The sequence below is a fragment of the Python bivittatus genome, unplaced genomic scaffold (genome assembly GCF_059951505.1).
Source record: "Python bivittatus isolate LINGU-HERP-01145 unplaced genomic scaffold, Pbiv_v1 ctg000060_np1212, whole genome shotgun sequence".
NCBI lineage: Eukaryota > Metazoa > Chordata > Lepidosauria > Squamata > Pythonidae > Python > Python bivittatus.
This window is the reverse complement of record NW_028277044.1, coordinates 6,238,731-6,310,819: the sequence shown is the minus strand read 5'-3', so window position 1 is coordinate 6,310,819 and position 72,089 is coordinate 6,238,731.

The window sequence follows — 72,089 nt, the reverse complement described above, 5'->3', positions numbered from 1 at the left end:
AACCACTAATACTGAAAGAAAATCTTGACAGAATTGCATTAAACTTGAAGGCCTAATTGTTTTGTTTTGTTTTCCCAGAGGTAATCAGATCTGTCAAATTTCATATAAATAGCCTCAAAGGTCTCTTTTTTGTTTGTTTGTTTGTTTGTTTGAAGTTTCCATAAAAGTCTGATCAAGATGCCCTCAGGTTAAGCTGAGATTGGCTCGGTTTGGAATTCCCTAGTTAAAATGTATCCACGCTCATTAAAATCTAGTGCTACTTCCAGTCAGGCACTACAACATTCAGATAATCAGTCCAGTCTCTTATTGTCATTGCTTCTGTAAGATTGGTTTTCTGCTAGCATCACATCTTGAGCACGACCCTTCCCAGCAAGAAAGCCTAGAAAAGGTACAGAGGTATTGTCATAGGCCTCTAGATGAGGCATCACCAGACACCTACCTCATATGTAGAAACAGCTAGTCCCTGCAAGTGGTCCTGCTTTAAGTAGTCTTGCTGAATGAGCCAACATCATTTGAGTGACAGTGGCAGAGGATGAAATTTAACTGGAGCTGTCAAGTATTGAGGGTTCCAGGTTACATTACCACCTGAAAGAGCCTTCTCTCACTACAAAATACAGAAAGGGGGAAGAATAAACTCTCCTTTCCCATCCATTCTGTGGCTTTATCATCTGTCTCCTTCCTGGAGTTCAAATTCCCAAACAGCAGCACTGTTCACTGTTAAAGAAAGTGTTGTTGTGCCCAAAAATGTCATTGATGAGAATTTACAGAAATTGACATAGTTTGCTCCCAAAGCCCTTGCAGCCTCTGAAACTCCAGAGTCACATAAGTATATTGGGAAGGTGTTTGTTGAATCTAAACTGAGAATTTATGTATATGTTATTTATATATTGGATGGATGGATGGATGGATGGATGGATGGATGGATGGATAGGTATCTCAGGGGAATTTATAATCTGATTTGCATGAAAGACAAATATTTGCATAAATTTGCCTTTATCTTCTATATACTCAAACTTTTACCTTATGACTATCAAAGGCAAGAACAAGTTTGAATATATAGAAGATTAATGTCCCATCACTCAGTTTTCATGTGATTTATGAATACTTTTGGACTATTTGCTTATTTATTCTAAGGGTTCTGCTGTTTGCACTGAACAAAATTGGGAAACCATTCAATGCTTTTGTGACTACAGTGTCTATGGTAAGTTAGTGAAATTGTACTTTTGAGCTGCTTGTATTGTGCTACTGCATTTCCTTGAAAAGATTTCAGATAGGCTCAGATAAAGTTCAGACTATTCTGTTTGGGGAAAACCCTCCCCCTACATTTTTGGGCTTTGCCTATTTGTGCCATTTATTTATTTAGAAGCTTATATGGCTACAAGCTCTAGTTATACTAGCTCTAGAGTTTAAGGGCAGTCTTCTTGGGAACTCCTTTCAGCCAAAAGAAACAAGAATAGTGTTTGGTGATCAAAGAAACCTTTCAAAATTGGCACCATCTTCTTGAAGGAATGGAACACCCCATTGAGGTCTAAACTGCCCATAAAAAATGTACGTAATAGACTCTTCACAGGCACATATAGCATTAGGTCAAGTGAACACTTTTTTTTTTTCTTCTCATTTTAACTTAGCATCTTCTAACTCACAGAACAAGCAGATGGATGCTTTATCACGTAAGCCAGAACATGTGTTATCTGACAACCCTTCTCCCATTTCCATTCTATGCCAAGAAAATGTTACTACTCCTCCCCAGAACAGCTGGGCCACTCTGTGAATATGCTTCCCTAACTGACTGAATTTGTACTCAGCAAGAGCAGGGCCCTTTCGTTTGAGCTCAGAAAAATGATTTTCAGATGGAGTCCTTTTGGTCTTCTTCCCTCTTTTTCTGATGTGACCACAGCTTTTTCTGATGTGGCCCTGCAGCCAGTCCTGGATTCAACAGCTGAATCCCTCAGAGAACTGCCAAGCAAAATCTTTTCCAGTTCCTATATAACGTATTCTTATTGAGCTCGCTACCCACCCTTCCACCCAGAGGGGTGCTCTGGGGGGTGACTTTCCTAACTCCTGGGCCATCCAATAAGGAAAAAAAAAAAAAAAAAAGCCTCACCTCTAACTTGAAACATTTTATGGTTTTTAGTATATAATTGGGAAACAACAAAGAGGTCCTTGAACAATTGTACATATTGGTACAATAGCTTACACCAAGCTACTGAATGAACAGTTCAGTATCCAAGCAACTCTCCTCTTCCACCCTTCCAAAGTGTGCTCGCTTAATAATCTCTGCCAATGTTTCCTGTGGGTGGTTGCTGGCTGCAGGTCTTCAATGCTCTTGTCTCCACTCCCTCTGACCCTATCATCTTTTTCTTCATGGAACAAATATCCAAACTGCTTCCCACCTTCTCCTCACAGGTGACCTTTGAGCTCTTCACACCACATTGATTCAGGCCACAAAATATTGCTCTGATATTCCTTGCACAAAGCCTTCTGTATTTCCTCCATCACTTGCTCACAAGTAGTCTTTTACTATGAAGGGGGGGAGGGTTCCTGTTAATTTTAAACACTCTTCCTTTCCTCTTTCTCTCTCATTTCAACTCTCCAATCCCTTCTTTTTATACTACACCAAAGTTGTGTTTGTGTGTTTTTCTGAGTTAGCTCTCTCTGACCCATCCCAAACTACAGTTTGTTTCCTCCATTCTATACCCTCTTCCCACTGCCTGACCCTTAAGGATGGGGCTACTTAAATTGTGACCTGGTATCAGTGCCTTGCAATAAAATCTTCTTATCTGTTCTTAAAATATGTAGCCATTTACTTACCGTATTATTTATCTTAGAAAAATCAGTGTCCTTCAGTCTAGCTGTTTAGATTATAGTTTTAACCTTTCCTGACCTGCGAATCCCTGGATTGAATTGTGAATGGGAAGAACTACTTCCTAACAACTTGTTATATGCTTGTCCTTGCTTAAGGAAAGACATGTTGGAGTTCTGCTGTGATAGCCATTCAGATGGCCATTTTAGGGGATTGAAAATGATCCTACAGCAGAAGGATTTGCTGGTGATCTGTGGTCCAAGTAATAAAAAGGCCCAGTCTAACTTATCAAGATCAACCAAGGCCAACAAATTGCTCTCACCTGGCCATGTTTCTATCTGCAAACAGGATTGATTGATTGATTAAAATATCCAGAAAACATTAAAACTGTTGGGAAATCAATTTTGAACTTGCCTTAGACAAAACCAATTCATTTAACTTTGGAAGAGATCATTTAAATCAGAAATCAAAAAGATTAAATTTCTCAAGTAATTTTAATTTCAAGAGAAAAAAAATGTACTTGCATTTATCAAATATTCCTTGTAAAATAAGTCAGAGTAACAAATAAAATGTAGCATTAAAACCTGCTTTAAAATAGCAATCTCAAAAAGTTCTTAACTTATCAATAATAAAGAAAATGACAATCATATAACTGCAATATGTTTTCTCCATCCTCAGATACTATATCTCTTTCGTTTTCCCCATACCTCACTTGTTTAACCTGCACACGTATGTATGCCTTGCTAGCAAGAAGTCATCAACCAGCAGACTGCATAAAATAGAAACTTGGCAAACTTCATTTCTATGAAGTTTGGCAAACCACACACACAACAATCTTCAGCATCTTCAGCAAAGCCGATACAGATTGGGACTGAGAGTAACAGCATAGTATAGAACAGAATGGAAAGAAGCCCAATGAATTTCTTCAGCTCTACTGTATTGCTAAGCAACTTGGATGTAGCACTTAATTAGGATGGAACCCCACATGACCCTTGCTCTGGCATTTGAAGGCTCTAATCAAGACTGAAGAAAATCGTTAAACTTGGAAAATGTGTTCCTCTTCCTTTTTATTTTAAAATTAGAAACACTGTAGAAAAATGAAAATGTTTCAGTTGACCATAATTTATATTAACTTTGTTTTGCTATCCAGATACTAATGGCTCATAACCATGGCAGAAAGATGGAACAGTAATTCACGGTTGCTTTTTCTGCCAGGAGAAGATGCCAGGGCAATCCACAAATTGCTTTATTTAAGTGGTCCTGCATTAAATGTATGAGGACAGTGCCAGTTGCTGGCCTCATGACTAAAGCAGAAGGGTTATGAGGTCAGTGCAAAATAAGCTGGTTAACTTTCTTGCCACCTCTTGGTCTTGAGGAACGTACATTAATGTGGCCATGAGGAAGAGCCCATAGCTGCTGTCTTATTCATTGTTTGACAGTTTAAATCCTGATACAGTGAAAGTGATTTAAATAACTAGCTGCTGGCAGGATTGCTGTTTCTGTAATGAGAAAAGTTCAACTATTAAAAATGTGAATCAGCCACAGGTACCTGTATTACTATATCTGCATTGCTAATTCAAAAGACATATTTCAAGTGCTTTCAGGTCATGCCTGGGTGAATACACAAGAACACTGAAGAATAGGATTTGATTAACACAAGAAAGAGAAAAGATAAGAGTGCCATCAGCCTGCAAATCCTTGGCAATACATGCACACTTTTTTTCAGAGAAAGTTTTACTTCTGACCCAGTGAAAGTCAAATACTGCAATTTAGGATCACTGAATATAATGAGAATTTGCCAGTACCTTCATGCTCTGGATAATCTGTTTTGTTTCTTCTCTTAGTAGAGATACACCAGCAGTTCTTAATGGAACACTAAATATTTGCCCCAATTGCAGGAAATTCTAACAATATCACCCATTCCCTGGTATTTTCTTTGGGATATGGTGCACATTTTCCTACTTACTTCACACCAAAAAGATTTTGCTTTTCTTAGAAGGATCCAAAAGATACAATGTCAGAGTGATGAATGGTGCAATATGTTTAACATTCTGGCCCTGTGTTCTTCAGCTGCAAAAGGCATAAAATATAGCAAGGGTATGAAATAAGACCACTGTGAGGAAAGACCAAGAATGTGTCTAGTTCCAGTGCATGCAACTGTTCTGTATAGGCATCAACATAACCATGGATGTCCTTCTTGGTAGCCATAAGGTTCTGTACCCCTCCTGACATTGTTTTATTTCAGATTCTTTTAACTAAAATGAATTAAATGCAAAGCTGCCATGCTGCAAAGGGTGCATAAGGTCCATAGTCGAAAGAAGAAAGAAAGAAAGAAAGAAAGAAAGAAAGAAAGAAAGAAAGAAAGAAAGAAAGAAAGAAGGGAGGGAGGGAGGGAGGGAGGGAGGGAGGGAGGAAGGAAGGAAGGAAGGAAGGAAGGAAGGAAGGAAGGAAGGAAGGAAGGAAGGAAGGAAGGAAGGAAGGAAGGAAGGAAGGAAGGAAGGAAGTTGCTTTGCTTAGAGGTTGCTCATAAGCCCTGAAAAAAGGTAATGGTATCATTAAATGCGTAAGAAACATCTTGGAGGAAGGGGTGGGGTTGAAAGGAGACACATGGTAACCATTTGTTTTTCCTGCTAAAAAAGTATTTTGAGAATGGTCTCACCCAATATTGTACCATTTTGTGAATGTCCAAATTTCTTCCCTAGAATGGCTGTTTTAGGGGAACATCACAACATCTTGACATTTCAGATGTGCCTACTGATCTAAAACTGTTGCCTATTTGATCTAATACCACATACTGCATTCAGTAACCTCCACAAATGATAGAGGGAGGACTTTTTTGTATGTTTAGTTACCCTCTCCAATAATCATAGCAAAATTGTATCTGAATATGGAACTGTATTACTATAAAATGAAACAAGATAGTGATGAAAAGGGCAGGTTTAGTTGACTGCATGGAAAACAACAATACTCAGGGTAAACAGATTGCCCTAATCATACTCCCCTAAGTCTGTTTCCTACAAGAAGAAAAAAAAGTCTCCCCCTTCCTTTCTCCCTTCTTTCTAGGCATATGTTTATTATGTCCTAAAGAAAGTTAGGGTAGAAACTAGGAGAGTGTGATTGCTAGTCCCACCTTAGGCACAGAGGCAGCTGGTTGACCTTGGACCAGTCATACTCTCTCAGCCCTGGGAAGAAGGCAATGGCAAACCACTTCTGAAACCTCACCAGGAAAACTGCAGGGACTTGTCCAGGCAGTCACCAGGAGTCAATGTGAACTCAAAGGCAAAAAAGAAAAGAAAAGAAAAGAAAAGAAAAGAAAAGAAAAGAAAAGAAAAGAAAAGAAAAGAAAAGAAAAGAAAAGAAAAGAAAAGAAAAGTTATCTTCTCAGGCCCAACTTTCTTGATTTCTTGAGAAGTAGGTATCTGCAGAGTTATCTCCCAGTTAAACCATGTAAGGCAGGCAGATTCTATATAGAGAAGATAGTCCTGAACATAACAAGGGCCCAAGATGGAATGGCCTTGACAGAGGATTTTAATTCCCACTAATAAAATTCCTCCTTTTTAAAATACTTATTTGGCCGTTTAACTTGTTTGGCACTTCATCTTTTTGGAAGATGTGCCTGTGTGTGTCCCTTTCTTCAGAAAACCTGTACTAAGATTTTCCTATTGTGATACACAGTTCTCCCTTAAAGATTTCCAGATCAATGCAGAGCTTACTGCCAAGTTTACCAGTGAGAGGTTAAGACATATGTTACACTTTATTTATTCAACTTTTTTTTTTTTTTTACTATTCACAACTCCTGGCTTGTGTATCTTTTCTTTGTGACATTGAACTGAGTTCCTACTGTGGTCTTCTCACAGCAGTGAAAGGGTAGGAATATATGTACCAGGCAGAATGTTTAGAAAGAGTATTATTTCAAGTGGATTTGTTACACCAAATCTATCCGTGTTAGAGGTTTCACAACAAAGAGATTAGTGTAATCAATATTGGCTAAAAAGGTAAACAAAACAACCTGAAGCTTTTATATTGATATATCTGGCTCCCTGACATAGTTTGGTCATCCTGCAAAAAATCTAGCTTAACCTGATGGTATCAGCATCCAACACAAGTCTAGTTTAATTGTGCATGGTAGTTCAAGCATAATAGAAATATAAACATACACCATGAAACTGAGTAAGAAGCAATGCAGAAAATTATAAACAGAATTTACATTCTGGTAGCTAGTAAACAGTAAATAGCCTAGAGATATGAACCCCTTAGAATTCCAGCCATATGAAATACACAGTGTGTGTGTGTGTGTGTATGTATATATGTATGTGTGTGTGTGTGTATATATATATATATATATATATATATATATATATACACACATACTGTATGTATGTATGTATACATGTATATGTATGTATGTATGTATGTATATATATATATATATACATGTGTATATCTATATATCTATATATCTATATATCTATATATCTATCACCATCAATAGTATATTCATTCTCCTAAGACGTCTGCTAATCACTGTCTATTTACCATTTTAACCAAATGTGCTTTGGAATAGTGTAGCACAACCATATTTCTATAACAAGGATATTAGACAAAGGAGCACCATGCTATTTCTAGGTTGTTCTGAGGGCAAGTGAACTATTCATGCCCATAATTACTTTTTTATGAGAATTCAATTGAGATGTCATGGGCTGTCTGGATGAATCTATGTAGCTGCCATATGAACATTGTGTTAGTAGAGATTTTAGCTTGGGCCTGATTAGGCCCATTGTGCTCTAAATTGTTTGCTCTCAAGGATGCTGACTATCCTTGCGATAGAGATTTTTCAGCAAGGTTTCCAGATGATTCTGTAGTGTGACCTAATTCCCCTCCTGAATTTGTACTTGTGAAAAGACTGCTTTGGGTTATTAAGTCAGTTACAGAAGTTTTCTGTAAAGCATAGTGGAAGGAAAAAAAAATTGCATTGAGTCACCAATCTGTTGACCTAGCCTTGAGATCTGCCTTTTAAAACACATAATACCTAGGAATGGTAACCTTTTAGTTAAGTAGTGATGTTGATGACATTTGCAACAGGCTTATTATTCAAAGTTTAACCAAACACGATTCTTATTTGAATTATGAATCAGCCAGCTTCCTTTTTACTTGATCCATAATTAATGAGAGGGCGTTCAAGATTCACCTCTACCCTTAGCCACAAAAGCTCACTGGTTGCCATTCATTCTCTTGCAGACCAACCTACTCATTAGGTTGCTGTGGGGATAAAATTAAGTGAGACCCAATGCAAGCTGACTTGAGCTCCTGAAGGTAAAGTGGGATATAAATCCAACAGTCAATTCAGGTGATGGTCTGTTTGTGCATCTGTGCACTATTCATTGCAACAGCCACCTTTACCACTTGTAAAGCATGCTGAAAACATGGTACATTTATTTGCTTTCTTGAGAGAAACAGTTTATCCTTCCTGATAGCATTTTAGCCCAATATTATCCATAACTCTTGCTGTTCCTTCCCCCCCCCCAATCCTGCAGCATATGGCACATCTTTTTCTTACTTGCAGTCAAAATAGAGGGTATTGGAATTTATTATTCATGACAAACAGATGCTTAGCCAGTATGCAGATGTCTGCCTACTTCTCATGGTATTGAAGGAACAAGAATAGGCCAAAATATTATAGGATAATTTAGACTCCTTGGGGTGATCACATGTTTATGTGTATGTGGAAGAGGGGGATATTTTTAGTTTTATATACATGTGTATGTGTATGGATATATTTGTAGTGTATGCTTGTGTGTGTGTGTGTGTGTGTGTGTGTCAGAGAGAATATACATGGTATATGCATAATTTATAGAAGATTAGAATTATTATCCAAAATATATTGTTAGCAGAGATGGATTTATACCTCCCTATCTGTATCAGGAAAAACAGCATATCACAGTCTTTTTTCTTTTCTTTTAAAAAGATCTTTTTTTTTTTTAAAGACCCAGTTAAAAACAAGCTTTCAAATTCTCAGTAAAATGTTTTGAATGCTGAATGTTAAGCAAATGACAGGAAGGAAGGAAGGAAGGAAGGAAGGAAGGAAGGAAGGAAGGAAGGAAGGAAGGAAGGAAGGAAGGAAGGAAGGAAGGAAGGAAGGAAGGAGGTAGAGGTAGAGATATTGCTGAGTACAATGATGAAATTATGCATATAGTCTCAGGATAGAGCAGATCTACAGATCATTCAAAAGGCACTAAAATCAGGACTGGGTATTTTTGCTACTTGCTTTACTGAACTTCTAGTTGGACTATCTCCAAAATGGTAATGACTCTGCATCACTGATCCTGACACGATTAAAAATGCACTGGTCCCATGCAATTACTTGAAGTGCGCACAGCCTAACTGGTTAGTGTTTGGATGGGAGCTCTTTAGGACATACCTGTGCTGCACTCTCAGAAGGCATAGCAAAACACCTCTATATTTTTATCACAAATATTACATGGATGCATGAAATCACCAGGAGCTGAGCTCAGGCTGAAGGGAAATTTATTTTACCTTTTGTCCTAGATATTCCTGGATACATAGATAAAAGTACATATCGTGAGAATGTAGAGCTACACTGAAAAACAAATTGTTGCAGGCTCGTTGCTCTTTTGAAATGAGGGGGGAGGGCGACAGAGAGTGCATGTTCCCCTCATTGAGGGAAAGCACCAAGTGAAGCTTTGTACAGCCCTAGTGATATCCAAGCCAAGAAAGAAAGCCAGTATTATGGCTTTCTCCACTTGAGAGATGGCTCTGTACATCATCAACTCCTAGCAAAGCGATATCAAAATACGGGATACTTCGGTATTCATGCACAAATAAAGATTGCTCGTCTTTATGATTTGCTGTAAATTTCACACCAGAACACAACTTTTAACACTGTATTTGGAAAGGGTTATAGTTCTGCTGGTTTTCTTCCCAGTACACTGGATAGGAACATAAGGAGCTGGCATGCATTTGTTTGGTGGTAATGGCCAAATACTCACAAGGGAACAAGGGAACAGTCATTTTCTAGTCACAAATATGCTTTATGTTTAAAGCTGCACCTGCTTAACTCTCAGCCAAATTGTTACACATGGGTCATTTCCATTCTTCATTTTCTTTATGAATTGTAAGTAAAATGAATGTGCATTTAAACCCAGACAACAGATGGTATGCAATAGGTACAAACATATTGCTCCATATGTTGATGGACCTTTCAAAAAATTTCAGACAATATTCTTAGGTTATTGTTTCTGTTTTAGAGAACGCAACAATTGTTGAAAGCAAAAACAAGTAGTTTGCTACAAGTCATGGTCATGACTTTAAGTAGAGGAGTTGTTGAGACCTTATGGCCTGATTGCAGCAACACCAGCAATCAAGATTATATACTGTACCATGGTAATCTCTGCACCCATTCACCCCTGCCCATGCTTCAGAACTCGTATGAATATTCCTTAGGAGTAATGAATCTGGTTCTTGATTGCTTGTGGTCCTTCTACTACTACCCATTCATCCTCTTGGATACCCAAATCAGAAATCCTCTGCTTTAAGTAAAGTACATTGGAACGTTCAGTTATAGTGATTTGGGGGGTTGGGGGGGGGGAGTGGGGATGTTTTTTGTTTGTCTGTTAAATTCAGCTTGACTCCTGGTAACTATATGGATAGGCCTATACTATTTCATTGGCAACAATATCAAAGTCAATTCTCATCTCCTCCTCCTCCTCCTCTCCTTTTTCTTTTGCCTTCCAAGTGTAACCTACAGCCCTGATATTCCCTGGAAGATTCCCACACAAGCACTACCCTTCTTAACTTTTCAGCCTGAACACTTGCTGATATACACTGCAATGGTGAAGACTGCTACATGGCTTTTGGTTACTACAAGGACATTCCATAGTGTTTCCCTGGAAACCACACAGAACTGGTTTTCCACAACCACCCCTTCCTCTTTCTTCCCCCTCTTCCTTTTTAGTCTATCCTATACCATCCTAGGATTTCCCAGTGGTCTCCCATACAAATATTAATTAGGTCCGACTCTGCTTAAATCTTTTGAAATAGCCAAAGCTTGCCTAGGTGTACCCAGCTGCTGTGATAGTTACTATATATTGTAAACATTGCTATAATCAAGAGGGAACGTTGAATGAAACACCCTTCCTTAATGAATTCTACTTATACCTATGTATCTGAAATACAGAAGTCTCTGTCATAGATAAGCCTATCTTTAAAGCTTACATTTTAGTATTGCTGTGAATTAATCAGTGTGGTTAGAATGCCACATCTGAATAGACAGAGGGAGTATAAATGAACACATTGACTGATAGATGGATTAAATATCAGTCTAAATTTTAAGATAAAAAATTGAATAGATGTCTTAGCTATGAGATATGACCAGTCAAATCATACCAATTTTATTCATGCTTGCCAAAAAAGAACACGAATCGGAAAGAATATACATATATATATATATATATATATATATATGTATTTGTATATGTATATGTATATGTATATGTATATGTATATGTATATGTATATGTGTGTATATATATATATATATGTATATGTATATGTATATGTATATGTATATGTATATGTGTATATGTATATGTATATGTGTGTGTATATATATATATATATATATATATACACACACACACACACACACACACACACACACACTCCTCTCTCTTTTACTCTGAACTGTGCAAACAGAATTATTGATTTAATAACTTTATAACTGAAGTGGGATCTAAACTCAGTTCTTTTTCCAAGTTAAATAGAATTATTTAATATAGTAAGAGACAATTATATACACAAATATTACATATTATGTATATAACCCAGAGTAAAGTGATTGTCAAAATGTAATCACAGAGTAAAGTAATCACAAAATGTAAAAAACAGAAAAACGGTATGGTTCCAAGGTGAAAATTCCATTTACCAATCCCTATTATACTGAGAACTGTAGAACTATAGAATGTGTGGGAACAGAAAAGTATTAAAGAAGTCAAGTTTTAGTCATACATACATCTTCTACAAATTGCCTTTTTGTACTGTTTCTCTTGATAAAAGCTATAATCACCTCACTCTGTTCACTGTGACTGACCTTATCCAAAAATTCTCTTGAGAACCATTTCAAATTCATTCGTTTTAGATAGTGCTTTTCATATGCATATACAAGATCAGAAACATAGACAATCAGAAACAATCATTATAGCTAACATAGTTGATAGTTCACTTATGTACAGTTTCCAATCACCATTTTGTTTTTGCAAAATATCCTTGATATAAATGCCTTTACATTTTATAGATTTAGTATAACTTCCTTGTTTGAATTCCTCAGTGTCAGATAAAATCTAATACACTCAGATAAAATCACTTCCTAAGCAGAAGCTGAAGAAAGACAGCAATTTTCTGCAAACAATTATTATTGACTACCCTGATGGTAGCATGCTGTTGAAAAAGAAATTTACAGCTCTGCTTTATGTTCTTGAATTTCCAGTTTACAACTCAACAACATCACTATATCTGATTTCTATTAAGCTGTGAGATGAAGGAGACTGCAGGTTTTCCAAGTTCATTAAATAGGTGGTTTAGTTTTGTTGTTAATTCAGGCATGACATATTGCAATATTTATTGGAATGGATTCCAGATTGGTCCAAATATTGCTCTTTTCAGTAACAGATCATTCCTTGCAACTGTAAAGGTTATAAAGGTTTACATTTACATTTTTGTTATGACAAGCATACATAAAAATGCTGCTAGCTTGGCTTCCAAGCACAATTGTGATGCAGTCCTTAGGTAATTTTTAAAGTCACCTGCATCTATCATCATTAACAACTGGAAATATGTTTTTCACATCTCTGAATAGGCACATATGGATGCAGTTAATTTTGTGGATAGGTTTCCGGGACAGATAGCTGCAACTCCCTGATTTCAGTTGTGGCAAAAGGTGGAACGGGATCCTGCACCAATTTATTTTATTTGTAGCCAGGTTTAGCACTGGACATTTCCAGAAAATATCCTGTAATGGTCTGGGCCAAAACAGAAGTCCCATCATTCTTGTAAGATTGCTACAATGAGAACATTGAAATCCACTGGCAGTGTGACATTATGACATTGAATCTTGCATTTTAATTCCACAGTTTCATTGTTCTCCTGTCAGCTTCCTTAAGATAATGGTTATGAGGCTCCACCCAGATGGTTACTCAAAATTGGATGGATTGATTAAGATGGCCCACTCCAGATTCCTCATGGACATAAGGACTTTCAAATGTGCTTGGAGAATTTCCCATTGAATTTGGAAAATTGGGCCAGTAGCAGGTCAGTTTCTAGAGTACAGAGTACATATATGAGTCATTTGATTGATAGGATTGCTCCTGAGCAGCTTCTACTTACTGCGATCAGTGGATCACAGGGGGCTACTAAGTACGCTGAATAGCTTCAGGAAATGAAATAGAGCAATGCTGGTAGAAGTTGAGGAACAAGCATGACTGGACATGATGATAAGCTCAGGTTCAAGCTTATACTGTGGTAAGGGTGGTAAAGTATAACTACTTCTTCATGCTTGTTGCATCTGCAGAATTCGGGCCAGCAGCACTATTTAGACTGACCCAGAACCTGAGAGGGAAGGAATGGGTGGGAGATCTGTTTATGCATGTGGCAATCATCTGGCTGATTATTTTGTGAATAAAATACATTGATTCCAATCTGAAGGCAGTTAGAGTCTAATGAGTTGAAAGTAGTAGTGTCTTGCAATTATATCTGGAAGGCTTTTGAGCCTTGGATCCTTGAGGAAGTGGACATAATCATTTGGGATGCCAATTCTGCCAGTCGTGGGGATGCCCCTTTGCCCCACCTGGTTGTTCAAGACTCCTGGGGAGGGAGCAGTGAGGTGGGTCATACTTGTGGTCAATGGCTCATTTTCATATAGCAAAGTACAAGTTGCCTTCAAAGGCACTGGTGCACCTTCTCTTCAACAGACCTGCCTTGGATTCAGCATGTTTATATAACCATTGTTCTACATCCAATCTTCTCCTTTGTGGCAGGCTGTAAGCTGATGGGGTGGTGATTACAAAGATTCTTGAAAAAGGTTCAGGCATAGACATGGATATGGGAGGGAAACCACACTGGTCTCTCTCATGGATGACTTGTGGCAGGATTGGATGGGAGCATTGTGGAAGCATGGGCTGCCTGGCAGATTGCAAGGATCCTGTGCTCCTTCCTTCCTCTTCCTTTTCAGCCCTCAACCAGCATCAGAACGACACAGCTGCCAATAAAACAGCCCTGCTTTTAAATGATGATGTGGAGGGGAGACAACAGGATTTGTACCTTGGAGCTATGTAGCCACAGGCATCACGACCAAAAGAAGCCCAAAGCCCAGCAGTAAAAGCCAAAGCCCTGATGAGAAAGAGGCAGCAGGAAAGGATGCAGCAACTGGAAAATTACAGTGTAAGAGATATACTGTATTCCCCTCCCACCCACTCAGTATACAAATATAGTGATACAGGACTGTAAAGGTATCCAATAGATATAGAGGCTATGGACAATTGATAATTGCAATGGAATGTAGTTTCAGAATTAGAACCATTGGTTTAGGAATTGAATATTAGGACAACTAGATACAACATAGCATACAACGTAGTTCCAGAAATAAGATATATGCAAAAAAAAAAAAAAAAAAAAAGATAGTAGTAAATAGTAAACTGGAGGAGTCAGAGGAGCCAGAGGAGCTGGAGTATGGGCCTTGTTTGCTGCTGGCCATGTCCGGCACATTCAACCATGGTTGGGGCATTTATCACACCCATAGACCTGGCACCAGCTGTGCTTGGGGTTTGGAGGCTGAAGGAGTGGACTGAAGGATGGGCTGGAGGATAGATTGGAGGACAGACAGGTCACAGGAAGGACTGCCTTTACAATCCAGGCCATGCCAGCTCTGTTTGCTGCATTGGCTTCTTCTGTGGGTCTGGCAGAGGCTGCACTAGTTGCGCTTTGTTGTGTTTGTCGTGCTTGTGGGCCTGGCACTAGCTGGAGAAGCAGGCCATAAAGGACAGGCCAGATTTACAGCCCTGGCTGCAACAGGGTCCTCTTGCTGCATCTACAACCTTTTTTGCTGCCAGTGTCTCTGCCCCTTTGGATTGTGTGGATTTGCCAGCTGCTGCCAGGAGTTGTTGAGAGCTACTTCCTGGCAGCTTTTCATCTGAGACACCTGCTGGGACTCTGGAATTTTGGAGGTGTCAGTGATGGCTGAGCGAGGGTGGGGGGTAGCAGTACAGTGGCAAACAACTGTGGACTCTCCCCCTATGGAGTTCATTTGCCTTTCCCTCTGTTACTTCCAGGGAAGGAGAAGACTACTACTTTGGCTGATTCCATCTGCTGGTTGGGTGTTTGATTGTGGACTATGGGTTTTCCCACTGAATACTGATTCCCTCTGCTGGGTGGGAGGCAGAGAAGGGGATTGGTTGGGTTGAGTGCATGGAAAGGAACCCCTGAACAGTGGGTGAGAGTGTCAGGGAGGAGTTCCTGTGAGTGTATTTGCGTGTGTCTGTGGGTGTGTTTGTGGGTAAGTGGGGAGGTGGGTCCTGGGTACCCTGATGACACTGAGAGCCAATGAACCTGAAGTGCCTCAGGGTGTTTGGCTCACCCTCCCTGGGATGGATGGGATTGAGTGTTATGGGAGGTCCCTGCCTTGGGAATTGAGGGGCCTGGATTGGGGGATGGTGTTGCCTTTGGGTGGTCCAAAATATTATGGTGTTGATGGGCATGGGGAGATATGATGGGAGACGGGAAACAGGCCGTTCTCGGGGAACGCAGGTCTTATACCGGTTTTGCATTCCAGCTCCTTGATCTCAGCCACTGTACCTGGTCAGCAGGCCTTCAGGGGCCCTGGCTTCTGGCTGTTGCTCTTAAATGCCAGGACAGTCTGTAATAAGGACTCCCTTATTTGCGATTTAATGGTTGATGAGAAGGCTGAACTGGCATGTATTACTGAGACCTGGCTGGGCCTGGAAAGGGAGGGGTGGTTCTTTTGGAGATAGGCCCAGGTGGGTTTGGGTGTAGTGTCAGCCGGGACCCCAGGCAGGGGTGGAGGTGTGGCAATTGTCATCCAGAAATTGCTTACGGCCTTCAGGGGCACTACACCTCAGGTTAGCAGTTGTGAGGCCTTGTTCATCAAGTTGGGCTCTAGGGATCAGTTGGCATTATTGCTGTTGTACCACCCTCCCTGATGCCTAGCAACCTCCCTGCCTGAGCTCCTTGACTTCATCTCTGGGTTGGCAGTGGAGTTCCCCAGACTTATAGTCTTGGGGTATTTCAATCTGTCTTCTCTGGGAATAGGGTCTGAGGTGGCTCAGGAGTTCATGGCCACCATGATGGCCACAGGCCTATCCCAGGTTATCCAGAGCCAGATATGGGACAGTGGTCACACACTAGATCAGATGTTCCTGTTGGAGCAGTGGCTATGTGATCTGAAATTTGGGGAGCCTTTGGTGTCCCCTTGTTATATCATATCAAGGGATTCTCTGGCACTGCCATCCACTGCAGGGAGATCATATCCATTAGATCAATCCATCCCCAGTGACTGATGGACCCTCATGGGTTTCAGACGGAGCTGGAGGTTGTTCCTGCTGGTCTGCTGCATGGTCCATCTGAAGCCTTGGTGGCCGCTTGCAATAAGAGACTTTGGATCACCTATGTGACTTCTCCTCTCTTGTGGATCCTGTCACTCCCCATGGTTCACAGAGGAGTTAAGGGAGATGAAACAAGAGAAGAGAAGTCTAGAATATCGCTGGTATTATACAAGGGACGAATTTGACTGGACATGGGTTAGAGCTGCTATTAAGGCCTATCTTGCGACAGTAAAGGCAGCAAAGGATCAGTAGTTCTCCACCCTTATTGTGTGTGCAGATAGCCATCCTGCAGCCCTGTTTTGAGTGACATGTGCCCTCTTGGATAGAGGGGGCTTGGAGAACCCCTGCAGAGGTTTGCAGAAGAATTTGTTCAGCATCTGTTAGACAAAATCAGTCAAATTCACTCACAGTTGGATGGTAGCCTTGTTGCAGGTCTGGGAGAGATGCCTGGGGAGATGCCTGCGGAGATCTGAGAATGGTTTGAACCTGTTGGGCCTGAAGAAGTGGCCATGATCCTTAGGACTGTGAGCTCAGCCACCTATTCTTTAGATCCATGCCCTGCCTGGCTTGTGAAAGCAGCCTGGGGGGTATTGTGTGAGTGGGTTCTAATGATGGTAAATTCTTCTTTGAGTGAGGAGGTTGTTCCATTACCTTTAAGGATGCCTTGGTTTGCCCTGTCCTCAAGAAGCCATCTCTGGACCCCACTATACTGGATAATTTTCATCCAGTATCTAACCTCCCCTTTCTGGAGAAGGTGGTTGAGAAGGTGGTTGTGCAACAGCTTCAGAGGACCCTGGATGAATCGGATTATCTGGAACCTTTTCAGACTCTAGTATGGGACAGGAATGGCATTGGTTGTACTTTTGGATGTTCTCTGGCATGGGCGGGATGGAGGTTGTACATCCATCTTTGTCCTACTTGACCTCTCGGTGGCTTTCAATATCACTGACCATGGTATCCTTCTGGATTGACTCAAAGGACTGGGGGTGGGTGGCACGGTGCTATGCTGGTTCACCTCTTTTCTCTGGGTTTGATTCCAGTCAATGGTGATTGGAGGGGAGAGATTCCGACCCTTGGCCCGTACTGTGTGGAGTGTCACAGGAATTGCTGCTTTCACTCTCCTATTCAGTATCTACATGAGGCTACTGGATGAGCTCATCCATTGCATTGGGGTGAGGTATCATCATTATGCTGATGTTATCCAATTTTACATCTCTGTCCCTGGTGAATTAAGCAATGCTATGGATGTCTTATTCTGATGCCTGGAGGCAATGAAGATCTGAAAGGGGAACAACAAACTTCAGCTGAACCTTGGAAAGACTAAGTGGCTTTAGGTTTTGGGTCCCACCAGTTCTAGGACTATACCATATTTGGTGCTGGAAGGGGTTGCACTCTCCCAAACAGACCCCATGAACACTGTGATGGTTCTTCTAGACTCATAACTCCTGCTTCAGGAGCAGATGGCAGTCGTGGCTAGGAAGGCCTTTGCTCAACTTCGTGTTGTGCATCAGTTTCACCTATTCTTATATTGAGGCGCTCTACTCATGGTCACTCATGCCCTAGTCACTTCCCCTTTGGACTACTGTAATGCACTTTACATGGAACTGTCCTTGAAGCTTCAGCTGGTGCAGAATGCAGTGGTAAAGGCAGAGAATGGAATGGAATGGAATGGAATGGAATGGAATGGAATGGAATGGAATAGAATAGAATAGAATAGAATAGAATAGAATAGAATAGAATAGAATAGAATAGAATAGAATAGAATAGAATACTTTATTGTCATTTCACTATACACTACATACCAAGTGCATAATAAAATGAAATTCCATCACAATTGACTCACAATTAGACCTGACTAAATACAATTGAAAATACCATGGTAACTATACAATGTATATTTTTATGTATGTATATTGTTATATGTGTTTCTTGAAGAACACACGTTACACCTCTGCTCTATAAGCTGCACTGGTTACCAGTCTGTTTCTGGGTCCAATTCAAGGTGCTGGTTTTGATCTTTAAAGCCCTACATGGCATGGGACCAGGTGATTTGAGGGGCTGCCCCTCCTCATTTATATCTGCCTGTCCCACCAGGTCCAGCAGAGAAGGCGTGCTGCAGGTCCTGTCAGCTACACTTGGCAAGTCCTAGGCAAAGGGACTTTTTTGTTGTGGCCCCCGCTTTATGGAATATTCTTCCCCCTGAATTGAGGCTGGCTTCATCTCTTTTCACTTTCCAGAAGTCCCTCAAGACCTGGTTGTGCCATCAGGCTTGGGGACTTCAGGGGACTGGTGAAATATTGAGATGGCTCCATCGTACTTAACACCTGCTCTTTGCTGAATTGAATGATTAGTTGTGGTTCAAAAGAATCCAGGACAGGCAACATGACCATCTTCATCCTTCTAGATCTCTTAGCAACCTTCAAAACTGTTGACCACTGTATCCTAGGAATAGGGACCACCATGCTGCAATGATTATTCTCCTTCCTAAGCAAGTGATCCCGCTCACTGGTTAAAGGGGGAAAGAGACCAAGTCCTCAGGCACTTCAGTACAGAGTAACCCAGAGTTTTGCTTTCTTCCCCATTTTGTTTAACATCCACATGAAACCACTGGGTGATGCCATATATCAACTCAAGGTGATATATGTCTACTCTAGGCCAAAAGGAAAATGGAACAAAAGTCCACATCTAATGTCTGGAAGCTGTCACACCCTGAATGGGAGGAAACATTATACAAAATCAACCCAAACAAGACAGAGTGACTCTTAATTCAGAAGGCTACCAGTTCTAGATGTATACCAACTTTGTCTCTGGATGGAGATGTGCTCCCATACAACAACAGTCATGCAATCTGGAGGTCTTCCTAGACCCTAGTTCCTGCTCAAAGAACTAGTAGAGGCTGTAGCAGGAAGAACTTTGCCCAGTTTCAGCTGTGTTGGTTGTGGTCATTCCAGGAATGGGATGCACTGAAATCAGTCACTCATACCCTTCCCGTCTCCTGTGTGGATTACTGTAATGTACTCTCCATGGGGCTGTCCTTGCAGACCACTCAGAAACTTCACTTGGTACAAAATGTGGCTGCCTATGGGCTCATTGGTCTGTTTCTGGTGCAATTCAAGATCTGGCTATCACCTATAAAATCCTACATGGCTTGGGATCTAAATATCTTCAAGATTCTGCCACTATTTTGTGTGTATTAGGATATCCAGTGGAAAGTGGCATGGAAGCTGGCATGCTCTGTACAGACTTCCTTCCTATGGAACCATCTACCCTCTGGACTTCCAGAGGCCTGGAAAGCCTTGGTTATTCCAGAGGGTTTTTGGAGATTGCTTCTACAATTCCAAAGGAGTAACAGAACCATCTATTTTATTTTAGAAGGTAGTACTGTTTAAAATGTATTATTCTTACAGCATTCTACTATGTTGTTGAATGTATGCTGCTTAGAGCCTGATAGATTTATGTAGGATACAACTCTTATAAATAAATAAGGCTAGCAGTCAGAGATAAAAGGACACAGCTCTTTGAAAAGCTAGCTTATTATTACAAACATTAGAAAAGCTGTAAATGCCAACTATGAACCTCAAGCTGTATGTATAAACAGTGTTAGATTCTTTTCTCCCACCTGTCACTCTAACTGAGCAAGAGCAGTTTGTTTCTCCGTGGGTGGGATGGTTGGCTTCTGTGCATTGTTACTATAATGGGCCTATCTGGTCTTAGGCTTGTAACATGTAATGTTCATACTTCCGGCCCAGCTCCAAGCACAAGGGTTGCCAGCCCCCAAATGATAAGCAAGACCAAGATATCTTATCCAAAACAAATGTTTAAAATTCAGCTTCCAAACAGTGTGGTCAGGACCCCAGCTTTGACATGTATTTGCCCTCTGATCATTCCAACTCCAATATATACTGTCAGAAGTATTCAATACATTGTATTACTGTTTATATTGCTGTTCAGGACTGAGCCAACATGTTTCCTCCAACTTCATCACTTTTTTAGAGGTGAAAACCATGTTTTCAAACGTGGAGAGGTTTGCTGGCAATAGCTGGGCTGGTTGGCAATTCTGTGAGTTGTAGCCTGTAGCATCAGGAAAGCATCATATTGCGTAAGGTTGTTCTGCATGGACTACCAACATGCCACCAAGGTTTGGTACCATGCCATTTCTCGTTTTTGTCTAAAGTTGCTTGTGATTCAGACTCCTGCCATATGCACCAGGGGCTTCACCACTGACGATAATTTTTTCTTTAAAAGTCAAAATGACATTTAAGTTCTTGTCAACCACAAATTTTATAAACTAGTTCAATGAAAATTTCTGCAAGTAGATAAAGCAAAAGAAAAACTTTAACCCCTATTTTGACAGACCTATGGTTTTACTGCAGTAAGTAACACAATAGGCTATGATACAAAAGCAGAACAGGAATGGCATTTATGTACAAGAGTCACCATATATGGGAAGTTCTAAATTTAATCAAAAAGCTGAGTCACTTAGGTGGCCTACCAAAGATAAAGCTTTTTTACCTTAAAAAAACAGGGTGTAGGAGTTAGGTAGGACCTACTGTAACACAAAGTTCTTCTTTGTATGCATACGGGTGACAGACCAAGGCTATGTAATGAACAAAGAAGGTGGATATGATTCCCACACAATCTTGAAAAGTGACTGTTTGTTCTTTCAAAACACCTACAACTACAGAGCTGCCTGAATCATAAAAGTACAACTTAATTGTGATGACGACAAATATAGCCACACAATTGCCCCTTAAACATGGGGTTGGGAGACAAAAAGTCACTAATTAGACACGGGAGTGACTATAAATAATGCAACTCTGCAACAATTTGTATTATTAACCAGCACAATAATAATAGTTAGAATAATACTTAGCATCAGTAAATTACAAGGCTTAGTTTTCACAAAAGCCCAGGCATAGATATCATTATCGCTTTATTGTGTTCACCCATAGCCTATGACATTATTCAATAAATGAAAAATGCAGACGTATTTACGAGGATTCTAATACAGGAGATACATCCACACCTTTTCCTTTTCTAACAATTAGTTGCTTCCAAACCTTTTAGAGATAAGTGACATATTTTCAATGAATTCAGTGGATAAAGGAGAATATATATATAGCATTGCATTAAATCACCCAGGATATTAGTCTATCCTATTAAAAAGTTTCTCAACTTCCATGGGGTCTATGTGCCTGGGTGGCTTCATATTAGGTGGTGTGTGGAAAGGGAAATGTTAGTTAGTAAGTTAATTGAATTTAGAGGATGCCCTACTCCAACTCTGGGCAGTTTAAACTTCAAAAAGCAATAATTAGGATAAAAAAGAAAGAAAGAATATGCATGTCCAAAAAGCACAACATATAATACAATACCTGACATGAGCTCAACAACCATTCTAACAACAGCCAAGTCTTCCAACGCTGCTGGAGCATCACTAGGGTGTGGCTTCCCCTGAGACCGCAGTAAGGCTTGTTATGCAAACAGTTATATCACAGAAAATTGTTATTCCAAAATGGACTATTCTAACTTTACAAGGTCTGGAAATAATCTGAATATGAAAGAAGCCAAACCCTTGGAACATCTCATACCTCAACTGTTACAGATGGTGGGTTTGACTATGTGATTTTAAAGGAAGTGGGGGTTTTTTGTTTGTTTGTTTTTAATAACCCTACAGTTATGATGACACTATATTAGAGATAAGAGTCTGGTAGTACCAGCTTGGCATCAATCTCAACTACAAAGTTCTGCATTTTTCTACATGGTTAAATCAAAAATTTCCAAAACATTTTTGGCCTTTGGACAGGCAGCTATACTGTTCTCTGGGAAGACTAGATATAAGGAATTCACTTTCTCAACAGCTGTACCAATTAGCATCTGACACACTTCCTTACACTCACTCACTTACTCTCATAGAACTGGCAGTTGACCTGGTTGTTCTTTTGGAGTGCATTTCAAGGGACCAGCTGAGAGACTACTGTGTAATACCAAACGTATTTTAACGTCTCCTGGTTCTTTTCCTCCCACCTTTTTGAATCAATGAAATTTGGCCATTTCCCCTTGTTTTGAGTGTCAGAGAGATCCTTCCCTGTTTATATAATCATTCTGTTTGGCCTGACAAACATTGGTTCTCACCTCACCAGCTTCAGCAGAAAGAAGCCTATATCAGATAAAACAGCTTGTAGCTTTTCTTTAAGATTTGAAATGCTTAAGGAGAACCATAGAGTGCCAACAAAACTTAACAATTTTTGGTTTATTTTTTCATCACATAGGCAGTTGCTATTGAAGAATAAGGAGAGATGCAGTCATAGAAAGGAAACATAAAACTCCACCTTTGCTTCCACAGTACAGAGCTAACCACCAGTGATTTCCCTGAAGGACTAAAGAGGAGAGAGATGGTAGCATTCAGCTGTTCCTCCCCCACTTAGATAGTTCCCCCCGCCCCTGCTATCTGTTCTTTTTTCTTTAAATGTATGGCTTTTAAAATTTTATTTCACTTTATATATATCAATGCATTTTACAGACTTTCATATGAAAAGCAGATCTCTTAAATACATACATACATACATACATACATACATACATACATACATAAATAAAGGCTCTCTTCTTAAACATTTGTTGCCATGGCAAATCTCATTTTCATTTACATGCCAAATCTGATTCTGCCTATGCAAACAATTTATAAGATGTCAGTAGAAACAAATACTTCCCCACACAAGGTTCTCAGACAACTTTCAGTGATTCACTGATTAATTAAGCCTTTGTTTGTGGAGGAATTTACAGCTGGAGTTTTAACAATTTAGCAAGGAAATACATATGTTGCTCCCACTTTGGAACCTGATGTTCCAAATGGCAAAGAACAGGAATGATTCTACTCTAAAGATAAATGGTGGGATGACAGCTCAAGACCACATGTGTTGAACCAGAAACAATTTGGCAATTATAAAGTAGCCACTTTATGCTAGACTAGTAAATCAATATTGTCTTGGTTTCAGATGCATGGTTTCATTTCAAAATAACAATAGAAGTAAAAGTTGTGTTTGTAAATAAATTAGTGACCCAGAAATTAGTGATCAAAGGAAATTCTGTATTACTTATTTTTTTCCTAATGAAAAAACAAGTTCACAGTGTTTTGAAGGGTAGCAGAAGATAGAATTCCAATAAAATAGATTTAAAAAAAAAAAAAAACTGTTACACCAACAGAGCTTTTGAAGAATTTCATAATATATCAAAAGGGGCAAAATAATAACTTGCACATGAGAATTTTAATAGTTACATGTACGTATTATTCATATTAAAATTTAACTGGATTAGTTTGATGATACTTGCTGTCCTTCAATTGACTGAACTTATTTAGTAGAGTGAGCATATCTCTTTTTCTATATACTTAAACACATGCTTACTCCATTCTTCTACCTCTTGCTAGTACATTAAAATGACAGTTACAGGGGAAGAGGGAGGAAGTAGAAGTTGTTAATTAATCTTCTAGTAAGAATAAATTAATCAAGTCCCTGTTCATATCAGTTTCAAATCTATTCTTACATCGGTCTGTTGTATTCAGTTTCCTCATCAATTTGTGAAAAAAAAAGTCCATATGAAAGTATTTGGGTATTCAGAAATATGTATGTGTACACATACAGTATCCAATAGAAATACATATTTAAATATTTTAAACTAAAATTAATGCTTGCATATACCAAAATATTGTTGTTTAGTCGTTAAGTCGTGTCCGACTCTTTGTGACCCCATGAACCATATTGCGCCAGGCCTTCCTGTCCTTCACTGCCTCCCTGAGTTTGCTCAGTTTCCTGCTCATTGCTTCAGTGATGCTATCTAACCATCTCATCCTCTGCCGTCCTCTTCTCCTTTTGCCTTCAATCTTTCCCAGCATCAGGGTCTTCTCCAAAGAGATCTCTCTTCGCATTAGGTGACCAAAATATCTGAGCTTGAGCTTCATTACCAATCCTTCCAATGAGCAATCAGGGTTGATTTCCTTTAAGATTGACTGGTTTGACCTCCTAGCAGTCCATACCAAAATATACATATATACATAAGAAAAGTATTAAAAAAAAGTATTAATACAATCATAGAGTTGGAGGGGGGCATAAAGTCTAACCCTGCTCACCTGCTTAAGTGCAAGAACCCAGTTTAAAGTATGTTGACAGATGGCTGTCCATCCTTTGCTTGATGACATCCAGGGAAAGGAAATTAACCCCTTCTTTTGGTAACTAGTTCACTCCAAACTGCTTTTTATCATGTTCTTCCTAATATTCAACTGTAATCTGGCTTGCTATAATTTAAGACCATTGTTCTTTCTCCTGTATGCTGGGATGATAGAAGACAGGTCTTAATGTATGTCTCAAGGCTAAATATAACCAGTTCCTTCGAGTCTTTTCTTGTAAGAATAGGTTTCCAAACCTCTGAATATTCTCATGACCTTCTTTCCATTGGTTCCAGTTTATATGAATCCTTCTTAAAGTATAATGCCTAGAATTGGCCACAATGAGTTGGAGTGTTAGCAATACAGAATCTAGTGAAACTCTTAGTTTCCATGATTTTAAAGCTGTATTTCTATTGATGCAACCTAAGATTACATTTGCCTTTTTAGCAGTCATGTCACACAGTTGACTCCTATTCAGCTTATAAACAATTCCAGTTCAAGATCTTTTCCATATACTATTATCAAGTTGCATACCCTTCATCCTATTACTGTGCATTTGATTACTTTTTCCTAATATGAAGAACTTTGCATTTGTCTATTAAATTTCATTCTGTCATTTTTAGCCTCCTTCAATACACTTCCAGAGTATTTGATATCTCATTCAGTTTGATGCTATTTGCAAATTTGATAAGCATTCCCTCCAGTCATTAATTAAAAATTTGAAGAGGACCTTCTTGATATCTCACTCTAATCTGATGAAGAATCACTGATGAGTACTCTTTGTAGAGTTTTGAAACCAGCTGCAGATTTACCTAATAAACATGCCATTCAGCCAATAATTTTTTATCCCATGTTTTAATCGTTTACCCTTTTAATCCTTTCCTAAGAATATATATATTTTTTTAAAGCATGTACCTGTTGTAAGGTTTGCCCCGTTCGACAGAGAAACTCTCGTGACACGTGTGGTTCACAAAAGAGGTTTACTCATGCGTAACGTAGTAGTCACAAGCAAAGCCAGGACTGGTTTGGTACAACTGCATCACTTGTTATATTCCCCCCTTCCCGCGCTTTTTCCGCCCCGCGATCGCGTTACCGCTGCGGATTATCGGCTCCCCAATAATCCCTCTTAATTGTCCATGATGGCAGGTTCGGTCAGGGTCCATTGTCCTTGATTGGCAGTCCCCTCCGGCTTGGGTTGCCCCCCCCCCCCCGTTAAGTGCAAGCCCGACGGTTCTGTGCTGCGCGGCGATCTTGTTTCACTGCCTGCGGCCCCGTTCATTGTTGACTCGCGCCGTTATCAGTGTATAGTTAAAGCATCCGCTGTGGTTTTCCTGTTTGGCTGGGCGCAGGTGGCCCATTAATTAGCGGCGCTTTCAGTTCCTCTTTTCCTCGCTAGCTGCCGCCGGTGGAGTTCGCGTGGTCTGGCTGCGAGCTTCCCTGAAGCCCCGTGCTGACCGAACCTTATGTGAGGTTTGCCCCGTTCGACAGAGAAACTCTCGTGACACGTGTGGTTCACAAAGAAGGTTTACTCATGCGTAACGTAGTAGTCACAAGCAAAGCCAGGACTGGCTTGGTACAATTGCATTACTTATTATATTCCCCCCTTCCCGCGCTTTTTTCCTGCCCCGCGATCACGTTGCTGCTGCGGATTATCGGCCCCCCAATAATCCCCCTTGATTGTCCATGATGGCAGGTTCGGTCAGGATCCATTGTCCTTGATTGCCAGTTCCCCTCCGGCTGGGTTGGTCCCTCCCCGTTACGTGCAAGCCCGAGGGTTCTGTGCTGCGTTGCGATCTTGTTTCGCTGCCTGCGGCCCCGTTCATTGTTGGCTCACGCCGTTATCAGTTTATAGTTAAAAGCTTCCGCTGCGGTTTTCCTGTTTGGCTGGGCGCAGGTGGCCCGTTAACTAGCGGCGCTTTCAGTTCCTCTTTTCCCCGCTAGCTACCGCCGGTGGATTCCGCGTGGTCTGGCTGCGAGCTTCCCTGAAGCCCCGTGCTGGCCGAACCTGACATACCGCCCCCCTGAAGACAACCCCCCGCGGCTCTATTTCGGTTTCCCGGGGTATTTATTGTAAAAGTCCCGCACTAGGTCCGGCGCCCTTATGTGGGTTTTACTCACCCATTCGCTGTGGGACTTGGGAAAATGTTTCCATTGCACTAGGAGCTGGACCTGCCCCTTGTGCCTCCTGGCGTCCAGTATCTGGTTGATCTCGAAATGCTGCTCCCCCCCGACCATGATGGGTGGTGGCACTCCCTCTGTCTTGTGCCAGGCGTTCCCCGGCTGGTGCAGCTTTAGCAGGCTGCAATGGAACACCGGGTGGATCTTCCTGAGGCTTTTCGGGAGCGTCAGCCTGACGGTTACTGGATTGATGACCTCTGCAATGGGGAACGGCCCCACAAACCTCGGGCTGAGTTTTTTCGATGCCTGGTGAGTCTTTAGGTTCTTGGTTGACAGATACACCTGGTCCCCCACTTTCCACTGCTCCTCGGGGAGCCTCTTGCGGTCCGCGTGTTTCTTGTAGTCGGCTTTGGCTCTTTGCAATGCCGCATGCGCCGCTTGCCGGGTTGCGTCGATTTGGGCGAACCAGGCGTCCAGGGAGTTGATCTGGGATTCCGGCTGAGGCAACTCCGGCATAGGGACGAAGTCTCTCCCGGTGGCTACTTTGAACGGAGAGAACCCGGTACTCTTGTGGACGGCGTTGTTGTATGCCACTCCCGCGAATGGTACTAGCTCCGCCCAATCGTCCTGTTGGTGCCCCACGTAGCAGCGCAGGTACTGTTCGAGCCCCCCGTTCAGGCGTTCCGTGGCTCCGTCCGTCTGCGGGTGCGCCGCGGAAGAAAGGGCTTGCTTCGTCCCCACCCGCTTCAGGAACTCCCTCCAGAACCACGCGATGAAGTTGCCGCCCCGATCGCTGACGACCCGTCGGGGCACGCCGTGGAGCCGGTAAACATGTTGCACAAATAGTCTCGCCAACCCCTCTGCCGTGGGGACTCGCCGGCACGCTACAAAGTGCGCTTGTTTAGAGAATAAGTCCATAACCACCCAAATGGCGGTCTTCCCCTTACTCTCCAGGAGCTCTACTATGAAGTCCATGGCGATCTCTTGCCATGGGCCGTCGGGTTCCGCTACCGACTGGAGTACCCCTCTAGGCTTGCCTTTGGCCCCTTTCGCCGTCGCGCACACCGGGCAACCCCCCGAGTACCCCTCCACGTCCTTACGGAGCGTGGGCCACCAGAACTGCCGCCGAATTAAGTGGAGCATCTTCACGAAGCCGTAATGCCCCGCGCTCCGGCTGTCGTGGGCTCTTTCCATGACCTCCCGTCGGCAACCCTCGGGCACGTACAGCTTTCCTTCGTGCCACCACAACCCCTCTTGGCTGGTTAGTGCCTCTCGGTTCTGCTTGAGCCAAGCGTCCCGCTCCGCCGCCTCCGCGAACCCTTGCCTTACTTCAGGCGCCGCGTCCCGTCGCTCCCCCTTGGTCTGGCTCCAGGTCACCGCCTTTGCAGCCAGTCTGCTTGCAGGGATGATGGAGTCCACGATCTCCTCCCGTAGGCTGGTGTGCTGGGGCATGCGAGACAGTCCATCGGCTAGGAAGTTGTGCTTCCCGGGGATGTGTTTTAGGGTGAACCTGAACCTCCCGAAGTATTGGGACCACCGCGCCTGTTTGGGGGATAGCTTATGCGGGGTCTTCAGGGCTTCGAGGTTCTTATGGTCCGTCCACACCTCGAATGGTTCAGCTGCCCCCTCCAGTAGATGCCTCCACGTGGCCAGTGCCCACTTGACTGCGTACGCCTCTTTCTCCCACACCATCCACCTCCTCTCCGTCTCGGTGAATTTGCGGGAGGCGTAGGCGCATGGGTGGATGGCCCCCTCCGGGCTGGGCTGGAGCAGGACTGCCCCCGTTGCCACGTCTGACGCATCTACTTGGATTATAAACCGCCGATCTGGGTCGGGATGGCGCAGGATCGGCTCCGCTGTGAACCGCCGTTTTAGCTCCTCAAACGCCCCCTGGCATTCTGCAGTCCACGCAAGTGTCATGCTGGGCTTGGGGGGTTTCCCAGTGCCCCTGGTCTTCAGCAGGTCTGTTAGGGGAAGGGCGATTTGGGCGAAGTTCGGGATAAACTGTCTATAGAAGTTCGCAAACCCTAGGAAGCTTTGAAGTTGCCTCCGGGTTCGCGGCGCTTCCCAGCCCAGGACATCCTTTACCTTCGCCGGGTCCATCTCAATTCCCCGGCTGGATATTCGGTAGCCGAGGTAGTCTAGTTGCTCTCGATGGAACTCGCATTTCGATAGCTTCGCGTACAGCTGTGCCTTCAGCAGTCTCTGGAGCACCGTGCGCACCAGGCTCACGTGCTCCGCCAGGGTTTCGGTGTAGATGAGGATGTCGTCCAGGTAGACCAGGATGCCCCGGTAGAGTAGGTCGTGCAGCACCTCATTTATTAGCTGCATAAATACCCCCGGGGCCCCTTTTAATCCGAACGGCATCATGGAAAATTGGTAGCTTCCGAGCGGCGTGTTGAACGCCGTTTTCCACTCATCTTTAGCGCGGATCCTGACCCTGAAGTAAGCTTCGCGCAAGTCCAGTTTTGTGAACACCCTCCCCTTAGAGAGGTGCAACATCAAGTCCTTCATCAAGGGGAGGGGGTATTTGTACTCGGTGCTGATTGCGTTCAGCCCCCGGTAGTCCACGCACATTCGGAGCGAGCCATCCTTCTTCTCCCGGAATAGTACCGGGGCCGCTAATGGTGACTTCGCGGGTTGGATGAATCCCCGCGCTAGGTTCTTGTCTATGAACTCCCGCAGAGCCCCCATCTCTCTCCTTGACAGGGAGTACATTTTCGGCTTAGGCAGAGTCGCCCCTGGCTCTAACTTGATGGCGCAATCACTGGGCCGGTGTGGAGGGAGCTGGTCGGACTCCTTCTCCCCGAACGCTGCCGCCAGGTCTCGATACTGCCTCGGGATTCCGCCGCCCGTCATGGGTTCCCCGGACCCTGCCTCTCACTTTGCAGTTGTCTCGCCAGTCGCCGCTGCCTCCCCATGCCTCGGGATCGTTGCGAGTCTCCAGGGTCCCAGCGCTGCTGCTGCTGCTGTTGCCACCCGGGTCTCAGGCTCCGTCTGCTCTCGCCCCGTCTCCCGGGGTCTCAGATCCTCCACTTGCCTGTCTGTGGTTGCGGCCGCACCCGTCTCCACGGCTCGGTCCCCTCTGCTCTCGCACTTCGCTGGTCTGTCGACCCCGAACCACACTGCCTCCGCCGTCCAGTCGACCCGTGGGTTCCGTCGCCGCAGCCACGCCAAGCCGAGTACCACCGCGTAGTCGGCCACCGGGACCACCACAAATCTTAGTTCTTCCCGGTGACTCCTAATCGTCATCTGGACCGGCTCGGTGTAATAATGAGCTGGCCCCCCCCTGCCAGCGTGCCGTCTAGCTGGCTGAATGCAATGGGCTCCCGGAGGCGCCTCAGCTGTAGTCCGAGCCCCGAGACCACAGCTGGGTGCATCAAGCAGTGGGTGCAGCCTGAATCCAGTAGCGCCCGCAGCTGTGCCTCCCCTCCGGATCTCACCCCCCGGATGTGTATTCTCACCCGGAACGGAGGGCAGTCCTCATCTCCGATTGGGTCCACGTGCCTCGACTTCCCTGCTCGCACTGGGACGCCGTTCAGTGCGAGCGCGCCTCGTTTCCCGCCGGCTCCGAGTCCTCTCCGGAGGACGCCGTCTCCGGGGTCGACCACCCCCCGCGTCCTTTTTCGGTCACCGCCGCCACTGCCCCCTTCCGCAGTCGGTCGCCGGCCCTTTTCCCGGTCGCACGCGGGGGCTTGACTTCGGGCCGTGGTGGGGCTCCTTCCCGCTCCGTCGGGCACTGCGCCGCTTGGTGGCCTCTGCCTCCGCACCGGAAGCACAGGTTCGGGGCTCTGGTCGCCTCTCGCCCGACAGAGAAACTCTCGTGACACGTGTGGTTCACAAAGAAGGTTTACTCATGCGTAACGTAGTAGTCACAAGCAAAGCCAGGACTGGCTTGGTACAATTGCATTACTTGTTATATTCCCCCCTTCCCGCGCTTTTTTCCCGCCCCGCGATCACGTTGCTGCTGCGGATTATCGGCCCCCCAATAATCCCCCTTGATTGTCCATGATGGCAGGTTCGGTCAGGGTCCATTGTCCTTGATTGCCAGTTCCCCTCCGGCTGGGTTGGTCCCTCCCCATTACGTGCAAGCCCGAGGGTTCTGTGCTGCGTTGCGATCTTGTTTCGCTGCCTGCGGCCCCATTCATTGTTGGCTCGCGCCATTATCAGTTTATAGTTAAAAGCTTCCACTGCAGTTTTCCTGTTTGGCTGGGCGCAGGTGGCCCGTTAACTAGCGGCGCTTTCAGTTCCTCTTTTCCCCGCTAGCTACCGCCGGTGGATTCCGCGTGGTCTGGCTGCGAGCTTCCCTGCAGCCCCGTGCTGGCCGAACCTGACACCTGACACCTGTAGCTTATATAGCATCATTAAACCTTCATATATTAAGGAAAGTTAGTTATGACAGGAAATGAAATTATAAAGCAGGTTTTGTGTGTGTTTGTGTGTGTATTTTAAGTAACTAATTTATTGTCATGGAATTGATTTAGACTGATTCACAAGTCCTTGACCATCTATTTCTTGGTACTCATGTATATGATCTTCCTTGGTGCCCTTTACAATTCCAGACCACTTGACCTCTTTGTTCTGAGAATTATTCTACTCTACACTATACTTTATGAATGGGTAAATCCTCTTCACCCTTACAACTAAAATTTCCATTAACTGCTCTTAAAATTACACATATGTTCACCAACACAAGTGTCTGAAGTGCTCTGGATTGACTTTTTTCCCCCCCTATAGGTGGTCTGTTTCCTATAGGAGGAAAAGACTGCCTACACAACAACTTCCAACAAAATGGATTCCCACGCAACTTTATCAAAAAGTGCCTGACCACTCAACCCACTACAACACAAGTTATGAAAAGGATAATCCTACCATACTTCACAAACATCTCAGAAACAACCAATAGACTATTATAATCATATGGCATCACCTACTAACACCCTCTAAAACATCTTAAATAAACCAAAAGACCCAATAGCCCAAGAAGGGAGAGGGGCATAAAACAGGAGTCATCTACACATACAATGTAAGGAGTATAACAGCTACTATGTAGGACATACAAGCAGAAGACTAGCAGAGCTCATCTATGAACACCAACTAGCAGTCGGAAGACACAATGAAAACTCCTTAATCTGACAACACATGGGCAGACTCAACCATAGTTTCAACTGGGAAACTGTGAGCATCCTAGACCAAGTTCATCCAAAAATGCTACTGAATTCCTGGAAGCTTGGCATTCAGACAAATCAGCCATCAATAGACACATAGAGATAAACCATATTTATACACCATTCAAAAAAGACAGTAAAAAAGCTAAGAAGGAAACAAAAAGACCAGAACACATCCTCTCCAGCAGCCAACACCCAGATAAGCAGGGATTAACACCAGACAAAAAATACCCTATTCAAGAAACTACCAAGGAGAAATCCATACCCCCACCAACACTGGCAGGTCAAGCTACTATATACAGTATATAAACAGGGAGCAAACCCCATGCTCACTAGCACTGATGATATTACCTAGTTCTGTAACGAAATATCTGCAAGCAAACAACCAAGCTCAGAGAGCACCAAGGACTCCTCAGTTCAGCCCTGAGCTATATATATATTCTCTTCTAATATATGTTTAACCAGAAAGATCATGTTCACTGCAAAGGTAAAGATAGTATGCCTAAACTGAATAATTATTCAGATACAAACAAATTTTTCATTATAGGCTTCTCAGCCTGACCATCCAGACAAGACTGCATTTATAATTCTAGTCAGACATTTGTACTTAATTGAACCCATGATTCTTAATGGTTAAGAACAGCTTGATGAACAACTGATTAGTTCTATTCTTCTGTACTCTGGCTGGATAGATGAGAACTATGAGGTAGTGATTGCAAAGGTAGACAGACCCATTATATATCTGCACAGCAGTTCCAACACCTGGAATCTGAATATGTATCTTACTCTATTAAGTAGGGAAGGAGAATCATGTCTATCTTAGGACAGAAAACTTATTTCATATATAACTTTTTCTTCTGGTAATCTTTGGTATATCACACTACCAAAGAAAAGCATGCATGAATGTATTACTGTAGAATAATATGCCATGCAAGACTTGTATTTCCCTTGATAACTAGGCAAAGTTCATTTAGAGGAACCTAAGTACAAGGATCAGGCACAGTGAGAAATAGGTAGCTAATTAGGCAAGACAACAAGCAGAAATGGGAGAATTATTATTTGTTTGTTTAGCCAAAGCATAGAACTGAAAACTCAGCTGCAACTCTTCCAAAATTGTTTGAAGCAATCCTACATATTACTCATCAGAAAGATGCTATTCTTGAATGGAAGATTTTAATTTGTCAGATGAGCACTCCTTTGGCTGACAATGAATTGACTTTGTCCTTTTGTTTTCTGCATTCCCTAGGGTTCAGGTAGGGCTGCAGTATTTAGTTTGCAAAAATTCAGAGTTTGCCTGTCAGGAGGTGTTCTTAATTTTTATTCAGAGTACCCCATCAGCACAAAACTGAATCACAACTATTCATCAGTTTCAAGTATAGTTATAGAGCAGAAGTTAGGGCAACCATATCTGAGCTGCAGGAACTCAAACAACCACTAGGTGAGAGTAAAGAAATATAAATAATTCTACAGCCTTGATGCCATCTTGTCAGCTTAATCTTTGCAGCCCTAGTTCAGCAGTGTTTCAACTGAAGGGTAATTCTCAGATCTGGTCATTCACTGTGACAAGAATCCATGTTTGTAGAGAGGGTAGCATCATTTCCAAAGTGTTTATAATTCCTTCGAAAGGTTTCTTATATTTCTAATAAGTTCAGCATTGTACTGACAGATGTCACAAGACAGGAACAGTAGCATATTTCTGAAGGTAACCCTCTACAAACATGCTTTCTCATCACATTGAATAGTGAGCATTTTTCTGCTAGAGAAAGATGGGACCATTTTAACTGGGGAGAATGGATCATGTAGTTCAGTATAGGAAGACGGGGAATTCTGAGAGTTTTTCTCTCAACATATATTGGGAAACTTTAATCTGAAGAAAATAACTTTTTTTTTTTTAAGAACACCATGCATGGACACAAACTGGAATAAGAGAACCATTCAATTCTATCTTTATTCTGTAATTATTATTATAGGACAATAAATAAATTCAAGTCCATCCTGAACTGTGAAATTGTACAATTTATGAGGGACCTTGGACTAGTCTATATTTAATTGTGAAAGTGAAAAGAGAAAGGTCAGGAGTTCACGTGTGCCACCTTTCAACCTGGGAGAAAAAAAGAAATACATAAAACAATAATAATCTATAATCTCAACTATTTATTCTGTCTCAGAGAAATTCATGAGCTGTAAAGCCATTCTGGCTTTTATTTATTACAAACAACTCTGTATTTTGAAGGGGCATTTAAATAATAATATCTTAGATTGGATGACAGACAGCATCCTTGTAGGATCTTGCTGAGTCTTTAGAACACACAAAATAATGCTTGCATTTATTAGCTTATTTTTTTCCAGTGATTTTATCCTTATTAAGAAAGATGATAAATTAGAGAAATTATATAATTCAGACTGCCATTCTCTTCCTAGAAGCAGGTACCACTGAGCTGAACAGGTCTTCCTTCTGAATATGCATGTATAAAATTGACCAGTCTATTTAAATAATGTTAACCCACTGCTTTCTATCTCTTTGCATTGTATTTGAAGAGGGAGTTAGGGCAGGGGAGTGAGAGAATGAGTAGAGGTGGAACACCCTCTAAAGCAGAATTAGCCCAAGGATTTTATATGAGCTCCAAAGCTTCCAGAGCCAAAAAACCAAAACAAAACAAAAAACAAAGTCATTTTTGATAGAAACAAATAAACTAAGCAAAACATAGAGACTAACTGTATGAATTGCTATTTATTGTATTAAATTGAATTAAGGATAAACTTAAATGAAATGACATAATATTGAATTTCTATATTGAACATGCCCCTCCTTTTTTAGTCTATACTCCTCAGTAATGTACAAAGGCATAATGTAACTTTTGCACTCGAAAAGCTGTGCAACCCAGTTCCAAAAAGTTGTATCTCAAATTGCTGTTGGGCCATAAATGTCCCTGGCTGGCTTTATATTACTCACTGCCTAGCCTACTTCACAGAATGATTGTAATATAAGTAAAACTCTCCTTCTTTCAGGTCACTATGTCAATAATTGAAAGGAAACTTTGATAGCCCTTCAAAGAAAATCCCAACCAAAAGTACATTCATATGTTTCTGGACATAAAGGAACATTTTTGGAGATTGTGCTGAAAGTCAGACTGTGCTATGTCTACCATTTCACATGCATTTCCTCTCTACCAGCATTTCCCTCTCTTCAACAAATGTCAATGCAAACAGCTGGGTTATGGGAATCATAATGTCCTTCCTTCCATTTAATGCTGTTGGCTATTGGCAGGCTGTGTTACCGATGAGATCCGACTTTTACTTATTTGTTTGTTTGTGAATCTATAGCAGGGACAAGGGCTGCAATTAATGCTTGAGGGGGGCTGAGGGTTGGTAGGATAATTTTGGTGGTGGTGTTTAACTGTGACATGCTTATTTTGCCTAATGAAGTGACAGCATCTCGCTAACATTGGCAGATCTCAGAAGATCTCAGAAGTCTAAAAAATATTCCAGAAGGTGTCAGTAGCAAACAGCTTCCATATTGCTAAGAAAACTAGATGAATGAATCCAGAGGTCAAGTTCAAATCAGTACATTTTACACTTACATCTATTTTAGGACTTATACTACAGTTTTTGTTTGTTTTCTGTCCCAGAATATTGTCAGTTTTTAACAACTAAGGTCAGTCTTAGGAGCACTAATTATAGCCAGTTTGGTTAAGGCACTAGGCTAGAAACCAAAAGACCTTGAGTTGTAGTCCCACCTTAGGCACAAAGCCAGGTGGATGACTTTGAGCCAGTCATTCTCTCTCAGCCCTAGGAAGGAGGCAATGGCAAGCCACTTCTGGAAATGCAGCCAAGAAAACTGCAGGGACTTGTCTAGGCAGTTGCCAGGAGTCAAGACTGACTCAAAGGCACAAACAAACAAAAAAGGATCACTAATATGGGTTTTTGAGGACCATAAAAAAGAGGACTAAGGGGTTGCATGTATCCCATGAAATGCAAGTTTCTCACTCCTGGGCAGTGATATAATACGTTGTAAAATGGTGTCATTTCCATGAAGCTGATGCTAATGTGGAACAGAAGCACAGCCCACATCACAGAGTGTAAAAATGGAACATGGGTCTTGCTGTGGGAATTCCTTTAGCTTCTGATTGCAGATTTTGAGGATCTATTCAGTTTGGAGAAGGGAATTTAACCATCAGTGAGCCCTCCTTTTGAGGGAGCTCAACTTCTCCTTTTCTCTGTGGTACTTCTATATATTCATTGGTTTTTCCCCTCAGGTTTAATGGCTTCTACCTCTAGGGGCCAGAGTGAAAGAGAACTAAAGAGCTAAGTGTCTAGTGTTGGGGCTCCCCTTTGCTTCTCTTACTGCTTTGTCACATTCAGAAGTCATGGAATCTGGAAAGAAATACATGTGGATCAAAACTAAAAGCCCCCAGGGATTTAACTGTGCCCCCACCAGCTGATGCTGAGCAATATTAATATGTACCTAGAGAGGTGAGGATAATTCCAATCTTCTGCTGCTGCAGTTACTAATACCATTTGATGAGCCCTACTACTTTATTTGTAATAAATTAATAGCATGTTAACTTTAGTAGGTCCAAGATTTAAAGGCACAATCTGCACCTTCCGTTTACATTCTGAAAAAGTCAAGCTGTTGAAACCTCAAAGACGATGCACCTAAAGGCAAACATTTGCAAAAATCAATGGATCTGTCATACACTTTTAGAAAAATAAGCAAGGATTGTTATGAATGTTGTTATTAGTAACAATATTTCTTTTCCTTAGAGCCATTCTCAATTGTCTTTCCGTTTCTTTAAACTCATTTTCTGACTCTTTTCCTTCTATCCCTATCCCACCTCATACATGCCTGATTGTACTTCCTGACCCACTGTGTAATCATAGAAAACGCAACATTACAAAAGAAGATGATCATTTGCTTAAAAAGGGAACAATTGTTCCATTATAGTTCACCACAGAGCTTTCCAATACATTAATTTAAAGCTATATAGGACAGGTTGCCTTCTGCTGAATTAACAAAAGCCACATAGAAAATAGAATTTGTACTTAGGGGAGATTAAAAAAAAAATGCAATCAGGGTTGAATCAATATGGTGAAGTACATGTTTTACAAATGAAACCTATGTTTCTAGCATAAGTAACTTTTCCTACATCTTTTCCTCTCATCATCAAATATATACCATTGCATTATTTTGAACTGAATGGAAGAGAAGTGGTAGATATAAGAATCTGAAGCCAGTTTTTACTGACCAGACAAAAACACTGTTGGCTTTTTATTTTTTCCATTCCAACAGAATGTTGGAAAGAAATTGTATAAAGGGAGCTCAGAGTGTATGTTTGGCCATAAGTACGGTAACTCTCTAAAACTGAATCGAACGGGACCTGATTTGGTTTATGGGGAGGAGCTGGCAAAAGAAAGACTGGGTCTGAAAATGGGTACGATCCAGCCAAAGGCTGCAGAGAGAGAATGAAAGAAAAAATCTTTTAAAAAGTCCTCCAATGCATCCCTATGAGAGATATAGTTGGGGAATAACCCAGAATGTGGGCAACTGATCCATACTAAGCTTTTTCTCCCCTTCCCAGTCACGTGACCCAGGGCAGAGTGTATTCGCATACCCCATGCTTCGCAGTGCACACATACACACAAGTGTATGCCCTCTGCTGCTAATAGGAGTGGAAAGAATTCTAGAAGCCATGGTAGGGCATACTTTTGCTATTTTATTTTCCTCCTATTATGTTCTTTTTGTTTGTTGTTGTTTTTTTACAAAAATATTTCCATATCCAAATGATTCCCTGACCCTTTTATTTTTTCACTCTCTGTCCCACATTCCCCCCCCCCCCCATCAACTAAACATCTAGGAATATGATTAGATTGGAAAGCTAAGAACTATTAGATATGAAGTGTCGTAGTCATGTCCATTCTAAGACTGCTTATCATAGATTGCTTTGGGTTCTTGGGGTCTTGACATAAGCAAATAAGTAGAAGGCTGAGCAAATTTGTTTCTCCACCCATTCCGTAAGTTTTTATGCTGAAGATGAGGGAGAGATTTTGGCTAAAATGCATGTTTAGTTCTTTCAGCTCAGAATAATGCAGTGTATATAATTTTAGGTGAGATGAAAACATGTGAGAAAAGTTACTTATGCTAGAAAGTTACCTTTCATTTGTAAAATATGTATATAATTATTTCAGCATATTAATTTAATCCAAATTACCCATTTAAGGGAAACAAAACCCTCCCCTAAGTACAAATCTAATTTTCTATGCAGCTTTTGTTAATTCAGCAGAAGAGAGACTGTCCTATATAGCTTTAAATTAATGCATTGGAAATCTTTGAGGCTAGATATTGGGGATTTTGAATGAAAGGAAAAACCATTTCATTTTTTTAAATTTTCAGCAAAAAGTCCATAAAAGGTTTCCAGTTTTTTATAAAAGTACTTATTGTTTAGTCCCTGGGCAAACAGGTCAGTTTTGTCATTTCTGCTAATTCTGCCACCTTCACAATCCATTCTTCATTGTGGGTATTTCAGTATTTCTCCATTGTTCAGCTGAGCTGTTTTATTCAGATAAAAGGCCATATTATACAGTATGCCATATTTGGGCTCTGACCACAGATAAAATATGGTGTTTTAATGTATGGATCCCAATGGGCCATTCATCTAATGTGTGGCTCAGGATATTGATTTCTCATTTTACTATACAGTTGGCATTCAAATAATATACATCCTATGTCCTTAATCTCTGGAGCATCACAAATACATATACATTAATGATATGGAAATTGGTTAAACCTTCCCTATCTGATCACTGTATCTAACTGCTCAAAATCTTGTTTGTGTTGGACATGTTTGTATTTCCCTTTTTTTTTTCTTTTCAGTTGGAAAGGTGCATTTATAGCAGCTCATTCATTTCAGTATGCTGGCCTTACTGAAGGTAGCTATATCTCTTTGAGCTTCTGTATCCAAGATTCTTTGTGCAGCAGCCTTTCTAACTTGTCCAGAGTCAGCTGGACAAAAAACCTAGAGAGTCCACAATGCCTAATATAATTTGTAAACTGTACAATCCAAGAGATCTGAAACTGAGATTTGGTCTGTTCTATCAAAGACAATTTGGGAGTTTTCTATAAAATTAATTATCCACCAATAACTGTATGCCTTGATTTTTTTTTTTTTTTTTAACATGGAACAGCATGTACATATATTCCCAACTCAGCTTAACTGCAGCAGCTTAGGTCCTTTTATCCACATCCAAAATACTCCTTAGATACAATTATTGTGTTTGTTCTAATAATAGTATGTTTTTTAATCTCCATAATCCAGTTTCTTATAAAGGCAGAGGTATAACTTTAGCTTTAATAATTGGAGCTAAGGAACCCAGATAACAGTGATGTACTAATGTTACCAATGAATTCATGTATGCCTTTGCTCTGAGCGAGCACCTTTGATGATGGGAAAACCAGGACCTAGTCTCAGAGAAGACTACCCCTAAATAAGAAAAGGTATCAGCTTGTTCTATTAACTCATCATCTAATAGCCATCTGTGGCTGTGATGTCTTTTTCCAAAGACCATGAACTTTGTCTTTGATTTACTAATAATCAAGGAATTATCATGACAGTAGTCAAGTGTAAGGACCAGCAATGCCCAGTTCCTAATGAAAGCAACTCCATTGACACCATTGTAGATTCAAAAGGAATTCATTTATTTAGGACTGGTATACAGGTTGAAAGCATTGGTGAAACTGAAACCCCCCCACGCCAGTAGTTACATTTATTTCCCATTTCCCCTTTCATCTCCCCCCCCCCTTATGTCTTTCAAATTGTCTTGTCTGGTTTCTGTTGATTTCTTCCCTGCTCCTCCTGTTGTCTCACACCTGATACCTTGGTCTCCCATCAAGAAGCAGTGATAGCCCTTGGGTGTCTGCTAGCTCTCCCCTCACCCTCTTAGCATTTCAATGGCAGAACCAGAGTAAACAAGCCAGCCGGGCGGTTGCTTGTTTGCAGAGGTTCTGACATCAAGTCTAATGATCAAGTCTTAACAATATTTGCAGCCTAACTTGTGAATATGATAATAAAATCATATCATCAGCATATTGCAAAGTATTGCAATGCATGTTGAGTACTTTAGGCATATATACTTCAGGAGCCTTCATCAATCCTTCATGAATGACATCCATCAAGTCATGCATGCATCGTTTAAATAGCAATGGTGCAAGTATACACCCCTGTAAATATTGATCCTAATTGTCATGGTTCCATTGATCTCAAATTGCGCTCTCAACCAGGTACTTCTGTATAGGGCTTTGATCAGTGCAAGCAGTCTGGGTTCCATATTGAGGATAGTCAATTTCCTCCATAGTATTGGGAGTGTCAAAGACTGCACTAAGTTCTATAAAGGCAGCAAACAATTGCCTCCCTCTGCTAATGTAGTTTGTGATTAGATGGTTCAAGACAAACAATTATCAATAGAAGATCATTATAATTTCACTTATAATGTGCCAACAGCAGCCTCTTTCTCTCTGCTCTTCCTATCTCTGTAACATTGTATCTCACTAGGCCAGCCTGATTATACCACCTCTGTTAATTAACTAACATGGAGGATTACCAGCAAGCAACCACCCTGACATGAATCCTGCCAGGAGGGGCAAGGCTTGTCAACTGGTTTGGCCAACCTTCCTGCCATCCCAGAAAACCCAGGGATAAATCCATTCCACTAGGATATTATTGTGGCATCCCAGAAAAATCAAATAGAAAAGAACTTACTTTAAAACTGTACTTAAACACTTTTATAAGTTAGGGTAGCACACTCGTTGCGCTTGTTGGGTACAACCTAGGTTAATTTTGGGCATTTGGAGGCTGCTGTGCTGTTCTTCATCTCTGCTTTCTATTATTAAAGAGAGGCATAGAAGGAGACTAGATTTTATTAATGTTCATCAATGGTCAGGGAAAAAAAGAAAGAGAGAGATCATGTATACAAAAAGGTGTGAATAAACAGAATAAAATAAGCAGTACAGACTATTAGAACTAAAAGTTTGGATAACAGGAGTATTTTAAAATGTACTAACAAAATCCATCAAGATATCCGGTTAAAATTAGACAGAGTTAATGTTTCCTGTCTTTGTCTCTCTCGTTCTTGTTGGTTTTCCTTCCCTTCTGCAAAAAAGAAAGCAATCATTTTGATGCTTCCATAGTATAGTCTACAGTAATTTTTAACTGAATCTCAGACTAGTTCAACTGAAGTAGTGTGTTCTCAAATGTTAAACTGAAAGCTGAAATTGAAATAGTTTTATTTTTCCCCCTAGTCTCACATCTTAAATTTGAACTGAATCATTGCTATTTGGCACATATCTATTCAAGATTGGATGTTGAGTGAAGAATCTTAACTTCTTTCCTCGAAGTACATATATTATTCCATGTCCTATTGAAATAGCTGAGAACATACTGGGACACTATTGCCTGAAAGAGTGGCTAGAAGTTCTCAAGGTGACCCTTGGAGAAAACTACTCACCACTCATTTATCTGAATGCAAATTACCAGTCTGTTCAGTCTCCTGTAGAGATCCCTTGGAAGGTTCTTGGGGTCACAGTTATGTAAAGCTTCAAAGGAATCTTTTGATTTGACACAGTTTCAGTTAAATCACTTGATCAAAGCAGATTCATTTATCAAAGTAACATTTTAAGCAATAAATCAAATCAGGTGGCTTTGAAGTACTTAGTAGCTTTCCAAAACACTTTGCAGATTTCATGGCTATTCTATTGCTTTTTGGGGAAGTTCCAGAAAATAAAGGGTGTAATAGCTTTTATAAATGGGAAACAAGGGGTAGGATGAGTTATATGAGGGACCCTTTGCTAAAGGCATGAGTTTTATCACCTCACTAAACACTTCCTATTGGTTCTCTTATGAGATGGGATATATTTTCTTTTTCTGATTATATAAGTCTTGCTTTTTTAAAAAAAACTTACAAATGAGCTACAGTTTGTTTGCTTGTCCACTTATTGTGTTTGGGGGAAGAGAGAAAGATAACTCTATTCTTTTGCTCTTGGTCCTTGTTGGTTATTTCTTATGCATGATCCTACCCTTCCCCAATCCATATATTATTAAAATACTATCTGTTCCCCTGTCAGTGGAGTGCATATAGTTGCATTTCATTCAATTTCTCCTGTTCCTTCTGCTCCTCTTTAATTCTCTCCACTTTCACGGCAAATAAATAAATAAATAAATAAATAAATAAATAAATACTACATAAATGAGTGTTTCTTTTGTCTGTTGCTTATTTATTTCTGTCTTTAATACTTGAATGACTGGGTCTGAGAGTGACTTTAAAGTTGCACTAAATAGCCTATAGAATATAGGGTTTTTTAAAAAAAAATAGAATACATTTTCTATACACGATAATAATATGTGTGTGTTTAATTGTACTCTTTGGTATGCTGTTTTGTTAAATTAATATAATTTTTAAATTAAGTTTCACCCCCCCCCCCACTAGTTCAACATTTCCTCTACATATGCAGGAAGACTTGAAAATCTAATGGTAGATGAAGAGTGAAAGATATACAAGGCAGGTAAAATTAAATGAAGGGTAGGGGAAATGGTGACATTACACAACCAGATTTTTCAGCCCATTCTTATCTAATTAAGCTAGTTCAGAGTCTATGTGACTACCTTCAATGGTCTTCTCCTTGTATACTGTAAGTAGGGGAGACAGCACATTGTGTATAAGGAGTATAAGCAGACATCAGGACCACCCCTGCACTTCATAGCTGACATCTGGAGCAGCAGAAGTGGAGGTCATGAATACTCTTCTCTCACTGGATATTGCTGGGACCCAGAAGACAGGTAATCAGTGAGCACTTCTGTATGCAGAAGTAGTGGATAGGTATTACCCCATATGTGATCTGGGGCCTGCCATGAACTGCATGATTGTCAGCCCTACAAGATAGACCAGGTCATGAAATAGACACCACAAGAAACAGAATTCCTCTTTATTGATATAGAATATAATAACAAAATCTTGAAAGCCTGACAGAGTTTCTCTTTACCTCCCTCAAGAGAATCAAGTGCAGACCATTTTTATCACCATATGTAATACAAAATACCATTAAGGGAAAAGCAGATGGCAGCATTGATTCATTAAAGGTATGGTGCCTTGATAGAAGCACTCTTATCTGATGTTTCAACATCTAGTCAAGCAAGTCATCTAAGCCCTTTGGCTGGGAAGATTAGCTCTATCAAGAGTGTTAGCATTAACGTTGGTTCTCAAGCCATTTCTTGAGGTCCCAAGCCCCAAAATTGCTAGCCTGGTATTATCCTCCTCAATCAAGTACTTCCTTTTATGAAATCTATCTACTGTTGTTCTAAGGCTGGGGATGCCAGCATCCTTACAGAGCAAGCTGGTATAAGGAGGTAGTAGGATGGAATTAGGAGGCAATTACATCTATTGTTCAGGTAGTGGTTACACTATTGATAGACATGAGCATCAGTCACCCAATGTCAGCCCTATAAGGTAGACAAGACTAAGAAGCAGACACCAAGGGGCCTAAAGCTATATTTATTAGAACAAATATAGTAACATAATCTTGCAAATCTGAATGTGCTTCCCCTCCTGCCTCTTTTATGTTCATATGAATGGGGGGAGGGGGGTGTCTTTGGTGCTTTCATAAATCTTTTTCTTGTCATGGGCTCATTGCCTTGGTCGTTATCTGCCCTATCTTCCCTCTGCCCATCAAGGCCACCCGCTATACTTTCTACATCCAAAGGGGAATGTCGAAGGATCAATGCTTTTCTGTATCACTGGATGGATGAACTGGTCAAAACTGTCAAGAAGATACAGAATTGATGGAAGGCAATAATGGAATGGCAGAGACCACTTTCACCAGCTGCAGTCTTGATAGCAAATATTCAGCCAGCATTCCTAGCAGCAGCCAAGGACAGGCAATGTCCTTCAGCAGCTAACAAACTCCCTAACTAATGTCTACCTTTTGCCAGAGTAAGTATATCTTTAGCTGAGATCTCGGACTTCCAAATCAAGGAAGACACACAAAGCTGTGCCATCCACTATCACCTATTTATCTGAGGAAGCAGAGAAGTTATTCATAATCCCCTCAAGTTGTGGATAGTGCAAAGCCACTAAATGGTATGGCTAGTTCCAAAGATATTTCCAGTAGTGGACCAACGTTTAACTTCCATGATGTCCTTAATCCTTAGTTATAAAATGGAATATAAATCCACGAAATAGTCCCTTTTTTAGCAATGGAAAATGCAATCTCACGTGAAACATATGATAATAGATCGGTTATATAGCTAACTTAAAAAAAGAAAAGAAAAAAGACTAGCGTCTGTTACTAGATATGTAGCATATTTTTACTTTTCTGCTGACCAACTACATTTTTCAGGTCTGTAGAGACCTGGCAAAACTGGCAGCAGACTGTATTTTTCTGATCTTCAGAAGCTGTAACACACACAGACACACATTTTTTCTGAAGCTGAGGAGCAAATGGGATATAACCTAAATTTGCTGTTGATGAGAAGCTAATGCCATTTTCAGATTACAACCTGCTCTTCATCCAATCCCCCTGCTCCCCGGCAACTTCACATAATAATTCTGAACTCAGGATTGCCATGCAAATACAAGTTTAGGACATTTTGATCTGTAGATGGTGTTTAATAAGATGTTCAAGAAGATAGATATAAGTGTTCTCTGGGCAGAACTAATGTGTGATAGACCAGATTAACATTTTGTGTCCCCTCGGCTTCCAGATTATACCAGGTGATTTCTAGGCACTGAATGGATGAGGAAGCAAATAAAAACATGAAGTAGAAATAGAAATTAAGAAAACTAAAAAGAAAAACATACCTTTTCAAAAATAAAATTTTATTTTCTCTTCATAGCAACCAAACTGCTTCCAGAATTCCAACAGCTATTGGAACCAAGGTCAACACATTATCAATAAGCAGATAACCAGATTTTAAATGTTAACAGGTGGGATCTAGAGTAAAACAATGCAAGGTGCAATTCTTGTTACATTATTAAAACTTCCTGTTTTCTCCAATATTTCATTTAAGAGTCAGTAAATATTCTGTAGCCATTGACAATATTTCCATACTGACTTTAACTTCTGGAAATTTTGAGTCATCTTAAGACTACTTTCATTACTACTGTATATTCATATATGTCTGAGTAGTATTATGTTGGCTATTGAAGAATCTGTATTCAGAAAATGAACTTGCTTTAGTGTGCAAGATTTAACTGATTTCTAGACAACATTTTCCATTAGTTTTTTTTTTCCTTATTAAATTTTTATTAAGAATTATTTTTACCTACCAATCAAAGTCAAATGGAGTTGATTGTTAGTGGAACAAAAACATTAACAGCATTGAGAAATTCTGTACTGCAGCCTAAGCTGCTTGTTCCCTTTTAGTCCTGGCTGTTTCTTCAGCAAACTTTAGAAAATCCATACTGTACGTCAGTGAGTTGGCAATGGGGCTGGCCTGGTGCTCAGTCCAGATTATGGCCCTTCCAATCCATGCAATGAAGGATGGTCTCACTGGCTGTAGCAGTCTACTAAGGCCCCCCTTTTCCTTTTAGGTAGTGTTCCCTTCTCACAAGTTTCTGTTCCTTCCCTTTGCTTTCCCGGATGTTTGGAAACATGGATGCTTTCACTTACTTACACACACAAGCACACATCACTTCCCACATTATCTCTTTTGACACTAACAGAGACTTTTTTCTACTTATTTTTCCCTTTCCCCCACTCTCTTAGGGTACCACTATTGCTCTGATTCAACAATAATCAAAGCTATAGGGAACAGGTTATTATTTCAGTACAACATTCCTGTGTAGTATTCTGTTTCCTCCACAGAAACTCTGAGAGTTCTGCTTCACAGAAACAACATTATAATGTTCCTGCATTGGCACCCAGATAGGTTTTAAAAAAAAAGGGAAGGGAAGGGAAGGGAAGGGAAGGGAAGGGAAGGGAAGGGAAGGGAAGGGAAGGGAAGGGAAGGGAAGGGAAGGGAAGGGAAGGGAAGCTTTACAATATTGGTTGGAACAGCAAGCAGGACATGCATCTCCCAACCTGGGCAGAAACAGAAAGGGTGCCCACTAGGAAATACAAGGGTTGAATCAAACATGAGCTTCTCGGATTGAGGATGGTTCATTAATTTAAAGGAGCATCATTGGATCAACCACAGGTTTATTAAAAATCAAGCAACTGCCAACCACCAGAGAACATAGCAATCCAGCAGTGCAGGATAAAATGGCTACATGCAATGATCAGCTGCAGGAGGAATGGTGTGACCAGGATCTCCCTCAGCAGAGCTGGGCCTGATACAAGAATGGAAAGAAGCACTGAAGTTTATCTACTCTGAAGGATTTAAGACAACTTGGGTTGGAAAACAGCGGTTGTGAACCAAAATTGGAAAACATGAGTGTGAGGTGCATTTGTGCATTTGAGGGCTTGGAGTGGGCTAAAGATGACATCATCTGATCTGGCACTCAGGAAGTGGCGAGTAGCCCATACAGATGATGGACAAAGAAGAAACTGTAGATCTGCCTACAGTAAAGATAATATTTATCAGAATCATTGTATTAGTAAAACTATTGTGTTAAATACTTTCCTACCATCTGTTCCAGGTTCATCCCCACAATATATTATGTACACATTTGCCAGCTGTAGAACTTCAGTCAGAAGCATGATATAAATAACTGAACATATATATCTACTGTTCTCAAGAGGTCACAGTCTCTCACACTATGCTTTGTGCAGAGGGCAACATCATGGCTGTTAATGTCAGGAAATATTGCTTCTTTGGAGAAAGTGTCAAAACGATTAAAACATTGAATAATAATGTTTCTCCTTTACTGCAGATGTTAAATCTTAGCAAGTGCTGAATCTCTCACTTTCCAGACCAAAATGACTCAGAATCAAATATGTTCAATTCTTACTCTGCTCCTACTTGTAAAACACAATAAATAATAATGCTTTTCGAGTGTTCAAAGCATTTCAGAGATTCTACTTTCATAATTACTGAACAGCTCTGTAATAGCTGTAGACCAATATTCCGTTCCCCAGATTTCAAATCAAGGACTTGAGAAAAGCTGAGAGGTAGAGAAAGGGCACAAGGCACAGAAACACATTGTATTTACAGGGATCCATTCAGTCAAATGAATACAAAAATAAGAGTTACAAAAGAGTTTTTAAGAGAAATAAATGTTGATAGCTTTTGCACAAAGACTTTTACATGTATAGAGCACCCTCTTCAGTGTAACAGGTATACAACCATATAGTGACTACCTGGTGAATTCATAACTAAGACAAAATTCCAAGCAGAAACTTTCAGGTTCATAGTCCAATGACTTAATCACTATATTACATCAGCACTCAATAATGTTTTAACTAAGGATGTGCAAAACACACACACACACAACAAAACAAAACCAACCAAAGCAACAACAGTAACAACCAACCTAGAAACATTCCAATCTAGAAGTGTATCTTTCAAGCATTCTAAGCGCAAAATCAAATAAGTACCTCAAGAATCTCATTTTGAGGTCAGAACAAAATGGTATGAAACAAAACGTGGCTGGTTTCAACTTCATTGTTTCTATCATTCCATATATTATGACTGAGTGGTTGTTTCATAGCCTGCAACTGAGCTGCTTTTCCTCAGACCTTTTCCATCCTATCCAGTACAGAGTTCCTGCTGTTACTGGATTGGACTGGATAGGGTGGTATGGGAGTGAAGTGTTGAGAAGTCATTAAGCACATGACCATAGAGAAGAAGGAGTAATATATAAGTAGCAGTAGTAGTAAACTTTATTGTCATTGTACCTCGTACAATGAAATTAAATGCCATCCCCAGTGCACCTTATAAATATAAAAACCATAGAATAAAATCACACACGTCCTTCACATTCTATTCACCATTGCACAACCCCTGATGTTACATTAATATTGCACTATACAGTAGAGTTCAGTAGAGTTGCAGCTCTGAGATAAAAGCTAAGGCAGACTCATTCATAATTGCATGCCTGCCAGGCTGCCTGGTACACCCACTCCTCATTTGGCAACGAACTTGGTTAGTGACCATTCACAAATACAACAGTAATTTAAAAAAAAAATCTCTTTCTGACCAATGTGTGCATTTACAACCAAGTTTTGTGTGCCTAACAACAGCACACACCAGAGTGAGAATAATGCTGGCATAGCTGTACGGGAGAACTTTGAATGAGATGGCACCAATCAGTGATCTTCGGAGCATGTGTCCCTCTCATGTTCACTTAGCGGCCATTTTGTTTAACAACAAAGCTGCTGGAACAGAATTTGATCGCTCAACAAGGAGCAGGTGTATATTACTGCCTCCCCTCCCCCCCATTTCTTTTAGTTGTAATGGAAGTTAGAGTTCATGTGAATGGATGGGTGAATTACATGTCATTAATGCAGTTGAGGAAATGTAATTGCTGATTATTACACATTGATTTGCTAAGTTTTGGTGTGCCTGCACACACTGTGCATACCCTTCTGTCTTGTTGATATTGAATGTCAGGGTACCCCTAAACATGCAAAGATTCTATGTTACTTTGAGCCAGTTTTGGCATATATGACCATTATTCGTTCTGTTATGTCTTGTTACTGAAACACTAATTTTATTTGTGTAGTTAAGAGACATCAGGAACCTTCTACCTTTTTTTTTTTTTTTTTTTTGTATCCAGCAGTCACCCTTATATGAAAGCAAGATCAGCAAATTATCTGCAATTTCTGGCTTATACCTGACAAGCAAACTGCCCCACCCCCAGCCAAATCTGTTGCTTGATCTTGCCATATGAGTGAGGTATCAATACCTAGTGAAAAATCAGCCCCAGAAATTACTGTTTTTAGCAAAAATCAAAACATAAAAACTTCCATTGGAATGGATGGAAGTATACTGTGTGCCTGTGACTGGCTTCTTGGAGATATACTAACTTAAGGGAGGGCTAAAGAAATCAGACTTTTATTGTCTTCTAAGTGCTTGGATAGATGACATGGAAAGTTCATTTAAAGAAACCAAAAAGACCTCTTTAGGTTCTTTCTGCTGAAAGAGGCTGTGGAATAACAAACTATATATTATATGTCACAACCCCTGCCCTCTGGAACATAATCCTCCCATATTGTGCCCATTCTCCTGGATTCTGGAAGGGCCTTAAGACTTGGTTTGGTTCCCAGATCTGGGGTTAGTGTGTTTCTGGAGCCTCTGATTATTGTGGCTGCTTCTAGTCCAGACTGTTACATTTCCTTGTTAGGTTTTTAGTTGATTTATTTTTATACTTTGATGTTGTAAGCTGCCCAGAATTTTTTGGAGTGGGCAGCCTAGATTTTCATTGATTCCAGTGTGGATTTATTTTAATGTTTTCAAAAATGTTATTAGAATCATCCCTTCAGCCAAATTCCCCAGAATGGGGCAGTTCATTCTTGGCATGAACTATCAACCCACCTACTCCTGTAGCCTGGGAAAGTAAAACCAAGGAGGAGTAGCTAGTACTATTTTCTATTGTTTCCTATGCCTGGAATATTCAAAAAGTTTCAAAATTCGAACCATTGCCTGATAAAATGTTGTGAGTGACTTAAAATAAAATATTTCCATTTTGTGCATACCCCTAATCATAATTCATATAGTGAAAATCTTTAACAGGGCGGGGGGGGGAACAAGTCTCAGATTTCATTCTAATGGAACTACAATACAAATATTTGACTGGGTGAGCCACTGGTGTGTCTATAGCATCCTCAAGTAGTAGGAACATTATTCCTTTCCTTTCCTTTCCTTTCCTTTCCTTTCCTTTCCTTTCCTTTCCTTTCCTTTCCTTTCCTTTCCTTTCCTTTCCTTTCCTTTCCTTTCCTTTCCTTTCCTTTCCTTTCCTTTCCTTTCCTTTCCTTTCCTTTCCTTCCCTTCCCTTCCCTTCCCTTCCCTTCCCTTCCCTTCCCTTCCCTTCCCTTCCCTTCCCTTCTCTATCCTACCACCTTAATCCACCAGCCCAAACCACCATCCCCAAACCCCCGCAATAACACTCTTAGAAGATATAAAGGAGTTCTGCCTAGGCTGTCTATTACAGATTGCAATCAAAGTAATGTGTGCTTTGAAAACAGAAGTCCAAATATACATGAAACCTCTTGAGGTTTGAAAGATGTTTGAGTGGTGTACAATTCTTCTTGTCAGCCCACACAATCCATGTCCTTCCAACTATAAGCAGGCTATAACTGACCAAGCAGGATAGCTTTGAAATAGGAACCATACCAGCTGACCCTGCTTGAAATGGGATGTGTTCTCTGTCCTAGAAGAAATCAGTGTAGGGTTCATTTTTTGAGTGACCATATACAATTTCTCATTCCTGGGCTCTAAGACCATCTTTTGATCCTTCAAAGCTCTTCTCATTAAACAGGATGGAACTTTTTCTCTTCTAATTTCAAAGTTCTGAAATAAGGGGGAAAAGGTTGTGATAATAACACTTTTTTTTTTTGTCCTTGTTTTTGTTGCAAGTGCTGGTCTTGACATAGATGAAGTGTCTTTTCTGAATGAGAAAATGAACAAAACAAAACCTGAAACTCTGTGAGACTTCCTCTCCCTTTCTAACATATACTGTACATTACATCAGTTCTGCATCACGCCAATTTAGTTTATATGCCTGTAATAATGCCTACATTCATATTGAATCCACATTTTATGAAATTAGTTGAACTGAACAGTGCTACAGTATGGCATTTAATCATGTAGATGGGGATCATTGGGATATATTTAGCCTTTGGTTAATTTCATGTCACTCTCAACCTAATTTCAAGCAATAATATTAATATTTATTTTGGTTATTGACCAGTATAATACATAAATGTAAAATATTAGAAAATAGTAGGACCAACAGAGGTAGCATATAACATATAAAGTTATAACATTAATCTAAAAGTTATAAAAATGAGACTTAATATAAAAGACTGAAGAAAGTTCAAATAAGCAATGACACTTAAGCACAGTAAATATATAAACCTACCTAAAGTCTAAACCTACTGCTCCCTATTGTCTATAAAATTATGCTTTTGGGTAGCCTTTGAGCAAAATCTCACCACCTGAGGTATAACATCAGGAGAACTATCCTTCAGTAGAAAATGGAGGTAGGATTTCATAGATTTCCCTTCCAGTCTCTTAATGAGTGGGCTAATTATCCAGTTCTGGCTTCCTCATAAAGAAGGCAGCTTAGAATGCATCCATAGATTCACTTCTCTGTCTCCACATGGGCAGAATCTTTCAGAATAAAGGTTCTTGTGATGTTTGCCATCTGACACTGCAGAAGGAAAGGAATTAATGTGGGCCCTAGAGAAAGCCCGTAAGAATAATAAGATATAATCCCAGTAAGATCTGGGGCTTGCAACAAATCTTTTTACGATTCCATATCAGTTAGCCTTGGTTTAACTATATTCACAGCAATCTCATAGCTCATGTGATTTAGAAATTCAAGTAAGAAACCTTATGTATTTTTTTCCCCCCTCACAGGATAATTGCCAGGTTTCTTTGCACCTGTCCAATAATAATAGTGGTAGGAAGCCACAGAGCTTTCATAAGACTCTAGCCCAGGTCAATAGTATTCTGGACCAGGCTTCAGGCTGCTGTTTCTAGCTTTAGGGTTGTATTGGCCAGACATCTTGGGGTATCTGTAATGGCCCCCAGGAAATTTGACTGGATCTATTCATAGATTATAAAATTAGAGGATGGTCCTATTTGAATCCCATATACCCATTGTGCAATTGATTTGGCCTAAAATCCTTAATTGCAGCTTGGGCAAATATATATCCTTGCATCCTTTAGAGTCTTAAGATGGCCTTGGTGCTCTTGTTTGCTTTTGAAACAATGTAGCTAGTTTGGGCTATTTGAAAGACAACCCTTAGATATTTATATTGGTTAACTTGTTCGATTCAGTTATTATTAGCTGACCTGTTTGCTATCTGAGAAAAGTAAGATTTGGGTTTTGTCATAATTAACAGTTAAGTACTTGTGAGAGTTTTCAGTGCATGTCTCATGCCAATGTGTGTTTGGGAGAATATTATTGTATCATCCGCATATGTCAAAACTGGGATTCTTCTATCAACTAGTTTAGAGACATCAATATTGGTTGAATGAAGAGTTTTAATTAAGGAATGTAAATAAATTTTGAATAGCAGTGGGGCTAATATACAGCCCTGCTTCACACCTCTGGATGTCTTGATATAATTAGAAAGGTCTCCCTGCTGCCTGCATCTTACTTTTAGGCCTGTCTTCTCATATACCCTATAAATCAGGAGCAGGAGGTAGTTATCTGTGGAGGAATTGGTTAGGATCATCCATAGTCTATGCCTTGAATTGACTCAAATCTGCTCAAAATCAGCAAATGCTGCATAGAGTTTTATTTTCAGTGCATGGTATGGATGATTTTGTGCGTATTTTTGTTTGTTTGTTTTTTTAAATATATCTTGCGGGGCAAGAAGTATTTACAGCCGGCAAGCTTTGTTACAAATTGGATTGAAATGTGAAAGGGCTATTACAGTTGATTTTATATGCTTTCATAATATACCGGAGGAGGCAACTAGGACCCTGGGGGAGCCTTGGATTACCATTCCTGTAGGAAGAAGGCGGAGACGGAGGGATAGAAGGAAAAGGAGAGGCTGTCGTGCTGGCGTTTTTACTAAGTTGAGTAAGTCCCCATACAAGCCTTCAATTCCAAGTATTTTTCTTACTAATGCAAGATCCCTTATCAACAAAATGGATGAATTAAGGCTGCAGATTGCATGGAACAAGTTCATCAAAGACTGTTGCGTTTTGCTAATTACAGAAACCTGGCTTCACTTAGCTATTCCGGATACAGCTGTTGAGCTGGTGGGCTATATAGCTCATCGCCACGATAGGAGCAGAGACTCTGGCAAGAGTAAAGGGGGGGGGTTAAGTCTTTATGTGAACAAAAGCTGGTGTACCAATACAAAGACTGTAGACAGCCACTGCTCCATGGATTTGGAGTATATGACTGTAGGATGTAGACCCATATACCTTCCACGGGAGTTTAGTGTGGTCTTGATTACTGCAGTTTACATTCCACCTGATGTCAATACTAACGTAGCTTTGGGACTCTTGCACAACATTGTTGGTAATCAGCAGAATAAGTATCCTGACGCTGTGCATATTATAGCCGGGGACTTTAATCATGCTGATTTAAAAACAGTGTTCCCCAAATTTCATCAGCATGTTAAGTGTGCCACTAGAGGAGCAAATACACTGGATAAAGTATATACCAACTTTAAACATGGCTACAGGGTTATACAATTACCACACTTGGGGCAGTCAGACCATATGTCACTGCTTTTAGCACCAGCATACACCCCTCTCAGGAGACAGGCTCTGCCTACAATAAAGACCGTCAAATCCTGGCCTGAAGATGCCTCTCAACAACTTCAGGACTGTTTTGAGAAGACAGATTGGGATATCTTTTACCATCCAAATCTGGAGGAGCACACTGCAGCTGTTCTGTGCTATATTAAACACTGCACAGATACTGTCACTGTGGACAAATGTGTCCGGATCTATCCCAACCAGAAGCCCTGGATGACTAAGGGAGTCCAGTGTCTCCTGCGTGACAGGAACAATGCCTTCAGGTCCGGTGATGGGGCAAAATACAGTGCTGCTAGAGCCAGTCTGAAGAGAGGCATTCGGCAGGCCAAGACAGATTATAAGAGGAAGATTGAGGATCATTTTCATAGCAACAACACGAGGCAGATGTGGCAGGGGATTCAACAAATTACCAACTATAGACCAAATAATGTCATTTCTGCTGATGGGGATGCTTCATTGGTAGAGAACCTGAATAATTTTTTTGCCCGTTTTGAAGTGGAGCCACCAGAGGCAGCTAGAGTACAGCCATTAGTCCAATATAGCCCCTGCCTCATTGTGGAGGAGCACCAGGTGAGGAGTATTTTGAGGGCTGTGGACCCTAGAAAGGCTGCCGGACCTGATGGCATCTCTGGCCAGGTGCTTAAAGACTGTGCTGACCAGTTGGCTGGGGTTTTCACCAAGATCTTTAATTGGTTTTTATCCCAGTCCACTATTCCATCCTGTCTGAAGGCTTCCATCATCGTTCCACTGCCAAAGAAGTTCCCTATTAACAACCTCAGTGACTACAGACCAGTGGCACTCACGCCTATCATCATGAAGCGCTTTGAAAAAATGGTCTGTAGGGACATCATTTCCTGCCTTCCGCATACATTTGATAAACATCAGTTTGCATATAGAACTAATAGATCCACAGAGGACGCTATAGCCATCACTCTCCACACTGCTCTGACTCATCTGGAACAGCGGGGACCTATGGGAGGATGCTTTTTGTAGACTTTAGTTCTGCATTTAATACAATCCTTCCACATAGATTGGTGTCTAAACTTATGGATCTTGAGCTTCCATATTCAACCTGTTCTTGGATTTTGGACTTCCTGTCTGGCCACTCCCAGAGGGTTAGATTAGGCAATTATATCTCCTCAGCTCTTACTCTCAACACTGGTTCACCACAGGGCTGCGAGTCCCTTACTTTACACTGTTTATACATATGACTGTACCCCCACTCACTTCAGCAATATTATCATTACATTTGCAGATGATACAACAGTGGTGGGGCTTATCTCCAAAGGAGATGAGTCTGCCTACCGGGATGAGGTGGACCGGTTGCTTTCATGGTGCGGAGACAATAATTTGGCTCTTAATATCAATAAGACCAAGGAGCTTATAGTGGACTATAGGAGGAATAGATTAGATGTCCAGCCCCTGGTTATCAATGGAGACCGAGTGGAGCAGGTGGCCAGTTTTAAGTTTCTGGGTGTTACTATAAAGGAGGACTTGACCTGGGGCACTCATATTGCAGCCTTGGTTAAGAGGGCCCAGCAGAGACTATACTACCTGAGACTTCTCAGGAAGCAACAACTGAATGAAAAATTGCTGGTGACCTTCTACCGCTGTACCACTGAGAGCATTTTAACCTATTGCACCTGTGTATGGTTTGCTAACTGCACAGTGGCAGATAGGAAAGCGCTCCAGAGGGTTACCACCACTGCCCAGAGGATCATTGGTTTCCCTCTCCCCTCTTTGGAAGAACTTTATAGTTCCCACTGCCTTAAGAAAGCTCAAAACATTCTTAAGGACCCATCCCACCCGGGACATTCTTTTTTTGAACTATTACAATCTGGCAGACAGTACAGGATAATGAAAACAAGGACGAATAGGCTGAAGAATAGCTTCTATCTTAGAGCTGTAACTATACTGAATTCTATCATATAGTGCAGTATTAATGCAGCATCAGGGGTTGCGCAATATGGAATGTGAAGGTTGTGTTATATGTGTTTTATGTGTGTTATGTGTTTTATGTGTTCTATGGTTTTTATATTTTTATATTTTTAAAGCTGTACTGGGGTGGCATTTAATTTCGTTGTACAAGTAGTACAATGACAATAAAGATTTCTATTCTATTCTATTCTATTCTATTTGTAAAGACTTGGTATATTTATCAGCAAGCAATTGTAGCACCAGATAGCAGTCAATTGTTCATCAGCCTGCGTGAAAACCTACTTGTTCAAGATCAATTATGCTCTCTTCTGTGACCCATGTATTTAATTTAACAAATAGATAAAGTGTGCATATTTTGTTTATTATACTTAAGAGGTTGATCAGTCCATAATTCACTGCATTATTTCTGTCCCCTTTTTTATATGTAACAGTACAACAATGGAGCCAGTGAGGTATGGTGATTAAGGTACCAGGCTAGAAACTGGGACTCCGTATTAGTCCTGCCTTAGGCACCAAGCCAGCTGGGTGACCTTGGGTCAGTCACCCCCCCTCAGCCCTAGGAAGAAGCACAGGCAAACCATTTCCAATCCAGTTGCCAGGACTCACTGATCCAAAGGCACAACAACAACAACAACAAAACTGCCCCCAATCCTCTGGAATTCTAGCTTTCCCATTAATATAGATAAATAAGGTGGCTAACTTTGGAGCAAGCCCACCATTTATGGAAAGCAATTCAAATCCTTGGGAAGAACAGTATGTTCTAGCTTGTTTCCTAGAGTGATAGAGAAATAGAGAGAGGAAAAGCAGGACTACAGAAAAAGAGAGCATTATAATTTTAAAGTTACAGGGATTATACAGAATAAATACATTAATGTATTTAATTATTTAATTTAATTCAAAGGCCCAGTGTGGCCCTCAGATGGGTAAAAGAGGTGATAGCGATGCACCCATGTTGTTGACAATTTCTCAAGACCATTATTGAAGAAGAAAAATAATCATATAAAGCAGGTAGCCAAAGGTCAAAATATAAAACTTGGGGAACCGCATCACTCCTGCCCTCTAGAATAACATTTCCCTTGAGGTTAATTTCCCCCTGATACTGCTCATCTGCAGGAAAGCATTAAAAACTCAGCTTTTCAAGTCCAGTGATTTGGGATCTTGCTTGAATAGCTGTTGTCAGAATTTTTGCATATTCCCCAATGTGTTGCTAATACTACATTTGTTCCTAAATTATCTTTAGCATGTTTTCAACCCCTTGGGCACTGCTTGGAGTCATTTTAATTAGGGGTCCCTAGGCATTCATCTCCTCTTCCTCTTCTTCCTCCTTCCTTTGGTCTGACCCATTCAGAAAAAAGTAGAGAATGAGAATGTTTCCTTCTTCTCCTTGTTGCTACCATCTGACATCTAGGAAAAGGAACATATTTGTTTGGCAGAGTGGAACAATTCACAGTTTGAAGAGGAAGAGGAACATGGAAATGATTTTATGTCTTACGTTTTGTTCATAGCTGAAGGAAAAAGAAGAGGCTTTTTATTCCTCCAATTTGTATTCAGTTCAGAATTGCTTCAATACACTTGAAACTATATAATTTTGCCTGCCATCACCTTTGCTACCTTTTAAAAGGTAGATGAAATCTGTTCTGTTTACCAGCTTTTATTGTGGACTACAATTTTGGTCTAAACCATAAGGTATGTTCTTTACTACTTTGGCTTTTATTGCTATAATGCTTGCCGTTGAATCAACATATTTTTCAGATCATAAATAATACTTAATATTGGTTTTCTTAAATTCTCTTTAATCCTTCACTTTTTCTTATCTGCTTATTTGACCATTTAGTTAAAGGGTAGTGAAATGTTATATATCATAAAGATGGTGGAGGAATACTGCTAGATATTGTTGTTTGCCTCTTTTTAGCACCAACTATATATTCTGTATAGAAATTTAGGATTAAATTGTGGCAAATTCTAATGTGTGGCTCAGGACATACGTAATCTGCATCCTATATTTTGGTACTAACTTCCTCATGCTTGCTAATGCACAAAAGAAATTGAGTGTTACATTAGAAATATAGGCAGGAGTTAAAATCTAACTTTCAGTACTATAGACTGAATTTCTTTACATCTGAATGCAATGTTCTTGCATGGACTTTTTTAGACAGCATCTTATATTGTGTCACTTCTTTCAAAATAAATTGATCTGCTTTGATGTTCATTTGTTTATATTCAGTCAGTCAGTCAATCAATTTATATCTCCTTTTCTCCCTGATTTCCTCTTCCAATTTTTTCCTCATAGCTGCAACCCTGAGGGAAAGGTTGAGAACACCCAATGGTCTTCCATGACTGAGGGTGAATTTGAACCTGGTCTCCCTGCTCCTAGACCAACATATTAACCACTCTACCACCATTTTTATTTACATAGTTCATTATGCTAAGTGAGGTCCTTATCTCTTCCCCTCTTTGTACCATTACAAGAGTAAGGCAAGACTACCAGCAAGACTTCACAAATCTTCAGAGAGTATTTGACTACAATAAGGATTCAAACAAAGCACTCCACTGAAGCTGTTTTGTGAGGTCACATGTCCTCCTTCCCCCAACACTTGCAAGAATGAAGTACGGTGGCCATGTTGTGTTCATTGGCCCTGCTTCTATAGCCTTTCCTCAGCTTTGCACTTGATCAAAAGTTCTTCTGTCTTTTGTCAGTGCTGCTGGAAGATGCTAAGACATTCTTCTCTCAGCTTTCTCCAGCAACATATACCAAAACCAGAAGAGGCTTCTGCACAGGGTAGTAAAGATAGGAAAGCTTTGGGGCAATGTGAAATGCTCCATTAAAGCAAATCATGATACCTATTTACTTTGATAAGGAGAATCAAGACATCCCTGCTCCACAGTTCTCTTTGTCAGAGCTAATCTGGGTCACCTTGCACAGCCTGTAATCACCCACCTGGGCTCTTTTAATGTATTTTAGGCATTCCACAGTCTGCTGTTACTGCTCTGTGAAAATCTTGCCACAGATTTTCAGCAAGGAACCATCATATTTCAGGGGTACAATCAGAGGGGTCTCCATGAACACAGCACCCACACAAGCTTGAGGATTGTATGCAGCTCCTCTCTTAAATTAAGTCCAGTCTCAACCACAACTACTCCATTGCACCCTGCCATCTATCTATCTATCTATCTATCTATCTATCTATCTATCTATCTATCTATCTATCTATCTATCTATCTATCTATCTATCTATCTATCGGAACAGTATTCTAAGCAATTTTTTTCAAGTGCTTTGGCATTCTCCAATACATTATTCAAAAGAATCCTTAAAAAAAAAAAAAGACTACCTTTGTTGCCATCCATAGAACAGGAACAGCTGACAGTACTGTACAGTATAATGCCACTTGGATCACATCTGCTTAAATTGGCATTTTTGCTTAAATAAATCAATTTAAAAATAAAACATATGGTGTTGAAGTATTCTCCTCTTATAGTTCCCTCCAATAGGTCCCTTGTCTCTATACCATGTGTTAGTTTCATCAGGGGGGAAAAATGGAACAGGGAGAAGAGTTCATTATTTGCTTATCTCATAAATGGCAACTTAGTCTAGCTTGCCAAAAGCCTGGGAAGAAGAGATTCATTACATTCAAAGAGGCTCCACCTTGATAAACTCACTAATAAAAGAGAGCTGGAGGTTCCCTGTCACAGTTTTCAAAATTCTGGACCATATCCCTAATTCTTAGACTGAAACTCCATATTGAAATATTGTATAGTTTGTGCTTCCTTGATTGTGCTCTGTCATGTGGGGCTCAGCAATGCTTATGCCTGATTATGTATAAGCATTGCTGAGCCCCACATGACAGGGCACAATCATGGAACCCATATATTTGGGGCAGGGGGTCATTGAAACCTGGTTTGTAAAGATGAATTCCTTGCTCTTCCTGCCCTAGTAATGATGGGTTATATGTGTATCAGTTAAGCTTGTTCATATGGGTGGGTGTGAGTTTTTATTTAGGCCTTGATCTTGGAGCTCCCCTCCTCCCTTGCTCATGTCTGACTATTATTATTTCAAGGTAGTAACTGGTTCTTTCTCTGACACTAAAATTATACTAAATAGGAGGCCTCAAATTTATTATCCTCCTGGTCCATTTCACAATTAGTTCTGGGAGAGGTTAAAGCACGGCTTTGTGCAATTCCTTTCTTATGCTGTCCTGCACTGTTTTATGAGAACTTTAATATTCATATTGATTCTTCACCAGCTGCATGGGATCCTTATTCTGCCTTGTCATTTTATGGAATTCTTTCCACTCCTCCCACTCATATTAGTGAGGAGATTCAAGACTTGGTTCTGTCCTCAACAATTATACCTTCTCCATGAATGATTGGATCATACCTTGGTCTTTTTTCTTTACTGTTGACACCATATCATCTTTCATCTAGTAGGGGCTAGATGAAAAGTGACACACAATTATTCATGTGTCTCATATTATTCATTTTCAGCTGTGCTTTTAGGAACATCTACTCAGTTCTCTGCTTTGGCAAATATATCTTTTGTTGCCTCTTCCTCTTAGAGTCTACTACTGCTTAGAATCCACTACTGCTCAATTATTATGTGATTTGTTGATTAATACCAAGATCATCCTAGATTACTTTGTTCCTGGCTGCAAAGTGGACTAAGAGCCAAGCAACTATGAACATGAATATCTTCAGCTCTGAGGAGGAATAGGGTTCTAGTTCAACAATTACAAAAATGTCTGGGGAAGGTCTCCTTCCACCAGGCTGTGGACACACACACAATCCAAAATATGTGGATAATTATTTATATCACCTGTGAGAAGAAAATGGGTTTTCTTTTAGGTTACCATTCAGCCCCAAGCTAGACTCCACCTTTCATTCTGTATTAGTACCATTTACCACTGAACTAGGAATAGGCTGTCTCTCCGTGTCTTTCCTTCAGGTGAGGGTTTGGAATAATTTTTCTCTAATAAAGTGGTAAATATTGTTCATTCTTTTCCTTCCACTAGCTCTCCTCCACTCTCTTTTCTATCTTCTACTACTACTTCTGCATTTGAATGCATCTTTGTTTATAAATAAAGATTTGAACTGTGCAAGGCTGTCCCCTGCTGCTCTCTTTCCCTCTTTCCTTTCATTTACCCTTCTACCTCTTTTTCTGTCTTATGTTACCTGCCTGGTGAACTTCATTTAACCACAGATAATTTTACAGAGTATTTAAAGCATGTTCTTTTTTGTCTTTCATTGAAGAAACCCACCTTAGATCCTTCTTTGTGTAGAAGTTATCATGCTGTGTCAGTTTCCTTTGTTATCTAAAGTCCTTGAGAGAGTTACCTTCTCGCAATTGATTGCTCATTTGTCTTCTAATGGCCTTCTTGATCCATATCAATTAGGATTTCAGGCAGGCAATTCAACTTAAGTGGCACTTTGTCAAATTCTGAATGATATTTTAGTAGCCTTGCACTGGTGCTGGTCCAAAAGGAAACAGCTGACCATCAGATACTGCTGTCTAGGTTACAGTCCCTGTGTGTCACTAGTTGTGTACTTGATTGGTTCAAATAATTTATGTTTTCTTCTTTTGCAGTACTGCATGGCAGAATACAGTCTTGGGAATTTCCCCTTTGAATAATGATCAGCTGACTTTGCATATATTTATTGATCTCTCAGTGAGGATTGCTATTTTTTATGGATGAGAATCATAGGTCTGGGAGTTTTTGATGGAAGAAATTATATCTTTATCAGTATGTCCTTTGGTTGCTTCATCGACAACAATAGTCTCCTACTCTGTGTTCATGTCAGGCCTAGCCCAAGGAACTCCAAGAGACCATGCCAATTCAGTCCAGTTATGTTTATTAGCTACAACCTCTAGCAAGAATCTTCCCAGACTAAAACCCCAGTTCCCAAAGTCCCCCAGCCACAACAGTGTGAATTCCTCAGGGAGGTGCCAGTCTCATCCTTTGGTTCCTCCCACACAGTTCCGGTGAGCTAAGAAAATGCTTATCTCCCTGAGCTTGGCCTTCATAATTCCGTTCCATCACAGTTCAGTGCATAAAAAGTCCAAAACAGTGCTCTTTAGCTTGTTTTGGACCATCCATTCTACTCTCATGCCTCATTACAACACAGGGTCTTCATTGTCTTCCAGTTCAAATAGAGCCCAATTTAAAATACTGGTGCCTGTGTTCAGAGCATCTGGTCACAAACACCCAATATCAGGTAGTCTGATATTGATACTGATTTATTTCAACAATCCTGTTTGCTTCTTCCATTCTGTGAGTAGGATCTTCTTTCTACAATCATTCCACATTGTAGGTTTTCAGATACTTGGTCACATATATCAGTTTCCACCTTCATCTCTAGGAAGGTTTGATGCTCTTTAAAAGCTTTTTATTTGACTAGTGGGTTAATATAGGGCCTGGTTGTCCTACCTGCTTTCATTACTCTTGGCATTTTCTAAGATGGAGAGAGAATGTATATGTAAGGTTACTGGGTTTGATATGTTTTATTTATTTATTTAAAAAAAAAACTGGTTTGACTATTGAGAAGTAATTTTATTGCATGCATTTTTAATTACTTTTTTTTTTAATTTATACCATGTCTTGGTAAAGGCCAATTATAAATTATTGTTACTATTATTATTGGAAGAAGGGAAGCCATGAAGTCTGTCTGTTTGGCAAGATGTTAAAAGAGTTCTTCAATAGTCAAATTTTATTAATGTGTTTTTCTGCTGTGAAATTTGTTGAAGTCTAACAATTCACTCTAACAGTTTAACCACTGGAATGGAAGATCCCAATATTAATATTTGTAAGTTAGCATTCAGCATTATCAATAAGAAATGGTGATGTTTTAATGACGACATGTGCATGATGATGTCATCACACAAATGCTATAATTGTGTCTGTATGTCATGATGCCTAACAGAAGTATGTATGTTTATATCATCATTTGCTATTCTTGCTCCAGTGCAGATGCCCATATTAGTATTTTAATCACACACACTCCATTTTCAATCTACAAGAACACAGTTAATGTGTTCTAACAGTGAGCTTGTCAGAACCTGCATCAACCAACAATTGTTAATTTACAAAGCATAGCAGTCAATGGGAGTTTGATTGATTTGCTTCTGCCAATTGTGACTAGGGAGAGGGGCTAGTACAGTGGAACCTCGGTTCACGAACTTAATTCGTTCTGCGACTCTGGTCACGATCCGAATTGGTTGCGACCCAAAGCAAATTTTCCCATAAGGTTCAATGTAATTACCGTTAATCCATTCTGGCGTGGAGGACAGGGAGGCGGCTATTGCTTGGAGGGAGAGTCCTCCTCCCTATGACCATGTGTCAGGGGTGGAAAATGGCCACAGACCACATGTCAGGGGAGGAAAATGGCCACGGACCACGTGTCAGGGGCAAAAAATGGCCGCCGACCATGTGTCAGGGGCGAAAAATGGCCGCCGACCACGTGTCACGGGCAGGAAAATGGCTGCGGACTGTGTCACGGGAGGGAAAATGGCAGCGTATCCTGTTCGTCACCCAATCTGGCATTCACGAACGGAGGCAAAATTTTGCAACCGGAGCTGTTCGTGACCCAAATTGGTCGTGAACAGAAGCGTTTGTGACCCAAGGCACCACTGTAGTTAATGGTGGTAATAGGAGTAGTAATGGGAGATGGTGAGAGCTTAACCTTATATGGGTAATGAGGCCGGACCTGATTGCAGGCAAGGCCAGTGGGGACCTGATGGCCAGGAAGGAGCTATGTATCCCTGGGAGGAAGGAAAGAGGTCACCACCAGGTGAAGAGGAATTGAAGTGCCAGGGGAACAAGGGGAGGGGGGATAAATAGAGGGAAGTTTTCCAAGGCTTTAGTTAGCAATGTTTTGTTTCAAGCTGCATGTACCACACAATAAAGGAGCATTTATCTGAACGAGGCCTGATTTCATGAGAATTCTTCTGAAATGGGGTTTGGACTTTGTGGACTTGACAGAGCTCTAAGTGTTTTCATAGCTTTGGCTAAAACGATTAATTCTAGCAGAGATATGTTTATTTAACATGAAATTGTCACTCCTGAACAATCATGTTTTTAACCGGATCTTTAACCACTGCTCTGTATTTCTCTTAACAGTGTCTAATTATATATGAAGTCACCTTGTTTCCTTAGGTGAAATAATGTTATCTCTGGTGCTACATAGTGTTAAGCAAGCTGATGAGCTAAAGGAAACTCATGGTTCATAAACTAGCTGAGATGACTGAATTGTGTCAGTCTTTCGACTACAGTGCATTCCAAAAGTATTTAGACCCCCTTCACTTTTTTTTTAATTTTGTTATGTTGCAGCCTGATACTACAATCATTCAAATTCATTTTTTTCTCATTAATCTACACTCAGTACCCCATAATGTCAAGGTGAAAACAGAATTTTAGAAATGTTTGCAAATGTATGAAAAAGGAAAAACTAAAATATCACATTGGCATAAGCATTCAGACCCTTTGCAACAACACTTGAAATTAGCTCAGGTGCCTCCCATTTCTCTTGATCATTGCTGAGCTGTTTCTACCCCTTGACTGGAGTCCACCTGTGGTACATTAAATTGATTGGACATGATTTGGAAAGGCACACACCTCCGTACAGAAGGCCTCACAGCTGACAATGCACACTGTATCAGAGCAAAAGCCATGAGGTCAAAGGAGCTGCCTGCAGAGCTCAGAGATAGGATTATTGCAAGGCACAGATCTGGGGAAGGTTACAAAAAAATTTCTGCTGCACTGAAGGTTTCCAACAACACAGTGGCCACCATAATTCTCAAATGGAAGACGTTTGGCACAACCAGGACTCTTCTGAGAGCTGGTCACCCAGCCAAACTGAACAATTGGGGGAGAAGAGCCGTAGTAAGAGAAGTGACCAAGAACCCGATGGTCACTCTGACTGAGCTCCAGAGATCCTGTGTGGAGATGGGACAAAGTTCTAGAAGGACAACCATCACTGCAGCCCTCTACCAATCTGGGCTTTGTGGCAGAGTGGCTAGACAGAAGCCTCTCCTCAGTGCAAAACACATGAAAGCCCACTTGAAGATTGCAAAAAAGCACCTGAAGGACTCTCAGACTGTGAGGAACAAGATTCTCTGGTCTGATGAGACCAAGATTGAACTGTTTGGCCTCAATTCTAAATGTTATGTCTGGAGGAAACCAGGCACCACTCATCACCTGCCCAATACCATCCCAACAGTGAAGCATGGTGAGGGCAGCATCATGCTGTGGGGGTGTTTTTCAGCAACAGGGCCTGGGAGACTGGTCAGGGTTGAGGGAAAGCTGAATGGAGCAAAGTACAGAGATATCCTCAATGAAAACCTGTTCTGCTCAGGACCTCAGACTGGGCTGAAGGTTCACCTTCCAACATGACAACGATCCTAAGCACATAGCCAAGACAACACAGGAATGGCTTAGGGACAACTCTGTGAATGTCCTAGAGTGGCCCAGCCAGAGTGACTTGAACCCTATTGAACATCTCTGGAGAGACCTGAAAATGGCTGTCCACTGACGGTCCCCATCCAACCTTGAGAGGATTTGCAAAGAAGAATGGCAGAAAATCCCCCAATCCAGGTGCAAAGCTTGTTGCATCATACTGAAAAAACTCGAGGCTGTAATTGCTGCCAAAGGTGCTTCAACAAAGTACCTAGTAAAGGGTCTGAATACTTAAGTACATGTGATATTTCAGGGTTTTTTTCTTTTTAATAAATTTATAGACATTTCTAAACTTCTATTTTCACTTTGTCATTATGGGGTACTGAGGGTAGATTAATGAGAAAAAAATGAATTTGAACAACTGTAGTATCAGGCTGCAACACAACAAAATTGAAAAAAGTGAAGGGCATCTGAATACCTTCAGAATACACGGTAACAGTATGGCATGGATAGGGTAATATTGATGGTATTAGAATAGGTAAGTATTTGAACCAGGAAACCCTTAAGTAGAAGTTACTGCTAAATTGCAATGCCCAAAGGCCCCAGTCAACATGGTCAATTTATACTGAATTAATAAATATTGAATTACTACCAATTCTCCAAAGTCAGTCTCACTGGTAAGAATTTGTTCCTATTTCTTAATAAAGGATTCTTTCACACTTTCAGTTTATTGAAGAATAGCTATTAAGGAAGAAAACATTATTATATTTTCTCTTCCTACTGCATTCTGTTTCTTTTCAGAACTGAGACTTCCTATGAGAACAAAAATAGGAATGAGGTAGCTACATATACTCTAGTTGTATTGATCACCATGACACAGTCATTCCACAGATTTTCTGTTTCCTAACAGAATTATTTTAGGTAACCTGTGCATAATTCTAAAATATTATATATCTGTGACATTCTTTGCCCTTCATTTTTCTACAATGCTATTTTTCTTTTCCATATATTTCTCCACACCCCTAATTGTAGCCTCAGGATCAGGACTATAGGATCCTGAGGACTGCTTGAAGCTTTCACTCTCACCAGTAAACTACAAGGTATGTTAGGTGCTATTAATTACTATCCTTTCTTCCTTTCCAAGGCTAGAGGTTATGTGGGATAGCATCTTGTTAGGCTTTAGGGAAGGCCATAGGGATTTCCAGAACACATGCTGCAAGGAGACCAAATAGATGGAAGCACCTATTGACATGGCTGAGCTGGAAAAGCGAAGCAGGCCAGACCCAGTTAATTATTGGGTGGGAGATAACCCGGAAATACCAAGGCTGTAGGTTAGATTGTAGGCTAATCTTCTGTACTGTCGTCAAGAAAACTGCATATATGCAATTATGAAGTCGTCAGGAGTTGAAATTGGTTTAAAAGAGGCTTTAATTTTAATTTGTATCTTGTTAGGGATGGAAGAAGAGTAAATCGTATAAACAATACATCCTATAAACAATCCATGTACACAATCTGGGTTTCTCTAGATGTTTTGGATCTAAACTGTTGTTGTTGTTCAGTTGTTAAGTCGTGTCCGACTCTTCGTGACCCCATGAACCATATCGCACCAGGCCTTCCTGTCCTTCACTGCCTCCCTGAGTTTGCCCAGTTTCATGCTCATTGCTTCAGTGATGCTATCTAACCATCTCATCCTCTGCCATCCTCTTCTCCTTTTGCCTTCAATCTTTCAAACTGTTGTTACCATAAGACAACAGCTAATATCAGGGGGAACTGTAGTGTAGAGTCCTTGGGGTTCTCTGAGCTTGGTTGTTTTCTTGCAAACGTTTTGTTACCCGGCTAGGTAACATCTTCAGTGCTAGAATGGAATGGGGTTTGCTGAGAGCAACCAACCAAGCAACCAACCAAGCTCAGAGAACCCCAAGGACTCCACGGTTCAATTCACACATATTCTCTTCTATTGGAATTGTAGTGGAAAGCATATGAATAATAAAATTTTGGTTATTTTACTGGATCACAAACATGAAAAGTGCTTAGCAAAGCTCAGAGAAGCATCTATTATTTTCCTTGAATTCTAGAGTTCTCTGCTTAGATTTTTTTTTTCCCCCTTTCAAAATTTCTGGGATTGAAATCAAATACATTTCTTTAGCTGAGGAAGATGATGATGTACACTGCATGCAAAAAGATCCAGGGTTTCATGGAGAGAATGACAAATTCCCATTCTAAGTTCTAGAGATCTGCTGCTAGTCAAAGTAGTTCAGGAATTGGTAAACTACAGTTAAAGCTTGTTCCAGAATCTTCTGAATGTGTGTATCTCATAGAGTTTATGATAAGAAGCAGAATGCATGCTTTCATTTTTTCTGTATAGAAATGATTCAAATGTTTGATTTTTTAAACATAATTTTTATTGAGAATTTTTACTTGAATAAAAGAAAAATAAGAAATACATAAAAGAAGGAAAGAAGAAAAAATGCAGGAAATAATACAGTTTTAAAAAAAGGAAGAAAACAAAACAAAACAACAAAAAAAGATTTATTTATTTATTTATTTATTTATTTATTAAATTTCTCCCCGCCCATCTCCCCCCAATGGAGGACCCTGGGTGGCTCACACAAAGCATTAAAACCATAAATATATATAAATACATAAAACATAAAAATTTAAACAAAACATTACTAAAAAAGGAGAAAATCCAAGAAGATGATGGATATGGGGCTGAAGACAGCAGGCCTCTATAGGGCTAGCCATCCCCATGCTTGATGCATTCCCTCCCCACTCCAGGCCAAGTGGCAGAACCAGGTCTTCAAAGCCCTCTGGAAGGCCAAGAGTGAGGCGGTCAATCTCACCTCCAGGGGCAGAATATTTCAAAGAGCGGGGGCTACAGCAGAGAAGGCCCACCTTCTGTGCCCCGCTAATCAAAGTTCTTTTACAGAGGGGGTCCAAAGCATGCCCTCTCTGTGTGGTTGGGTGGGATGGGTTGAAGTCATGGGGAAGAGGTGGTCCCTTAAGTAACTTGTTCCCATGCCATGTAGGGCTTTAAAGGTGATAACCAACACCTTGAATTGGACCTGGAAGCAAACTGGTACCCAATGCAGCTCACGGAGTGACAGCATTACATGGGCCCTTCTTGAGCCTCTCAAAATAGCCCACACAGCTGCATTCTGGACCAGCTTCCAGATACTCTTCAAGTGTAGCCCCATGTACAGCACATTGTAGTAGTCTGTATGGGAGATAACAAGGGCATGAGTGACTCTTTGAAGGGCATCCCAATCCAGGAAAGGGTGTAACTGATCCACAACCCGAAGTTGTGCAAAGGGCCTCCCTGCCACGGCTGCCACCTGCTCTTAGAGCAGGAGCCATGAGTCTAGGAGGACCCCCAGATCATGCACTGGATCTGTCTGGAGCAGTGCTACCCCATCGAGCACCAAAGATGACAAAGTCCCGGATACAGAGGAGCCATTAACCACAGCCCACAGATAATTAAAGAAGTGATTTCTGATCTTCATTATAGCAGTTACAATCAAAATTACTATCCCTTCTCCCTCTTAATTTAACCATAATCCCTTTGTCCCCTTATTCAACACGAATGTTTGATTTTTTAAGGTCAGTCATTTAGATATAAATTGTATATAAAGTGAATCTGTTCAGTGGTAAATTATTGTAAATTCTGTTAAAATAGGTTTCCTGCTTTTGTCTGACAATCTTTCATTTACCATCTACTGTATATCTCATACGGCTCATTACATTATGACTTCAGGCTTTGGCAGGATTTATCTGATACCATTGAATTGGAAATGAACATATTTTCAGATGCTGCATGAAAGTTATGTTGTGGAATTTTTACCAAAGACAGGAGCACAATGCGGAGAAGAACCAGGTTTATTGAAATGATCATTGGCTGCCTGCTTTCAAGAAAGAGGGACCCTGAACAATAGAAAAGCATAAGATTTATACACTTTTGAGGTTGAGAGGTGGGAAATTTGAGGGATCTGATTTGAGGATAGGTTTGGATGGGTGTTAAATGGGGATAAATGGTTTTTCTATTGTGAGATAAGAACCACGGCAAACCCTTAAGCAGGCAGGTGATGGCTCTCCCATTGTTTCAGTATGATAAAGTTAAGAGGGCTATTTTTGGCAGCGGAACATGGTCACTCTTGAGTCATGCGATAGCTTGGAGCTGATCCTGTTTTGCATGAGCAAAGAAAGGCAGAAGGAAGTGGAGAGAAGAGATTGCAGGAGAGGCAAGGGGAGGAGGAGGTAGAAAGAGAGGCTAGGGGGAGGGGGAGTAAGGAGTTTGCTGCAGGAGAGGCAAGAGGGAGGGGGAGAGTTTGCAGCTTTATTTTATTATTTTTCCGTCAGAAGACTAGTAAGTTATTAATGCTAAAATGCACTGCTAAAAGTGAGGATTCCTCCTCCTCCTCCTCCTCCTCCTCCTCCTTCCCCCCAAAAGGGATGACATTTTGAACTGGGGAAAGGGGGAAAATAAAACAAACTTTTATAGGACCAAATATGCCTGCATACTTCTCCATTTGGAAGAAAAGATAAAATTCTCTTTTGTTGTTAATTTTTTATCAAACACTCTGAGTGTGCAATAACTCATTCTTTGCATGGGGAATTGAGTTAAGCTATTACTTTGAATGGCTTTACTTTACCTGATTTTTTTGTATTTAAATGTAGCTTCTGGTCTGTATGCACTACTTTATATTCTTTTGTAGGATGGAGTTCCAGGTTAAGTGGACAAATATATTTCTGACTTTTCTTTATAATTGATATAGCTTGTAGCTGAGATATACATATATATTTATATCCAACTATATCTGTATTTTGCTACTTTTTTATATATATAAAAATACTTTTCTTGAGTAATTACAATTTTTTTTGAAATCTGAACTTTCAGAGCTGAGCTTTATGGAAGTTTTTGTAGTAGTACAAAAAAATGCCTCCCCTTTTTTTTTTAATTTACAGTCATCACCATTATAAAAGGAAGTATGCAATGTAAGATTATTTCTGTATGATAATCAAAATCAAATGAGCAAAACCTTATAATTGCCACTAAACTTCCAGATAATTACCTCTGAACATACGTACAAACAGTATGGTTCCCTATTTTCCCATTCACCAGCTTATCAAACTGATCTGCTGTCTGGTGGGAAACATGGTAGAAATCACCAATTCTTCACAGCAGGAAATCTATGATCTACAAGCAGACATGCAGGGAGAGAAGAATGCTCTAGGACTGTGAGAGGAACATAGAAGCTTGTGGATTGTTCCTTCTTCCTAGAAACTGAACAAGATTGCTAGGAATAAAGATAAGTTACCCCTTGTCAGTAAACCTACTAATCATTATTGGTTTCCCATCGCAGAAGCACAGCAAACATTACTAATTACTTCAAATTTCTGCATCACTAAGGAGAGGGTGTAGTAACTGAGAAAAACAGGGAATCCCAACATGTTCCTTTTATTCCCTCCCTCTGATTCAATCATCTATGAGTTTGTGTAGGGTGGTAGTACAACCCCTGACCTACCAGTGGTAAACCTGTATTCCTTCAGGAGTAAAAATGCTACCTACTGTATTCAAGATGTAATATATAGAAAGTCTCGACCTATTGTATGGGTTGTGACCACAAGGAGGCCTCAAACATTCAGAAGGGGCTTGCTAAAAGGAATAAAATATTGGGAAAAGAGATGAATGGAATTTGAACTGAAGGAAAATGTGGATATGCCAAGGAGGGTAAAATCAAGGAAGTCACCAGACCAGATGTGGACACCAGCAACTACAGATAATTGCCATGCAACAGGTCACAAAGAAACAAGAACAGATTATGTCCAGAATGATAGCTACCGAAAATAAGAATTGTGATCCATCAGGACACATAATGAACAATGAAATGCTGAGGTGACTTGGAAAGGAATGTGTAATGGATACTATTGGCATGGTATTGAAAGAAAAGCTGTAAGGGACCTCATTTTGAGAAATTTCACCATAAGATTTTAGCATCTAATTTCTTCCAGACCCCTTGCAAACTTGGCCAATTTGCAGTGGGGAAACATGAGTCAAAGTGTGTACATCTGTGTATATGTAATGCTTAAACAAACCTTATCCAGTACAGCTTCATAGCTTAACAAAGACTCTCTGTATATTGTATGTTCCCTGGAGCATTTCATTACTACATAAGATCTTGAACACCTGTATCTCCATTGAAAGTATGTGGGTGTATCCACTAATAAATCCACCACCCGAACAAGGCTATGTGACACAAAGCCTCAGCCACAACTATCTAGTCTGTAGACACACAAGGGAGGTAGAAAGCACACATGCTTCAGCAGGTTGTCTGAAAATAAAAGTTAATAAATGAACTGTACATGGAGGAATTTGCAGTGGGCGGGCAGGGAAAGAAAGGAAGGAAGGAAGGGGAAGGGGAAGGGGAAGGGGAAGGGGAAGGGGAAGGGAAGGGGAAGGGGAAGGGAAGGGGAAGGGAAGGGGAAGGGGAAGAGAAGAGAAGAGAAGAGAAGAGAAGAGAAGAGAAGAGAAGAGAAGAGAAGAGAAGAGAAGAGAAGAGAAGAGAAGAGAAGAGAAGAGAAGAGAAGAGAAGAGAAATCAGGCTTGGTATACTTGCATAACTATTATTGTTTATATTTATTTGTTATAACAAGCATAAAGTATTTCCTGAATTGGAATTTTTAATGCAACTGAAATGGACCAAACTTTTTTCTTCCTGCAGAACATCACACTTTCTAATCATTTGTCAATGTTTGTTGGTTTTTTGTTTGTTTGGTTATTTATTTTGAGATCTACTATTTCTGGTTTCTCTTGGAAATATTTCTGTGTTTCTGGAATATCCTCCACATGCTTAGTAGCAGTATACTTACTGTTTTGGGACTACCTGAAGAAATGTACTGTATATCTTAGTGAAGTCATTAACTCATTCAATGATAAACTAATATCTACTTACCCACTACTACTGTGAATGAGCATTTCATTAATAACTCTTCTGATATGATTTTGAAAATAAAATTCCTAACAATGCCTGTCCCAGAATGTGCAGAATCCATGTGCAAAATGAGGAAATAAACATTTTAAAAGATGATTCTGTTTGAAACTTCTCATTTGAGCAAGTCAGTTTTCTACAGTTACTGCTATAAAAAAACAATTATTGAACCAAAATAAATTGGGAATGACAAGTGAGAATGAATAATCTGTGGCAGAGATGGGATGAGGGTAGTACATCCATCCTGGTCCTCTGTGATGGAATGTGAGGGTGACCTTGGAAGGTGGGGGGAAGAGATGCTGCCTATGGAATGATTGGATGAAAGAGAAAAGAGTCCACAACTCAGAAGCTAAAGCTGGTCCACAATCTAATGTGTAGTTATGGGTATACCTCAGTACACTCATTTACCACTAATTGGAAATGGGCTTCCAGATACAATTCAAGATGCTGGTTGAATGTAAAGTCCTTCATGACATGGGGCCTGATTATCTGTGGAACCATCTGTTTTCAATTAACTTTTTTTTTTTTTTTTTTG